This window comes from Miscanthus floridulus, chromosome 10 (genome assembly GCF_019320115.1).
Source record: "Miscanthus floridulus cultivar M001 chromosome 10, ASM1932011v1, whole genome shotgun sequence".
NCBI classification, from domain to species: domain Eukaryota; kingdom Viridiplantae; phylum Streptophyta; class Magnoliopsida; order Poales; family Poaceae; genus Miscanthus; species Miscanthus floridulus.
The window spans coordinates 10,667,742-10,739,830 of NC_089589.1; the positions used below are offsets into that span (position 1 = coordinate 10,667,742).

General features: G+C 44.9%; 2 protein-coding genes and 4 pseudogenes across 5 annotated transcripts; 2 read left to right on the forward strand and 4 right to left on the reverse strand.

Moving 5' to 3' along the window:
• Window positions 1-849: 849 nt before the first annotated feature.
• LOC136486228 (protein Rf1, mitochondrial-like) lies at window positions 850-22,717 on the reverse strand (annotated as a pseudogene).
• Window positions 1,317-3,460, forward strand: LOC136487118 (uncharacterized; annotated as a pseudogene).
• LOC136486224 (metacaspase-9-like) lies at window positions 18,001-20,807 on the reverse strand. 3 transcript variants are annotated; one of them, XM_066483097.1, is made up of 4 exons: window positions 20,632-20,807; window positions 20,177-20,425; window positions 18,945-19,829; window positions 18,001-18,856 (listed from the first exon to the last, which is right to left on the reverse strand). In XM_066483097.1, exons 3-4 carry the CDS (start codon window positions 19,309-19,311, stop codon window positions 18,237-18,239), a joined length of 987 nt encoding a protein of 328 aa, XP_066339194.1. In that variant the 5' UTR covers window positions 19,312-19,829; window positions 20,177-20,425; window positions 20,632-20,807; the 3' UTR covers window positions 18,001-18,236. The 3 variants fall into 3 exon arrangements, with proteins under 3 accessions (XP_066339194.1, XP_066339193.1, XP_066339195.1); XM_066483096.1 differs by having other exon boundaries at window positions 18,945-19,568; window positions 19,675-20,425; XM_066483098.1 differs by having other exon boundaries at window positions 18,945-19,568; window positions 19,656-20,425.
• On the reverse strand, window positions 21,215-22,550 carry LOC136486227 (protein Rf1, mitochondrial-like; annotated as a pseudogene).
• Window positions 22,718-27,079: 4,362 nt separating the features above from the next.
• LOC136486223 (protein ZINC INDUCED FACILITATOR-LIKE 1-like) lies at window positions 27,080-31,500 on the reverse strand. Of its 2 annotated transcripts, XM_066483094.1 has the most exons (17): window positions 31,176-31,498; window positions 30,749-30,789; window positions 30,557-30,617; window positions 30,288-30,390; window positions 30,016-30,118; window positions 29,805-29,858; window positions 29,648-29,710; window positions 29,509-29,558; window positions 29,347-29,422; window positions 28,933-29,103; window positions 28,765-28,852; window positions 28,523-28,608; window positions 28,335-28,442; window positions 28,085-28,129; window positions 27,841-27,929; window positions 27,576-27,619; window positions 27,080-27,429 (listed from the first exon to the last, which is right to left on the reverse strand). In XM_066483094.1, exons 1-17 carry the CDS (start codon window positions 31,333-31,335, stop codon window positions 27,329-27,331), a joined length of 1,443 nt encoding a protein of 480 aa, XP_066339191.1. In that variant the 5' UTR covers window positions 31,336-31,498; the 3' UTR covers window positions 27,080-27,328. The 2 variants fall into 2 exon arrangements, with proteins under 2 accessions (XP_066339191.1, XP_066339192.1); XM_066483095.1 differs by lacking the exons at window positions 27,080-27,429; window positions 27,576-27,619 and having other exon boundaries at window positions 27,866-28,002; window positions 31,176-31,500.
• Window positions 31,501-56,028: 24,528 nt separating this feature from the next.
• On the forward strand, window positions 56,029-57,787 carry LOC136487999 (serine/threonine-protein phosphatase 7 long form homolog; annotated as a pseudogene).
• Window positions 57,788-72,089: the final 14,302 nt, after the last annotated feature.

The following is a 72,089-nucleotide window of genomic DNA, read 5'->3' on the forward strand; positions in this document are numbered from 1 at the left end:
GGCTTACTGACTTCTGTCACTAATGAGCAATCTAGTTAAGTAGTTGAAACGTAAGAATTAGTAAGATAGTTTTGGAAAACTGTGTAGAGTTAATGCTATCTTTGCATGAAGGAAATCTGTGTACAACTCAACCATTTATCTGATGCTGTCTTAGCTGCAGGTTGGATCAAATGAACTTGTAAGAGTTTCGAAAAAAAAATAGTAAGAAACTTAAACATCTGTAAAACTCACAATCACTTGTACTCGACATGGTTAGCATCAAATATGGTTGTTTCAAAAATATACAATGTTGTGTTTTTCAACCTTGGAGAGTTGGAGTCATGGTTCATACTTCATACAGGGTACTTTCAACTAAAGTTTCAGGAAGCCTTCTTAGAGAAAGCAGAGTACTTTCGACTAAGTACTACATATATACATATCATTTCTTAGGTGACACTAGTAATGATATTACCAGGGTTCAAAATTTCGGCGAAATTTCGGCCGAATTTCACGAAATTCGGTAATTTCGGTGGTGGCCGAAAGAAAACTCCGAAATTTTTTAATACACTAATACATGTGCTATATAACTCTAATCTTATATTTTTCTATTGTTTATATTGCATATTCTTCTTTTTAATAGATATGTAGTCATAAATCATACTAATATTTGTTTAGATCCAAATTTTTTTAGAAAAAACAAACTTCATGTGCTAATCTCTAAAAAAATTTCGGCGAAATTTCGGCCGAATTTCGCGAAATTCGGTAATTTCGGTGATGGCCGAAATTTTGGCGATACCGAAATTAAAAACCTTGGATATTACTACTAATGGTACTACCGGGCCTCTAGAGTTCATTCTCTTGTTGATGTTATTACAATAGTGACAGCAGCTGCTTGAAAATGAAGCAGTGAACCGGGAGTTCTACTAAGCAATGATCTGACAGTTGGAAGATGGCTTTGTATGCTATTATTTGAAGGTCATGCACAAAAAATAATGTTAAACACTCAGGCCTTTGCTAGAACCCCCCGCTCCAGCCTCGAGATGCAATTCATCAAACAAACTGCTCCAGTTCAGATAACCAGGAAGGTTAGAAGTATTGACACCACAAATGAAGGTCATGATGGGACTTCCAATGCTTGACCTCTCTTTATAGACATAGACCTGCAAGGAATCAATGACATGGATTTCAGGAAACCGCAAGCCAAAGGAGGATCGTCTAACACAAAAGTAAATACAAAAGTTAAGCGGAATTTGAGGTAGTTTAGTTTAGCATGGGCTCCTCTAATAAAAAGTGAAGGCATAGGAACAGGAGATTGTAGCTAACAAAGAAAACAAGCCATGGGAAATGGACCACAAAAGCATCAGAAAACATTAGTATATACTTCATCTGTTCCAAATTGTAAGTCGTTTTGGCTTTTCTAGGTGCATAGCCTTAGCTATGCATCTAGATATACACTTGTGTCTAGATACATAATCAAACTTATGAATCTAGAAAAGCCAAAATGACTTACAATTTGAAAAAGAGGGAGTATTAGATCTAGCTGATCCATGGAACTACAAACAGGAACAGCATGCACTGTTAACAGTAGATATTAGTGCGGGAAAACTAGGATTGAAGACAGGATAACTTTATAGGAGATAACATGATGCTGACATGCACTAACAGCACAATACTTCCCTAGAGAATTTTATCAAACAAATGTTACAACACAACGGGCCAGCAAATTAGAGAATGAGGTAGACATTACCACTCAGCTGAGGATTTATTTTGTTTGACATAATCCTCATTAGTTGACCTCATAAAAAAAATGGTACTTTTCAGGTAGGGACTTTGCATGGTTCTTATATTCCTCCCTCGAGAAAAGTGATATTAGCAATGAAGTAATGGAAGCCTCAAGTGAGAAGTTCATCTCATCAATTTTGGAGAGGTAAGCCCCAGCCCTCATTATCTCACCTCCACCCAATAGGCTCCTAACTATAGCATTTAGCATGTATGAGTTTGGAGTGCATCCACTCTTTTCCATTGATAAAAACAGATTGTCAAACTCATCAAGCAGCCCCTCTTGTATGAGATTTTCCATCATTAACTGATAGGTCACCACATTGGGAACTAAACCATGGGCAGGGATAGCAGCGAATAAATCCATGGCATCTACTTTCCGTCATTAACTAATAGTGACCTGAAGTCCACTGTCTCATACGGCCTGAAGTCCGAATAAATAAACGACGACCACAAGTCGCATTTATATTATTGCGTATTACTTTTATTTATTTACTGCAATTTGCTTTCTTGCATTTACTTATTTAAATCCTGCAGATTTATTTTATTGCAAGTTTATATTTCTTAATATATGAGTTGCGTATGATCCTGAAGATTATATGCTTGAGATATTTTGGGGGAAAACATAGTCCTGAAGACTATACATGATTGTGTGATCCTGAAGATTACACATAGTCGTAATCCTGAAGATTATGTATAACCGACATTCGCTGATCCTGTACATTAATTGTGCAGACATGTCGGACATTACGAAGAAGGAGTTTGATGAGCTTGCCGTGGACGGCAGCAACTACCTTACGTGGGCCATCGACGTCGAGATCAAACTCGACAGCATGTGCCTCGATCACGTTATTGCTCAGCCTGAAGCTGGCAAGAAAGAGCACACAGAACCTGATAAAGCAAAGGCGTTGCACTTACGGCAACACCATTTACACCCAGACCTGAAGTCTGAGTATATGAATGAGGATGATCCACTAGTTTTATGGCAGTTCCTAAAGGATCGCTTCAACCAGCAGAAATCAATTGTGCTCTCTGGAGCACAACAGGACTGGATCACCTTACGCTTCCAAGGCTGTACGTCTGTGGCGGCATACAACTCTGCTTTACAAAGAATTGTGTCGAGACTGTGTCTATGTGGCCAAAAGATCACTGACGCTGATATGGTCAAGAAAACTCTTTCTAACCTCCATCCCGGCAACATAGTACTACACCGGCAGTGCATGAACTCAAAGTACTCCAAGTACTTTGAGTTGATAATAGTACTATTGATTGCAGAGAAAAAGAATGAGGTTCTCATGAACAATCATTCTGCACGACCTACTAGTTTCACGATTGTGCCTGAAGCACACGCCAATGTTGCTGAAATTTCTCGCAACTGCAAAAGAGGCTATGGAAAGGAAAAATGGAAGGGGAAATGAGATGCCATGTTTAAAAACAAAGGAAAGGGAAAGCCCAGGGGTAAAAGTGAACCCAAGAAGGTAAAAGGTGAAACATCTGAGCACCGGGATCACTACTATAGATGTGGAGGCACAGGACATTCGTCCCACAATTGTCGTGCCCCAAAACACCTAGTTGAGCTCTACAAAGTCCTTCTAGAAGCAAGGACGTAGAAAGTTCACATAAGTCCCACTTCACCACTGAGCCTGAAGCTCAGGAACATAACGACATACTTGTCGACGCAAAGAGAAATGATGAAGACTGAAAACATCTAGGCCCCTAGTTTGGTTTTGGTGATTAATGACGACACGAGATTACTATGACTAACGTGTGTTTTGTAGAGACAATTTAAGTTAGGTCATGGTAATAGCAATTGATTGGGCAATTATGGTTTTCATGCCCCCGTCGATGGAATTCCTTTCGGTTTTAAAGGATAGACGACAAGGTTAAGGACGGCTAGCTCTAAGTGTCATTTAGAGTTGAAGAGACACTTAGAGTAGTTTAGGACTTTGTTTTTCCTTTGGCCGTACTATTAAGGAGGGTATGGACTAGTAGCTTGACCTAGGTGAGTCTAGTGGGTTAGGTGTGGTGCACACTTATCAAACCTAGCACTAGGTAGCTCAGGAATAGCCCTAAGATCAATTGGAGTCAACTTCATTCACATAGGATTTTGAGTTGGAAGTGAATGGAGGGTAAAATGACTGACCGGACGCTGGTCTGATTGTGACCGAACACTGGAGGGTGAGTTCGGTCAGTTCATTTGATCAACTGTAGTCATCTGGTACTGATCGGACGCTGAGTGGAGGAGCACCGGACGCTGAGGTGCCTGCGTCCGGTCGACTCCAGAGAGGTTTTTTCTTGACCGGATGCATCCTGTGGGTGCTGACCAGACGCTGATTAGAGTCCGATCAGAGCTTAATGGCTCTCTCTGACACAGTGGCGGGTATAACTGACCGGAGCGTCCGGTTAGCCCATAGAGTGATGACTCAGCCTTCAAATGTTATGTTTTGAATGAGGGGGTATAAATACTTACTCCACTCATCCATGGGAGGTCTCTTGCCCATTTGTTCAGCTGAGAAACACCTTTGGAGTGCAAGGAAGAGCAAGAGCCTAGTGGGGTGATTGAGATTTGATAATCCAAGATTAAGGATCTCATTAGTGCATAGGGAGTAGCAAGTGTGCATCCACCTTTTTCATTAGGCTTATCTTGGTCAAGTGAGAGTTTGTGCTTGTTACTCTTGGTATCGCCATCACCTAGATGGCTCGGTGGTGATTGGGAGCTTGGTGATCATCCGACGGAGCTTGTGGATGACCCAAGTCATGTTGTGAGGGGTTGTGGGTGATTCACCGCGACGGGGTGTCAAAGAATCAGCCCGTAGAGAGCACTTGATCCTTACGCAGATCAAGGGGGAGCTACACCCTTGTGCGGGTGCTCCAACGAGGACTAGTGGGGAGTGGCGACTGTCGACAGAATATGCTCGGCAGTCCACCGAGGGGTATCCCGCGATGGTAGATTTGTCGGTGGGGGTGCGCATAATCAGGAACCGGATGGTGACACAAGGCGTAGAGACAACGATTTAGATAGGTACAGGCCGTCTGATCGACGTAATACCCTATGTCCTGTGTCTTTGGTGTATTGTATTGATCTGGACGACCAAGTAGCTTGATCTATCTTGTCTGCTAGGGGACCCCTACCTCTCCTTATATACTCTAGAGGGGCAGGGTTACAAGTAAAGTATCATATTTGGTACTATACAATAGCTTGCGGTGCACGCCGAGCAGCGCCGTGCACGCCTTGATCTTGTGGGCCGGGCCACCTATGATGGTGCGGCCCATGTCTTGTCTTGAGGATACCGGGGGCCATACCCCCACAGCTAGTCCCTAAGCCTGACAGTAGGTGACGTAGTCACGTGGTGCCAGGGTCAGAAAGTAGAAGACCAGCCGAGCAGGCAGCCAGTCCCCGGGCATAGCCTCGAGATGAGAAAAGCACACACTCACCACAAGGTGAAGTGTGCCCACTTAGTCCCCGAGCCTGCTAGAAGATGAAGAATGAATCTTGTAGCAGGGTCAAAGAAAAAGAAGTCTAAAAGCTTGCCGACGTCGTCTGATATGCATGTATCAAGACCCCAGACGTGCTGCCCAAGACCAGCACCCTGATCTGAACAGCATGGAGCAGCTTGATAGCACACCGATGAGACGTAGCAAGATCCGAGCACCAGGAGAGTCCCCGGCGTCGCTGACGATGTCCGAGCACCGAGGAGCGAGAGTCCCCGACATCGCTGGCGATGTCCGAACACCGAGGAGCGAGGGTCCCCGGCATCGCTGGCGATGTCCGAGCATTGAGGAGCGGGGAGTCCCCAACGTCACTGGCGATGTCCGAGCACCGAGGAGCGAGAGTCCCCGGCGACGCTAGCGATGTCCGAGCATCGAGGAGCGAGGAGTCCCCGACGTCGCTGGCGATGTTTGGGCGCCAAGGAGCGAGGAGTCCACGACGTCGCTGGCCCCGGTGACGCTGGCAATGTCCGAGCGTCGAGGAGCGAGGAGTCCCCGGCGTCGCTGGCGATGTTTGGGCGCCAAGGAGCGAGGAGTCCCCGGCGTCGCTGGCGTTGTCCGAGCACCGAGGAGCGAGGAGTCCCTGGCGCCGTTGGCGTTATCCGAGCACCGAGGAGAGAGGAGTCCCCGACGTCGCTGGCGATGTCCGAGCACTGAGAAGCGAGGAGTCCCCGACGCCATTAGCGTTGTCCGAGCACTGAAGAGCAAGGAGTCCCCGGCGTCACTGGCGATGTCTGAGCACCAAGGAGCGAGGAGTCCCCGGCGTCGCTGGCGTTGTTCGAGCACCGAGGAGCGAGGAGTCCCCGGCGTCGCTGGCGATGTCCGAGCACCGAGGAGCGAGGAGTCCCCGGCGTCGCGGGCGATGTCCGAGCACCGAGGAGCGAGGAGTCCCCAGTGTTGTTGGCGATGACCGAGCACCGAGGAGCGAGGAGTCCCCGGCGTCGCTGGCGATGATCGAGCACCGATGAGTCCCTGGCGTCGTTGGCGATGTCCGAGCACCGAGGAGTCCCTGGCGTAGCTGGCGATGTCCGAGCACCGAGGAGTTCTCGGCGTCGCTGGCGAGGTCCGAGCACCGAGGAGTCCCCGGCGTTGCTGGCGATGTCCGAGTACCGAAGAGAGAAGAGTCCCCAGCGCCGCTGGCGTTATCCGAGCACCGAGGAGAGAGGAGTCCCCGGTGTCGCTAGCGATGTCCGAGCACCGAGAAGCGAGGAGTCCCCGGTGCCGTTGGCGTTGTCTGAGCACTGAAGAGCGAGGAGTCCCCGACGATGTCCGAGCACCGAGGAGCGAGGAGTCCCCGACGTCACTGGCGATGTCCGAGCACCGAGGAGTGAGGAGTCCCTGGTGTCGCTGGCGATGTCCGAGCACCGAGGAGAGAGGAGTCTCTGGCGTCGTTGGCGATCAGTTGAAGCGAAAATATATTTATATTTAATATAAACCGCCCGAACAGTTAGTGTGTAGCTGAGTCTCCAGCCCTAGCTAGCCCGTTAACCATAACATAGGGCACGGAGCCCGTGCGCATGTAGGAAGAACAAAGCGTCGCTAAGGAGCCGCTGCCGACCACCCATAACGCAGAGGGCAGACGCTCGTGCACGTGTAGGGAGGAGCCAGAGACAGGGCCGTCTCTGGAGGCGTCCGAGCATCAACATGACTGTTCGAGGGTTCGAAAAATTGTTTGGAGAGCAAATATGGAGAAAACAGCTTGGAGAAACATTACGACGATATACGAAGATCGGAGAATATTTAGAAGAATATTAAAGCGTGACTTAGCTTTAGACAGAATGTCTGGTCGGTGGCGTATGGCATTATCTGGTCGGCGTTGACGGTGAGCACCTGGCGGACGGTGAGTTGTTGGTGAAGGCGACCTCGGAGGTGGTTCCGAGATCGGATCTGCTGTCGTTGGGGCTGGTGTAGCCAACGATGAATCGTCGTCGTGGACCGACATGGATCTCCACGAGATTGACGATGAGAACGCGTTGTTGATTTGAGGTCCATCTGGCTCACCGGAGGATTAGGCGCACACCCCTACTTGGCGCGCCAACTATCGACAGAATATGCTCGGTAGTTCACTGAGGGGTATCCCGCGATGGTAGATTTGTCGGTGGGGGTGCGCGTAATCAGGAACCGGATGGTGACACAAGGCGCAGAGACAGCGATTTAGACAGGTTCGGGCTGTCTGATCGACGTAATACCCTACATCCTGTGTCTTTGGTGTATTGTATTGATCTGGACGACCAAGTAGCTTGATCTATCTTGTCCGCTAGGGGACCCCTACCTCTTCTTATATACTCTGGAGGGGTAGGGTTATAAGTAAAGTATCCTATTTGGTACTATACAATAGCTTGCGGTGCACGCTGAGCAGCGCCGTGCACGCCTTGATCTTGTGGGCTGGGCCACCTCAGATGGTGCGGCCCATGTCTTGTCTTGTGGATACCAGGGGCCGTACCCCCACAGCGACTCTCCGATACCTCGGGAAAACATCGCCGTGTTCCTTTCCCTCTCTTTACTTTGAGCATTTACATTTGAACAATTCATTTTATGTCTTTACATTCCTAGAATTGCCATGATAGAGTAGGATTGGAACCTAGGATGCAAAACTTTTGTGTGGGAAAACAATATAAGCACATTTTATGCACAAGGGGTGAAATGGGCTAAGTGTAGGACTTAAGTATTGCAAAAATGTAGAATTAGCCCAATTCACCCCCCTCTTGGGCATCTTGATCCTTTCAAAGACGTCTAAATGGACGAAAGTGAGGATGACCTTCTTGTGGATGACTTTGATATATTGCGGGACCTATAGTAATCCCTAAGATATCATGTTCATAGTGCAATGTCCGCAAATACTAGTAGAGTTTGGCCATGCTTGCTCTTGAAGAGCATTTGTAACATGCTAAATGGCCAGGCATGCTTCTGAAGTGCATTTACAGCCCTAAAGTTATGATTGTTGGCTTTTCCCTTCGTAGGATATGCTAAATCCCCAAATTCTCGTACCTCATGGGAGCCACGTTTGTACTACATAAAACCCATTGAGGGATATGTTGCGATGAAAGCCTATTCAGAAAAATATGGCGTGACCGTTTGGGTCATCCTGAGTTGGGTATGATGAGAAGAATTATCAACAATTCTGCTGGCCATAGAGACTTCTCTAATCCTAAAGATTTTATTTGCATCGTAATGGGAATGGGGATCCTGATCTTCCGTCAGGTATTGGTAATTATCGTTGTGGCGGAGAATGACACACCGATCCAGCTTCAGATCGAAAGATTGAACCCTGCAATCTTAGCACCACAACTCCTCTAGTTATCAACCGAGACACGGATCTGGTTGACCTCACCAAGAAGGCTAGTCCCTACCTGCGCAATAAAGAACACAAGCAAGAACAAGAAAGAAAGCAACCAAATTGCAGATGAATGATTAATCTCACGAAGTTGGGGTCTCACAAATCGATGAACGGCGAAACTATTCTTGACAGAATAATCTAAGCAAAACCCAAAACCTAATGATGGCGACAGCATATGATTATAAAGGTCTTAGGGTCGTCGCCTACCCTGGACGCTCCCCCTAATGGGCCCAAACACGATACACGGTCCAACGGACTAAAAGATGGTGTCGCAGCACCCTGGTAGATTCTAGACGTTGACTTGTTTTGACGATTCCTATTGATTTTGAAGGGCTTTTGATGTGAGACCACTTGGATTAGCTTACTTATCAAATTAGCTTTTCAACCATATATGGATCGTCGAAAATGGAGTCCGGATGCGTCCTAGGTGACCAGTTTAAGACAGATTGGTTCTGGACGCCGAGACAGACTTGAACTTGAGTTGCTTTGGGCCTCCACCTCGGGGACTCGAACCGAATTAGCCTCGGGCCTCATTCTTGACTTGGACACCCTTGCTGGCCTCCTATCCCTCCATACCATGCGCCAAACATGGTCATATGCATGGGTGTCATGTCCTCATCATCCTCCCCTTCTTGACGAAAAGCTGTCCTCGACGTCGATTGTGCTTGAAACTGATCCTACACAACATAAAGGAGAATGTGGTTGCGAAGACAAAGGGAACTAAAATAATTGTGAGAAAGAATGTGACCATGTTTCCAAGTTTCTAGCATGTCATCTCGCATAAAAATTTTAGCAAGCATGTAGACTCCATGATCCGAATGCACATGATGTATGTCAACACTATCCTGCAAAAGATTAGAACTAACCAAAGACAATGCAGGAATAGATGGTCTAGCAGACATAGGTAGCAACCAACAATGCTCCCCTTCTTGGAAGTGAACTAGTTTCTTTGAGGAACATGAGAAAATATTTGTATTATTATGGCTGCCCTCTAAACGATCATAATCTTGTACAATAAAAGGGAAATTCATATTACTACGAATGTATACTCGATGTATCATATATTGTTCCTTGTTGTTATATTTGCCAACAACATGATATGTGTGTTTAGAAAACCAAGGCAAATCAACATATTTAAAAAGGCTCTCCTCAAAACAATCTAGGTTGCACAAAATATCAAATTCAATGTAACCCAAAGTATGTAAAGAAGACAACAGTTTGAACTCATCAGTTTTAGTAACAATATGAATAACATGTTTATTTTCAGCACAAGTGATTGGTTCCAAAACATGTAAAACTGAAGCATTATCAACCAATTCATCTTTATCACAAGGAACTTCAAGCAAATTATCATGGGACAGAGATAAATCAAGAGAGGGTTCTACTAACAATTGCTCTATGATATCATGGTTTGTGGAAAATTTTAGTACGTTAAAATAATTCTCACCTTCTGTGAGTGTAGCACCATGGGCATTACATGTGTTCTCAGCAGGAGTAATAGGTGTATTATGAAGTGATGGTTCTGAATTTGCATATGAGGTTGTGAACTCCTCATTTTCTTCCATGTCATCCTCTGGCTTATGTACATTATCCTGCAGAAGGTTAGTCATAGCAAGAGGAATAACAACGGACTCTTCCTCTAAATGGTTCACCTCAGCATATGAAGTCAAAACAGGAGGTGGATTAACAAAGGTTTTTCGCATAAGGAGTTTTATATCATTCCAAGTTTGAGATTTATCAAAAGGATCTAAAGACTCCCACCAAGATAAAGCAGAATGTTGCAAAACACTAGCTGCATTTTTTACCTTTCTCCTTCGACACATAAAGCAAGTAGCAAATATGTTATCTATGGTAGTTTCCCACTCCATGTACTCATCAGCACCTATACCATCATAAGTCAGTGGATATGAACAACCTGTCATTATTAGAAGACAACAAAAGACAACATAAAAATTTTATCCCTATCAAATGACTATGTGGTTGCAGTGGTGTCACTTTTCACAGCAAGTGGAAGCGTCTTACCAAGCTCTTACAAAGTTCTTACCAACGCAAGCAGTGGATGGTACAACCGGCGGCTGGTTCATGATACCTATGAGGCAGTGGTACCGAGATTGCAAGGCCCCTTTTCTGTACTAATCTGAAGAGTTTGTGGAGCTTGAAAGGCACACAAAGAATCATATGTATATATGGCACACAAGTCAGTAACAGAAAGTAATGCTGAATTATAGTTCAAAGTACTTGTTCTCGTTGCTGGTCTAAAATGTTCCAAGTACCAGGTGTGTGACAAAAAAGTATGGTGGATAGCAAGGTGACAGGTGTGTGAAAAACAAGTATTGTGGATGGAAATAGTAACACAAACAAGGAACTAGATAGCACACGCTAACACAGCTCACTTTGGTCTTCTCTATGTGCTCCTCTAGATATTGTTCCTCTTTTGCCCCTCTGTTTTTTCTATTTTTTTTGTTGTCATTGTTTTTTTGGGGAAATTTTGACTTTTTTATTTGATTTTTTTGATATTTTTCCTTCACTTAGGAGCACAAAAGAAGTAGCCATAGAAAATATGAGCTTAAAAAAGTGAAAGACGTGGCCTATGAAAATTTCAGAAGACGTGCTCAAAATCAACAAAAAGCTTGTGACCACGAAAAGAGGATCTTGTGACCAGTTTTTGACCAATTTAAAATTTTCTAACCCTGCAAAGGCAGGGATGGACGGATCCGTAATTTTTTTTCAGATCGATTTTGATATATGGAACGTCGAAATCAGAGTTCGTTTGCGAAAACTAGACCAGTTTTAAGAATTGACTCCAAATTAGAGGATAAAACGAGAACAATGTGCGCAAAATTGGTCACAGCAGCAAAGATTTAATGGAAATGATGGGGGAAAACATACGAACTGGACTCTAACATGACCTAACCATTAACAAGACCTTGACCCGGACACAAACTCAACACGACGGACTCTGAAACTGAAATATGCAAAGGCTATGGCGCGGAAGGTTCTAGGACATGAAATAAAAGTATGGCACTGGACTATGGGACGAATGCGAAACACTCAAAACTAGGGGATAAATGTGAACCTGACGGTATACCTTAGCTCTGAGTACCACTTAATGGGAACGGGGATCCCGATCTTTCATCAGGTACTGGTAACTATCGTTGTGGCGGAGAATGACACACCGATCCGGCTTCAGATCGAAAGATCGAACCCTGCAATCTTAGCACCACAACTCCTCTAGTTATCAACCGAGACACGGATCCGGTTGACCTCGCCAAGAAGGCTAATCCCTGCCTGCGCAATGAAGAACACAAGCAAAAACAAGAAAGAAAGCAACCAAATTGCAGATGAATGATTAATCTCACGAAGTTGGGGTTTCACAAACCGATGAACGGCGAAACTGTTCTTGACAGAATAATCTAAGCAAAACCCAAAACCTAATGATAGTGGTGGCGTATGATTATAAAGGTCTTAGGGTCGTCGCCTACCCTGGATGCGCCCCCTAATGGGCCCAAACACGATACACGGTCCAACGGACCAAAAGACGGTGTCGCAGCACCCTGACAGATTCTGGACGCTAACTTATTTTGACGATTTCCATTGATTCTGAAGGGCTTTTGATGTGAGACTACTTGGATTAGCTTCCTTATTAAATTATCTTTCCAACCATATGTGGATCATCGAAAATGGAGTCCGGATGCGTCCTGGGTGACCAGTTTAAGGCAGACTGGTCCTGGAGGCCGAGGCAGACTCCAACTTGAGTTGCTTTGGGCCTCCACCTCGGGGACTCGAACCGAATTAGCCTCGGGCCTCCTTCTTGACTTGGACACCCTTGCTGGCCTCCTATCCCTCCATACCATGCACCAAACATGGTCATATGCATGGGTGTCATGTCCTCATCACATCGCATATGCAAAAGTGAAGCTAGTCACTAGGCCATCCCTCGTAATGATTAGGGATGAGCCACATAAAATGGTCTAACTGAATCATTGATCAAAGGATCAAGTGGATTACATTACCATTGTTGTAGAATTGTGGGCTGCCAACTAGCAGTTGGGTCCATGTAGTGCTGCACACTGCAACACTGATCCAACTCAGGCCAACTGCACACCTCTCCCCTAATAACTAGTGCGTGTTTAAGAACCAAGTATTTCCCATTTGCGTATATTTAGTTGTGCGGTATATGTGCCAGTACCACCACCTCAGCGTATATTAATGGGACCCCACCGGAAGCTAGGTATATATGTTGGTTATGAGACCTCATATTTAAAGCATATGACTGGGATCTTCATATGGCTCGGTACGCTGATCACATTTCCCAGCATTAGGGGGAGATAGGCATCAAGAAGCATGCCGAAAAATTGCATGGAATGTAACTGGGATGAAATTGCATGGAATGCAACTGGGATGCATTCCTTCGACCCACGCACTAGTACACACTAATAAATTTGAACTAGAAGTTCAGAGGATTATACATTTGCAAAGTCTTGCAAATAAGCTGCCAAATGCCTTCACTGATCATAAGAGTGACAAGGTCGCATTTACCTGCAGTATAGATTACCCAGAAGGTTACTAACTCTGTTGTCTCCTCCGATCCTAGGAAGATGGGGAGACCTCCGGGTGCTCGGGACAAGGTTCCACGGAGATGTCCGTGTAGACAAAAGTCCAAGCCACTTGCATCACTTAAGGATTCAGTTGAAGAAGCTCAACCTTCAGTTGAGAACATCCCTTAAGGACACCATCCTGGAGACGGAGCCCCTAAAGTGGCAACTCAACCTAAAGTTGAGATGGTCCCTGAAGGACCCCATCCTAAAGATGGAAATCCCATTGCGTCGCACGTATAATATCACATGAGAAGATCGGAACGCCCTAGCTCGATCGTTATGGGAAATCACAATGAGCAGAGGATATGCATGATGAGATCGTCACTAACTATGTGAAATCGGGAGAGTCATAAGATTGAAAGACCACTGTTGTCGACAAATATTTCGCCTCAAAAATTGCTGGCTCAATGGATCCGGATCTAGAATCAAAGTGTATGGCAGAGTGCCGGAAGCACTCAGATTGGGACAAATGGAAAGCTAGAATTAAGGCAGAATTGCGCTCTCTTTATGGAAGAGAGGTTTTTGGGCCTGCAGTCCGAACACCTCCAGAAGTCATCCCTGAAGGATGCAAATGGGTCTTCCTTCTGAAGAGGAATAAACATGGCACAAAGCGAGGCTTGTGGCACAAGGGTTCTCGCAGAGACCCGACTTTGATTACGATGAAACTTTCTCTCCAGTTATGAGTGGCACAAACGTTACGATACTTAATATCTATGGCAGCTAACTTGAATAAAAAAATGCAGTTGGTAAACGCGTGGCCGCATACTTATATGGGTCACTTGATTCAGAGATCCACATGAGTCTCCATGAAGGACTGATATCCCTGGACTGAATCAAAACTGCAACATATATAACATCCACCTACAACGGTCGCCGTAAGGCTTGAAACAATCCAGAAGGATGTGGTTCAACCGTTTGAATAATTTCCTCCTGAATGGAGATATGGTTCTGCTTGAGCCTACAACTTAAGCACCTCCTTGAAGCAGTGGACGTGCACCAGTCTACAGAGAGGGTACTTGAGAAATTCAACATGGGCAAATGCCTCCCTCTAAAATCCCCCATGGTGGCCAATCCCTAGAAGTGGATAAGTCCCAAATTAGACCCAAGGATAATGATGAGGAAGTATTGGAACCTGAAGTTCCCTACTTATGCGCCATTGGAGCACTAATGTACCTAGCGAACTACATAAGGCCTGGTATTGCATTCGATGTTGGCAAGGTATAGTGCTGCACCAACCAGAAGATATTGGGTTGGCGCATAGACTGTCCTCAGGTACCTACGAGGTACCCAAGACCTTGGTCTATGGTTCCAGAAGAACCAAGTCCCAACCATGGTGGGGTATGTGGATGTTGGCTATATATCTGACCCGCATAATGCCAGATCACATACTGGTTTTTAGTGTTTCTCTGTGGTGGTGCAGCCATGGCAGTATGTGAAGCAGACCTTGGTTGCCACATCATCCAACCACTAAGAGATAATTGCCCTGTATGAAGCCACATGAGAATGTGTTTGGCTCAAATGGATGATCGGCCACATCCAGAAGTCATGTAGCCTGAGCTTTGAAAGCTCCCCCAGCATTATCAATGAAGATAATGTTGCTTGTGTTGCGCAAATACGTATGGGCTATGTGAAGAGCAATATCGTAAAACATATTGCTGAAAAGTTCTTTTATCCCCATGAGCTCCAAAAGAGCGAGGAAATAAATATCCTGCAAATTGAGTCATATGCAATCTAGCATATTTGTTCACAAAAGTCTCTGCCAGGCCCTAGCTTCCACATATGTGTCCCTGGAAAGGGTATGGGACGACTTAAAGAGTTGCTGGGCTCAGGGGGAGAAGGCTCCCTGAATAATATTCCATAATTGTGATCCAGAAGATCGTAATCTGGTCCAGAAGACCCGATTCTGAAGATCAAACTATTGTACTCTTTTTCTCTTGGTAAGTTTTTTCCCACTGGATTTTCTCACGTAAGTTTTTAACGAGGCAACAGGTGCAACACAGCCTGCGCGTGTGATGTACTCTTTTCTCCTACCCTTTTTTCCCACTGGGTTTTTGGGGGGAGTTTTTGACGAGGCATGTACACAAGCACGATTCACCCAAGGGGAAGTGTTGTGAAACCTTGGTGTGGGTGAATCACTATTTAGACATATTATTATTAAGCACAAAGGACAAACAAATGGGAGGAGTGAAGCATCTATGGGAGTATCCAATGGGCATCGCTGCTTGCCCGTTGGCCTGCTTCCGGCTCTATAAATAAGAGACCTAGGGTCTCCTTTGCACACGGGTAACCAGAAGCAAGAGAAGAAAATAAAGAGAGCTCCCATTCCTCCCTATCTCTCTGTGTTTATCCTGTGCCTCTGTTCATACAAATCGATTTCTCAACAGGAGCGTTTCTTTTTTCTTTATTTACTTACTTCTTTCATCACATTTACACGATACGTATGCAGAACGTACTCTGGTTTAAAGCAATGGAAATAGATTTTTTTTAAAAAAAACTTTTCCCCAAAAGCAGCTCTCAATAGTTTGGTATTTGCTTAAAAATCAAAAAAAAATTGAAAAATTGGATTCTTAAAAATGAACTTATTTATAGCTTTTGCCAGAGATTATTTTTGTTTCAGCTTCTCACTAGACTAAAACAAACACGACAAATGTGAAAAAATGCTATTTATTCGGAGATGCTGTGGTGCAAGCGTCCGTCTGTCCTGATATCTCACGCCCACTCCGCCTCGCTGTTGTCATGTGCCCCATCCTGCGCCGCTTGCTCTTCGCCCCCGCCTATCGCGCTCTCCACCCGCGCCTCTCACTCCTCGCTCCGGCCGCACCCTGCTTTCCTCTAGTGCGCGCCCCCAACCGGTATCTCTCTCATTATTCGTTTCTCTGCCTTGCGTCCGCCATGGTTGGGGAGAGCAGACCTCTGAGCTGCCGCACCACTACGCTCCTCGCGCCTCATTGTGCCTCCTCGCCACCACCGGGGTCTAGCCACTCGTCGTTGCCGCCGGCTGGCCGAGCCAACCCAGTAGCAGTCACGCAGGCGTGCAGGTGCCGACTGCTGCATGTGGCCAGGTGGCCAGGAGAGGGTTTCGTCACTGGCCAGGACCAGGTCAGGCGCAGGCGGGGCCGCATCACCATCCTCGGCCACCGGCTTGCCGGAACCGGTCGTTCCTCAGCTCTGCGTTGCGTCGTACGGAAGAAGAAGGGTGGAGAACGCACGTTGCAAGTGTATATTTCAAGTGTTTCATAGGTATGTCGCAAGTGTGTCATGTTGCAAAAGTAGATCGGGATGTTCCACTGGTTGTACACGTATGTTGCAAGCTTCTATTCCCAATGTTTCATCTGTTTTTTCAGAGGTATGTTGCAAGTGTGTTTATCTGGATATTAAATATGTTTCACATATATGTTGCAAGTGTTTTATCTAAAAGTTGCGTATGTTTTACAATGGTTTCATGTGTTTTCAGGTGTTTTTGCACATGTTCCGACGCATGTTTCATCTGTCTTCACACGCATGTTGCAAGTGCTGTATCCTGATGTTTCAGAAGTTGATCGGGTGTTGCATATCCCTCCTCGTCTTCTGCGCCCTCACCTCAGCATCTCCTCCTCCTGGCGTCGGCTGGGCATCCAATACGACCCTGTGGCCGAGGCACACCGCGGGTCCTATATCGAACCAGAGGTGCAGGCGAGTGCCACCCCTCCCCCTCTTCTCGATGCCGGTGACGTTTGGGTGGAGTGGCCCCCCGCGTGGGCGCGCAGAATGGAGTGCGGGCACGGGCATCCGGGCCTCCTGTCTTGTGCTGTTTCTTTTTTTCGTTCATCACATTCACATGACACGTACGCATAGCATACTCCGGTATAAAGAAACGAAAATCGATTAAAAATACTTTTTCCGAAGCAAGATTCAAAAGTTAGGGTTTTCTTAAAAAGCAAATATCTTTTATAAATTTGTATATTAAAAGTGAACTTACTCCCTCCGTCCGATAAATTGTGTCGTTATCGTTTTTTAAGAAGTCAAATATTATTACCTTTATACAAATATATATTTAAAAATGTTAAAATTATGGTGCATAATTGGTATTATTCGATGAATCGTCGAATATATTTTCATAATAAGCTTATTGAAAAATAAATTTTGTTAATATTTCTATAAATCTAGTTAAATTGAAGGAAGTTTGGCAAGCATTAACTCCATAGCGATACTCTTTTTTGGACAACAGGAGTATTATTTATAGTTTTTGTCTTTTTTTGCAGCTTCTCATGAAAGCCCAAACAAACACGGCCGATAAGAATAAATGTGATTTTCTTCGTTCTGAATTACAAGATATTTTATTTTTTTAATATATTTTTTTACTGTAAAAGCTAAGCACTCCTATCCAGGAAAGAATACAACTATGGGATTCGTGTCGGTTAAACTAGTTCAAGTTTGACCAAATTTATAGTAAATAGCATTGATATTTATGTCTCCAAATAAATTTATTATGAAAATATATCTTATAACGAATTCAATGATACTTATTTTGTATCATGAATGTTAGTACTTTTTTATATAAATTTAGTCAAAATTCAAACTGTTTAACTTCTCGAAAAACGAGAATTGCATTCTTTTGTGGACAGAGGGAGTATCTAGAAAAATCATACAGTCTTATAATTTGTAATTGATGGAGTATTTTTTGGTTTAGTATGAAGATAGAGTTGCACACAGAATTGCAAATAAATAGTGGACAATAAAAGGAGAATTCTGTCATGCATAATCATGTTGCAGGGCTCCTATTTCTCTCCGCATGCAACGCAGTTACTCAATCCGTTCTAAATTATAGGATATTTTGGCTTTTCTAGATACGTAGTTTTTGCTATGCACGTAGATATACCCTATGTCTAGATACATATTAAAATCAATATATCTCGAAAAGCCAAAACATTTTATAATTTGGAATTGAGGGAATATTTCAGTAATAAATAATAATAAGCACAAGCACAAATGGCAGGGGATCAAGCATGAGAGCAGGAACGGCGCCTACACACTACTAGAGGTCTTGAGCATGGCGGCGGCGGCTTCCTCCTTGCTCAGTTGCTCTTGGCCTTGGTCTCCTGCTGGCCCAGGAACGGCGCGTCGGCATTGGCGTCACTAGAGTAGAGGCAGGGGTGCTGCTGGAACCCCTGCTTGCTGAGCACCTCCCTGGCACGGCGCACAACCTCCCGGTTGCTCATCGGCGCCAGGTGCGCCGCCAGCACGGCCTGCAGCGCGGCGCTGAACGCCCCGCACGCCCTGCCGCCGACCGCCGCGACGTCGTCCCCCGCCACGTCCGCCGATGTCTCGTCCGTCTGGCACCCGCTCAGCAGGATCCCGGCGCCCTCGGTGCACGAGGCGCCGCTGCTGTTGCCATCGTGGTCGTGGCGGTGGAGGTGAAACTTGGCGCTGGCGTCGGCGCCGAACAGCGCCACGAGGTGGTCGGTGATGTGGTGGGACGCGGCCATGCCCGACGTGCCGGACAGGTGGCCGAGAACCGCGGCGTACGGGAGGAACCGGCCAGCAGCGTGGGCGTGGAGATCGGGGTCGGCGGCGGCGGTGGGGCCGATCTGCTCCTTCTCCTGGTCGATGAGGCCGCCGCTGTGGCACGAGTCGGACACCATGGTGAAGGTGGCGCCCGCCGGCACGCGGTCCACCAGCTCCCGGAAGTCCACGTCTGCCGGTCCGACGTCGCGTGCGTGCATACAGGCATGTCAGTCACGCACTATGTCAGTCAGAGGTCAGGATGACGCGCCTACATGAACCTGTAATGAGGTTGAAGTCGCAGGGCACGATGGCCTCGTCGTTGCGGTCACCATGGCCGCGGCGTGGCCTGCCGCTGACGGGCGGGACGAGCGTGCCGTGGCCGCTGAAGTGGAAGAAGAGCACGTCCCCAGGCGCCGCGCGCGCCACCATGTCGGACAGCGCGCGCCTGACGCCGGCGGCGCCGCGGCCGCGGTCGTCGTCGGTGAGCACGGTGACGTCGCCCGGCGCGAAGCCGAAGCGGTCGAGGAGGACGGCACGCATGGCGTGGACGTCGTTGATGCAGCCCTGCAGCTCGTACGGCGTGCCGGCGTAGTTGCAGCCCACCAGGGTGGCCAGCATCTTCTTCTTCCCCTCGCGCGCCTCCATTGTCGTCTTCTTCTTCTAGCTCTAGCTCGATACCTCTGGTACGGTGTGCTAGCTTCAGTGAGATACCTCCATTGTCTTGGATTCGTTCATTTGTTGCTTGCCTTGTGGATGCAAGCTAACAATAAGGAAGATTTGCCTTTGGACTTTGGAGTAAAGCAAGCAGCTGGACTTGACTGAGGCTGGCTTGCTTGCATTGCATGCACGCACTTGCAGTGAGATGAGATTGGATGAACCATCACGCACAAATTCATCCGAACCTGGCAAAGACGTACGTAGCTAGGTGTGTGTATAAAAAACCTTAAGGACGATCGACGACTTGTCGTAACGATCGAGAATGTACGTACAGGAAGATAACGAACGAACCAACATCTCGTCCATTCATCATCTTGCCGAGACGTCCACAGTGCAATTAGGTCGGTCGGTCGTCAAGAACAATCCTTTTTAAGCCGGGGACCTTGCGTGCAAGAAATGAATTTGCAGTCCCAGTCGGCCCCTTCAAGTGTACTAGTAGTATATATCTATATTTTATTAATTAGTATATAACCTTACTTATAGCTCAGTAAATAAACATGATTCAACAGTAGCCAGTTTACGTTGACATCCGAATTAAGATCACTACTGGGACATTGCTTTTTGAACTTCCATGGTGTTGTGAGCCCTGCTGTGTGAACGTCAGAGCGTGGAAACTCCTTTTTCTAGTTAAGCATGCTGATTTGATTCCTCGTTTGTGAGGAAGAAGACGAAAGTTATTTCCATCATTTGAAAACCACTATATGAATTATATAACGTTTTTTTTTTTGCAAATATGTATGACCTCCCTCACAACCTGTCAAAAGAATATAATGGCGAGTGCAAATTTACTTACATGGACTTGTTGAGATAGTGTGCTCGATTAAAAATTTGAAACCTTGAGTGCTCCAATAGCATCGATCCACCACTAGTTTCATAGAAATATGAAGCAGGGTGACCAGAAAGAGGGTCGGGGCAAGGAGAGATGAGGCCCAAGCTAAGCAGCTGCAGTTTGCTCAATGTCACCCCTGCACTACTGCTTGTCTGCTTTTCTTGCTGATGCTCCCACGGTCGTTCCTCAGCGTTTTACTGTTCTTGCTGCCACCTTCATGAGAGGATACACATAAGTGAACAGGGGCACAAAAGGCACGTGAAAAGGTAAAACTCATCAAGCAAGAGATAGCAACAAATAATCAGAACTCTGCTCTCATAGTTTAGCCCAAGTAATCAACAATTCATTATGGACCAAAAAGTATTTCTCAGTGGGAAGGCCAGAGAATTCAGCTTTGAGCTTTTTTTTTTTCTTATTACCTTCTCTCTTGTTGATGCTGTTACAATAGTGACATCAGCTGCTTGAATATAATGCAGTTAACAGAGAGTTCTATATTAACCAATTCCCTGAGAGTTCCTTTGCTTCAGAAAATCTCCCTGTCTGAAATAAACCTTGCAGTATAGTATTGTAAGTCACAGCTCCAGGCGTAACTCCCTTCCTCAACATTTCTCAGAAAAGACAATATGCATTATCTATCCTGCCAGCTTTACAGTAGCCATGAAGCAATGTATTATAGGATAAAATGTTCGGTTTCAAGCCAACTGAGAGCATAACATCAAGTAACTTTGCCACTTCATTAGTTCTAGCAACTAAGCAGTGGCCACCTATTAATGTAGTATACGAGATAACATCAGGTGTCATGCCTACACGTTCCATCCAGTCAATGACACTCTGGGCTTCCATGACCCGTCCTTCTTTGCACAAGTTACACATTATTGTGTTGAAGAACACAACGTTGGGACGGATTCCTTGATCCAACATTTCAAAAAATAATTCCTCGGCCTTCTCCCATCTGTCAACGGTGCATAGTCCATAAACCAGGGAGCTAAAAACAACAATGTCAGGAGTCACCCCTTTGTTGATCATCTCATTGAATTTAAGCACAGCATCATACACTCTTCCCAACTTGCAAAGTGCATCAATTAATGTTCCATAAGTGACTACATCAGGACTCAATCCTTGCTGCTTCATTTTGCTAAGAATGTGCATTGCCTCATCTATCATTGCTTTTTAGCATATGCATAGAACACTATGTTGAAGATGTAATGATCAGGTGAAATACCATTTGCTACCATCAGATCTAGGAGATCAGACAAATCAGCAAGGGCTCCTTTAGCAGCATACCCGTGAATAAGAATGCCATAGATAGTTACATCAGGTTTTATGCCCTTCCTAATCATGGAATCAAAAATCTTTCTGGCCTCTGAGCATTTTCCATTCTTGCAGAGATAATCCAGCAGCAAACTATAAGTAACAACATTTGGCTGAAGACCATGTGCGGACATTTTTTCGAGCATTCGGACCACCTCTTTCCATTGTCCTGTAGAGAGGTACCCAAGGATCAGACAGTTATATGTCTGGACGTTTGGCTTGACACCTTTATCAATCATCTGCTGAAGGACACCCTCGGCCTTGTCAACAGCTTGAGCTTTGCACAGGCCATCAATCATCGTGGTGTATGTCACAACATCTGGCGAAATCCCCCGATCCAGCATTTCAAGAAACAGGTTGTAAGCTTTTTCCACCTGACCCTCGCTAAACAAACCGTTGATAACGGTGCTGTATGTCACAACATTTGGTGTGCAGCTTCCATGTCCATCACCAGCCATCATGTGCAGCAGCTCAAGTGCCTCCTCAGCTCTCTTTTCATTGCATAAACCCTTGAGAACCGTGTTGTAGGAAACTACATTCGCCGTGTAGCCAAACTCAGGCATTCACCGGAGCAATATGTTCATGGCCTCGCCCACCCTCTTCACGTCACAGAGGCCCTTGAGCAGTTGATTGATGACTACATCATCCACCCTCCAACCTGTCTTAAGGATGAGGCCAAAGGCGGCGAAGCCATGCTCCAGGCAACCCATGCGACAGAAACAGACAATTAGGATGCTGTACGTGCACAGGTCTGGACGCACCTTGTTGAAGCAGGCACGGGCCATCCCGTTGAAGAGGGAGACGGCGAGCTCGGAGGTTGAAGAGCATCGGGCGCGAGCGACAACGTTAAGCAAGTGGTTGAAAGCACGAACCGAGGCGGGCCTGGGCGTGGGGCAGCAATTCCTCGAACAGCTTGAGCGCGTCGTCGAGGCCAATGCTCCCCGACCTTGCTCGGCCCGCGATGATGCGCTCCAGCTCCAGGCACCTGTCACCGGCGGCGCTCGCGCGGCGCGACATGCCGACGGGGGCCGGGCACGCGCGCGGCTACTGGCCCGGCGCGGAGAGGCATGGGCGGCGCTGCGTCCGCCTCCGGATCGGTGAAGCAGAGCGGCTTACGTGAGGTGGGCGGGGAGCCGCGATTGCTGCGCGTGGGAGGATGTGAGTGCGTGAGCGTAGATCTGGAACACGATGTCAGCGGCGTGGGGATGCGCGGGTTGGTCGCCGGGCGCACGTGCCGGGGGGGGGGGGGGGGGGGGGGGGGGGGGGGGGGCGGAGGCTCCAAGTGCTCTGTCTCTTGTCTTCTATTCTATTATTATTTCTTTTTTCTTTTCTTTTTCATCACATTCACATGACACGTACGAGAGCGTACTGTTTAAATAAAGCAATAGAAATCAATTAAAAAGGACTTTCTCTGAGAAGCAAGTTTGAAAAGTTAGGTCATTGCTTTAAAAGCAAACATTTTTAAAAAATTTGGTTTCATAAAAATAAACTTATATTTATATCTTTTGCCAGATTTTTTTAGAACTTCTCACTGAAGCCCAAACAAGTAAGGAGGAATGCTATTTGTTTCGTTCAGCATGGAGATAGATATACTACTCTCTTTCAAATTGTAAGATCGAGTTACTAGTAGTGCGCTCCATAGATAAATATTTTCTCCATCCCAAATTATAAGACGTTTGACTTTTTTGACATTAAATTTGACCACTCGTTTTATTCAAAAATTTGCACAGATTTTTTGAATAAGACGAGTGGTCAAACTTGGAGTCAAAAAAGTCAAACGTATTTGTAAGAAAAATAGACACTAGACCCATTTACTTTGGATTTTGGTGTTTGATGACCAACACAACCAAATTGGACTAATGAATTTGCAAGTGATTGTTTTGTAGTTCAATAGGGTGCAAGACGTGACTTAGACGAAGGCGACATGATGATCCGATGATCAATATCTTAAGCAAGACCCTAGAAGCACAAAAGATGATCCAAGATATCAAGCAAAGTCCAAGCACGAAGATAGGAACCAAGCCGGACGCAAGATCGCGAAGAAACGAGCTTCACAGAGGTGACCGGACGCGGCCCTTATAGCGACCGGACGTGTCCGATCAAGATGCTCGACAACAGCAGGCGTCAGCAGCAGCGACCGGCCGCTGAGGACTAAAAGTGACTAGACGCGACGATGACACTGTTCATCATCCTGGCAACACATTCAGAACTGACCGGACGCTGGCGGATAATCGACCGGACGTAGGAACTGCAGCGTCCGATCGAATCCAGAGAGGTTCTAGAGCGGCGATAGCACGACCGGACACGTCCGATCAACAGTGACCGGACTCGGCAGTGCGTCCAATCAGCACGCGCGCTCTAACGGTCGGGACGACCGGACGCGTTCGGTCAGGACGACAGCAGCGTCTAGTCAGTAACAGAAAGCTGGGTTTCGCCCCCAACGGCTACTTTCTCGGTGGGGCTTATAAATAGATCCCCAACCGGCCATTTGAGTAGAGTGGAGCTGAGGAAACATACCAAGGGTGATAATATACCATTTTAGTGATATCCACTTGCATAGTGCTTAGTGATTCCTTAGGTGATTAGCGTATGTGCTTTGCGAAGTGTTTAGGTTGTTTAGACCCCCACTTATGCGCTTGCTCTAGGTTTAAGCCTAGTGTTTAGTGAGGTTTGTATACCTCTTACCACTCGGTGCTTGCGCGCACCATTGTTGTACATCGGAGGGGCTTGTAGTCTTGCAAGATCACACCAACCGCGTTTGTGGTGTGGCCGTCACCGTGTACCGGAGGGAACAAGGCCCGTGGCGTTTCGGCCAGAAGCTTGATAGTTAATACGGCGGGGAGCGGTCCGGGAGAGGCTTGCCGGAAGACACATCGGAGACCCACTTGCGCGTGGGGAAGGCCCAAGGCTATCCACGGAGTTACCCGACAGGGAACTTGGCCCTTGCGAGGGATTCCTTGCGAGGGGCTCCAACGAGAACTAGGGGAAGCTTGCGCGCTTCTCGATACCTCGGTAAAAATACCGGAGTCGTCGATGGTAGTTTGCATATCTCTACCTTATTCTTTAGCTTCCGCATTTACATTGTTTGCATAACTCCTTTTACGGTAGAGATAGCAACACACTAACAAAACCGTAGTTGCACATTTAGATAATTTATCTTTTTGCATAGGTTTTGCTAAGGTTAGAAAAAGAGGTCATAGTTTAGAAGTAGAGTTTTAAGTTGCCTAATTCACCTCCCCTCTTAGGTGTCACGGTCCCTTTTTAATATTATAATTTGAGACTGAGGAAGTATGATTCAACAGTAGCCAGTTTACATTTACTTTGTCACTAAGATATTGCCTTTTGAACTTTCATGGTGTGTGTGAGCCCTGCTGTGGGAACGTCAGAGCGTGGAAACTCCTTTTCTAATTAAGGATGCTGATTTGATTCCTCATTTGTGAGGAAGAAGACGAAAATTATTTCCATTATATAAAAACTATTATATGATGCATTATATAACCTTTTTCCCTTTTAAAAAAAATATATGACCTCCCTGTAGTATAATTAGCGTAAGACAAGGCCTGTTTAGATTATCTGGTCAAAAGTTTAATGGCTATAGTTAAAGAATAAAATTTTAGAGAGATGGTCTAAACTTTTTTCTTTTTTTGCACTAAAGAGATGGTCTAAACTTTAGACATCACTTTGGATCTCTTGTTTGGAGCCTCAACAGCTAAAGTGGTCTAAACTCTAAAATAATAAAATCCAAATAGGGCCTAAATGTAAGTCATTGCCTTCAGATTGCTTCCACGTCGGCCTAAACCTAATCTGTGTTTGTTCCCTGTAACAACGACTAAGAGCATATCCAGTGATCCCTATTCTCATCCCCAATGAGAAAAAACTATCATTCGAGGAATTTAGCTTGCTCTAGCGGATCCTGCCGCCATGCACACCCGAAGCTCGAGCTCACCTTGGCGCCGCTGTGGAGGGGAAATGGCATGTGCCTGGTGGAGGAGAAGAGGTGAGAGTACCATTGGCAAAGGAGACGAGGAGAGAAAACACCGGTGGGTAGGGGTCAGACTGGGCATTCGGTTTTAACCAAAAAAATCGGTTCGGTTTCTTCGGTTTCTAGCATCAAATGATCGATCGGTTTGTCACAAAACATAAAACCGACAATATCGGCTTTGGATTTTTCGGTTTAGTTTTCGGTTGGAACCGAACATAACAGCAGACATAGAGAAGAGAAGAAAAGAGGAGTCACTTCCTACGTCGCTCGTAGTCGCAGATGCGCTGCCCGCCCGCTGTGGTGCCACGACAGAGGAGCCCTAGCGGCCACCGCCCCACGTTAGCCCGCGAGCGGCTCCGCTGTTGAGTAGCCGCCGCCGCCCGCCGAGCAGCCACACCACCCCCGCGCCGGAGCACCCCTGCCGGCCGTCGCTCCGCCCGCGGCGTGCCCCCCGCTTCAGATGCGCCGCGCCGCCGCTACACTTGGGAGTCCATGCCGCCGCTCGCCCGCTCCATGGATTAGGTTTTGACTTGAGTGGGAGTGGGAACAAGGAGGGTGCGGTGTTATGGGCCGACCGAGGTGTGGTGGGCTGCTTGCTGGCTTGTTGGACTCGTCGCACGGAGCGGAGTGGAGGTAATTGGGTCGCTGGGAGCCAGTGTATTCGGTGATTGCTCGGTTGTTCGGCTCTGCGGTACAGTTTCAGGTCAAAACTGAAGCCGACACCGAAACTTCTGGATTTCAAAACCAAAGCTAAAACCAAAAACCGAAAAAACTGACATCTCGGTTCGATTTTCGGTGTAAATATGCCTAGCCTAGAAGGGTGCTGATGACGCGTACGGGGATCCGGCGGTGGCGGCAACGCGGGTGGGGATCTGGTGGTGGCACATATACTTGCCAAACACGCTAGGCCCGTAGGACCAAGGGTCCGGACCCAAAAACGCGGCCCAAGACCAGTGTGGCACGGCCTTCTCGTGCCTATGCTTGGCCCGGCCCGCCACCGTGCCCGTGCCTGGGCCTCCATACCGGACCCGTAGTGCCATCACGGGCACTACACGGGCCTCCATATATTTTAAACTATGTATGTGGATGTGCGTTTTGAAAGTTTATTTGCTAGTCTGGCAACGCTGGTGCCAGCTTGGACCACCACATCAGCAAACGGGTCTAGTCGGGACCCGTTTGGACCTATGACACACCCTGATGTGTATTTTAAAAATTTGGGAACCTAGATGACATCCTCTGCCAAGTTTAAAGGCCGCCGCTGCATTTTACTCTTGGGACAGGGAGACCTGCCAAGTCCCACCACTATAGCAGAAAAGGTGGCATGCATGTGCGCAGCTGAAGTTTATAGAGCAGCTCCTATATCACTTTGGTAAAAAAAAATAGTTTGACTTAGTAAGCAACTCTAATTTTTTTTTTTTTTTTTTTGGAAAGGGTAGCAACTCTAAAAGTTGATCTACGTTAGGACGGGGCAGCCGAGTACTATGGAGTACAACCAGAGGCTAACAGCCAACAACAGAGAGAAATCGCTTAAAAAAAACAACAGAGTGAAATCGAGGCAGTACGCCAGTAACCCATTTACCGAACTAGTCAAAAAGCTTTCCTTTTTTTTTTCTGTCGACTATACAAGTCAACAACAGCGGCATCAAACGATGGACCCAAAACTGAATTCCGTTGCCCACCTGGCTCTGTTTTCAGTCTTGTGTATGTATGTATGCACTGACAGCATGCATGGCTGGCACGCTACGGCAAACTTCTACTTCATGTTATCACCCTCGTCTCGCCCTCACACTACCTCTATATGCTTGCAGCATGCTTTCACAGTTTCATTGTTTATACTGCTGCGGAACTGCAAGGAAAGGCTTGAAGGTGAGCACCAGCCCGATGACCTCTGTCAGATTCAGGAGCAGAAACACCATCTGGTCGCCTGCATGTATATATATACGGAAAAAATTGTGGGGATTAATCACAATCCCTTTTTAACCTTTCTTTCAGATCTGAATCCTCTATGTGGTTTTACTGCAGTAACTACTTGAAAGATCATAGTGCAAAACTGCATATACATAAATTTACCTGGAAAGAATGCGGCATGCTGACGCTTTTGTGCCCATGAGAACCTACAACCAGAGGCGTTTCAGCGGTGAGCTTCTTGTTCAAAATACATGTACATACACATACACTAGCTTGTCCTGCCTGGCCCATGCTTTAATGCTTATCACACAACAAGCAATCACTGAGAAGCTAGGAATGATAGACTAACTAGCAACATTTTCAAGACCGCGATGAACATCAAACGAATAACAAGAGGGTTAGGCAGCACTGCTAGCTTTGCACATACAAGATGCCTGCTCCAGCTGGAGCGAACGCCTTGGACAGAGACATTGCCGTTGTAGCTATCCCGTTTGCAGCGCCCCTTTGTTCTTGAGGCTGCAGATAGCATCCGGTTCAGATGTTAGGTTTATCTGACATATTGACATCAGCACTGATAACAATTACTGATCTACGTTAAAAAAAATTATTGATCAGTTCTTGGAAGGGCATCGGATGATAATCAATATAACTAGCATAAGTTGGGCATGTACCACAGCATTGTTTTGCAGGAGCGAAGTGCCAGTAGTTCTAGTGATCTGATCAACATACTTAGACATTAGTATCCCAAAGCTGAACATATGAATGAAGCACAAAGGCAGAATAGTAAAGCAAAATACATGACCAGCATCTTTTGTCCTGGATTTCTAATTCTACACATCAGTGTATGAATTTAACAATTTAGTGGTTGGTGATGTGTTTTATGTGTTGAACCTCAGAGCTTAATCATAGTGAAGTACTTACTGCGAAAACGCTTTTGAGCATTGCTGCGATATAGAGAGGCACATCAAGTCTTATTCCTGACAAGTGTGTCATGAAGGGATAAGCAGCAATTATTGGTATAGATAGTGCCTGCGATGCTTATTGGTCAACTGATAAGAATTATGAACAATTTTGAAAAGAAAAAAAATAGAGAAACATCAATAACTCACCGATGAAACTCGGGTTGAATTGATTGGACCAAGGACTCTATCGATCCAACGGTAAGCAAAGATTTGATATACTAGAAGACTGGCACCTACAGTTGAGCAGAGGATAAGTATTGACGATATATCCAAAAATTGCATTTACTACAGTGTACAGAATTTATTATAACCATAAAACACACAACAGATCAAGTGGATGCCTCGGATTTTTTTAAGTACTTGGGAAGTATGGGCTGGAGTGGAATTACCTGCAACCGTAAGAACTTGACCCACATCTTTAGATGCAAAGCTAAGCCCGCCATATTTTCTGTCACTCACGGTCCACAGAGAAAATATCTGATGTTGAATCCCAACATTATCCAACTTTTATAACAATTCATTTCAGTGTAGAAGCTGTTGTGGTCGGTAAGTGGTACCTCAGAATATGCGGTGTCGTGAAGGGAGAAGACACAGTATGATATAATGGAGGACATCAGTGGCCAGTTTCTGAGTAAGCTCTTCTTAGGTGGCTCTGCACTTTCTTGAGTTGTAGTACCTTCTACCATTTCAACTGCTCTCTCAAGGCCTTTGTGCTTATGTAGGGTCTCCTGTTTAGTTTAGTTACTCGATGAATGACAATAGAAATAAGCTGACAACAAAGTGCAAAATTATCAAACAGAATTTTGTGTAATTTAATAAGGTAGGATAGCATATTCACATGGACTTGGCTATTTTAGTGTGCCAACAACATGACATATTTATGCGTAAAAAATCATAAAAACATAAAAAAACCTTCATGACAACAACAAATCTGAAAGCATACATTCATATAGAGAGCAGGTTGTGCTTACCGGGAGCCATACACAGCTTATGAGAACCAAGGTAGCCAAAAATGATATACATAGACATGGCAATAAATATGGGAACCTGCATGATGTTGGGACAAGAAGAAAAAACATCATTCTAACTTAGTGTTAACAAAATAATTTAATTCCGGTCGAAAGGAATACTACCTTCCGAACACTGAATTCTCATGAAACAGATGTGGGTATTGTTTGACAGGCTGGTAATAGGAAGGAAGGAAGACAGAGAAGGTGAAAAGTAAGTAATCCAAATGGTTGAAAAACAGTAAAAAAAATCTCTGTCAGATACCTGTGCTAGATAGCCCCCAATTGCCGGGCCAATTATAACACCCATTCCCCATGCTGTGCTGACCTAAATCAAATTAAATGGATCAAACAGAGTCTATTCTGATCAGTAATTATGTTATACTATTATGTATAGTGTTATGTGCAGAGTTGGAGCTTACAACTGATATACCCAAGGCCTGTTGGTCAGGTGGGCAAACTTCAATGGAGTAGGCCTGTAGCAGAAAGCAGTAACCACATTCACACTACATTATTGACTAGACTATTTGCTGGAATCAGGGCACAGCAACTGACAGCGACATAGTTCCTTTGTCTCTTCTTAGCTAGGAATTGGCACTTTCAAGTTTCTAACAACAGAGTAGGAGTACGTACCTTTACTGGTGCAAGGAAGCCGTTGAGTGCACCAAGAAGGAACCTTGTGGCAATCGCCATCCAGTACTTGACACTCAGTCCAAACAGAGTGTTGAACACAATGCTGAAACATAGGTTCAATTGGAAATGAATTAGTAATAAATAAATAAAGGGATCAAAATATTACTACTAAGATTTAACTTTGACTAATTATGGATAATTTTTTTTTGTGGTAGCTGTTTGTTATGGAAAGAAAAGAAGGAAAGAAAAACGGCGATGGATGGAGCACTTACACCGAGAAGACAGAGAACGCGAGGACAGGCTTTCGGCCAACACGATCCGCTGCCACACCCCAGAAGACCGACGCGACACCTCTGCCGATCATATATGCCGCACCTGAAGAAAAGACGGGGAAAAAAGGAGGGGAAAGAGATTTCACATGGACCAGAAAAAAAAAGAACGAGTAGTGTAAAGAAACACGCATGGATTTCTGTCAGCCATTGGCACTTGGGTTGGGTTGAGTTGAGTGTGACTGTGTGAGTGGCAGCAAAAGCATACGTACCGAGGAAACCAGCGTAGAATCCAATGTCTTCCTCCCTCGGAGCGACGTGCAGGTCCTTTATCTGTTTCATCACCATCAGGGGGAATTAAAGTAAAAGTCATCAGTATCTTTTATTTGCAAAAAAAAAAAAAAGCATAGATGATTTCAGAGGACGAATATGCCGCCAGCCAAGAGAATGGCAGGCAGGCTTACCATGAAGTAGAGGAAGGGGAACAGGGACGTGATTGGCAGAGCTGAAAAAAGGACAAGAGCAGTGGCGTTGAGAAATCAGTTGAGCAGCAGAGTTGAAACGTTTCAGAAGAAGCATCAGTTTTTATTCATTCAGTATCAGTAGCTGCCATGGCACCGCCGGCCTGGCCGAGAAGAAAGAATGTCCAGTCCAGCAGACCAAAAAAAAAAGATGCCAAATCTCGTAGAAACTGTGAATACCCAGATCGAACAAGAGAGTAGCACGCAGGCAGTAAAATAAGACCGTCTGTCGTCCTTCCTCGGACGACAGGGTCTGGCTGGTCTGGTCTCGGCAGTTGGAATGGATGGACCGATAAAGAAATGGAAGGAGCAGAGCAGGTAGCAGGAGGAGCATCAGCATCATCAGCGTCAGGTGTGGGGAGAGTAGTACCGGAGGCGAAGGTTGTGGTGGCGACGAAGAGCAGCTCCTTGTAGGGGACGCCGGCGTGGGTCTCCTTCTTCCGGTCCATGGCGCAGCCGGGGCACCCGTCGTAGTACACCTTCGCCGCCGGCGCCGGTGGCAACGGCGATGCCGGCGACTCCTCCCCCATTTCGTCCGGCTCTGCCCGACTACTACTTTGTGATGAATGCACGGTGTGCTCTGGAGGCGTCAGAAGAAGAAGACAGAGCAGGAGGTGAAGGAGAAGGAGGAAAGAGCAGGGGATCGGAGGTGGAGCCGTGGAAGGAAGGAAGGGCGGTGTACTCCACTGATGGTGGCCTGGGCCCCTTGGTAGGCGTGCCAGGCCGTGCGTTACCAGATGTGAATGTGATGACCTCTCGTCTCGTCTTCCACACCACAGGCGGGCGGACGGAGGCGGCCGATAGTCCGATAGATTGAGATGGGATGACGACAAAGTGAATAGATGGGACGGGCCCGCCCCGGCGCGAGTGACAGATGACCGCCGCCGAGCTGGGCCTGCTGCGGCCGTGGAAGCACGACCGTCGTCGTCGTCGTCACTCGTCAGCGCGCGCGACCGAGGCGTCATGGCGTGAAGGGAAGAAAGAATGCGGTGGCTTTCGCCTGTGCAACGCCGACGCAAGCCTGTGTCACGTCACGGAGAGCTACGGCGGCATAGATGTCCTGTACCTGTACGTACACACTCTGGAGTATATCACGTGGCGGGCGTGCATGCCAGTGCGAGCGTCCTAGGCCGGCATCGAGCAATGGCGCCGGCGGCGGCGGATCGGTCGAGGCGATTGGTAGTTGCTACACGCCTACACTACACAACCCGTTCCGTTCCGTTCCGTCCCAAGGATAAGGATTAATGTGCATGCGGGTAGGTTCTATGAATCATTATTCTCCAAGAATTGGATTTTAAAACACAATTCCTGACGGTCGGCTTTCTTCTGCTCGACACCTGCCGGAATGGACTTGACTACTTGAGGACCCCACCTGTTCGGCAGTCTATAACTGTCTGTATCTGGCTTGGCTTATCAGTCAGCCAACAGTATTTTTCTCTCACACCAAATCAGTCAGCAGTACTTTTAACCCACGGCTTATAAGCCAATCTAGCCGAAACGAATAGACCGACACACCTGGCCACAGCCACCCCACAGCTGACAGCACACTTGCCAGTCATACACCCTGCACCGGGGCCTTGCATTACAACTTATACAAGACATTTATACTTAGTCCAGTCTACTAGTTGTAGTTAACTGTTTATTTGCCTTGTATTAATTAGTCATTTAGCATTACAATAGTTGCCCAGCCTTGCATTACGTCAGTTTTAATAGGGTTTTATCTGGATTTTGTTTTTATTATATATATATATATATATATATATATATATATATATATATATATATTAGCATATCAATGGCTTGACAGGTTAATTACTGCTAGGACGTGCAATGCATGCGGTCTCTAGTGCGCACTTTATTAGTCCTACTATAGATCATAGAACTTTTTGGCTTGTTCATGGAAAAAAAGAAAATGAAAATAAACTAGCTCCTTCCTCCACTCATCACAACTCACAAGTGAGAAACAAGTGACATTTCGGACGTTATCGATGGATCTGTTCTCCAAGATATGATAATTTTTTCTTTCTATAATATAATTTCCTAACACATACTCCTTACGTTCACAAAAAGGATAGATACAATTCTAGAACAATATCAAGTTAATCTTTAGTTTGACTAATGATAAATAAAAAATATTAATATTTATATTATCAAATAAGTATTGTTAGATGTGTTTCCATATTATACTTATTCAATGTCGTAAACATTAATCAATTTGTCTATATATTTGATCAAGCTTTAGACATGTTAATTAAGAATATACATAGAATTGTATTTTTTTTATGGACAGAGGTAGCAGTACATAGAAAATGAAAAATGTTATTATGAAACCACCACTTTACATTATGATAAAAAAATACCTACTACTAATTTGATATATTTACTAATGAAATTAATAACTAAAAACGTAATTTTTAGTCTACTACTCGATCGGTGTTCAATCCTAGCATCGTCGTCGAGCGTGCTCGAAATTCCTGGATGTCGATTTTCTTCCGCTCGACAGACCTGCCGGAATGGTCATGAGGTCGAGGACCAGATCGACAAGGACGCTTGGCCACACTCAACAGCCACCCCACAGCGCGCAGTTGCCGATCATACACCCTGCATTACAAGACATTATACTTACTAGGCCAGTCTACTAGTAGTAATTAGTCATTTATTTGTACAGTATTACTTGGTAATTTAGCATTACAAATATAGTTGCCCAGCCTTGCATTAGGCTAGTTTCAATGGGGCTTTATCTAGATTTTATTTACAAAAAGTGACATCTCGCATGTTATCGATGGATCGATCTGTTCTCCGAGATAATGATAATTTTTCCCTACAATTTTTTTCCTAGCACATACTCCTTCCGGTCACAAAAGAATACAATTCTAACATAGTATCAAGTTTAAGTATCTTGAGTTTGACTAATTATAAATTAGATATATTAATATTTATACTATCAAATAAGTACTTTTAGATTTGTCATGAGCCATACTATACTTATTTGATGTTATAAATATTAATATTTTTATCTATATATTTGATCAATCTTTAGACATGTTAATCAAGAATGTGCGTAGAATTGAATTCTTCTGTAGATAGAAGTAGTAGTCCATAGGAAATGAACGAATGTTATTATTGTGAAATCACTTTATATTATGATAAAAATAATATCTATTCCTACTAATTTGAGATATTTACTAATTATTAAATTTAACACACAAAAACGTAATTTTCTAATCAGAATTTAGATGGCCGGCTCTAGCTAGACAACCTAAACACAACATGCACGTCTCCTATTTGTGAGCCGAGATAATACTCACCCACGAGCCCACGACACGATAATCTACCCTTTTTCAAAAAACAAAGGACACAATAATGTACCACATGTTGGCGACGAAAGCATGTTAATGAGTACTATATAACTTGATGTGCTATCATCGCAGTGGAATCATCCTCCTAAAGCATATTTCGAGCTGTATATATATATTTGTCAGCGCAAAAAAGTGTCGATGCGCCGAGCACACAGCAAGCCAGAAGGATCTGTTTGACGGAGCAAGGCTGGAGATCCGCTTGGATTCAACGCAGGACCAGTCGACCCTGCGAATTCCTCCCGATGGCGTGCCAGTCAATTTGACCTGCAATTGACAAGGAGAGAAAGTTTATCAGTAATTTAAGGTGGAACATGCCGGTCTTGCCCAGACAGTTTCAAGTGTGCCGCTTCGGGAGCCGCCAGTGTTAGCCCACTGGATCTTCAGCACAGAGATGTCCGACCACTCACTAATGTTGCCAAGCACGCACTAGTGATGCCGACCACGGACTATCGTTGTCCTCCCTCTAGTCATAGTGTGTGGTCGGATAACGTTAGTCGTGGTCAGCAGCGCTGGTGAGTGGTCGGCAACACCGGTAATCTAGTGGGCCAACAGCCAGACGGAAAAGATGTAAGTAAAATCATCAGCTAAACAAAATATAACCAGTATGAAGCATTGAGCCGATGAGTCTGACGAGAAAGGATATAACACGCCAACAAATCGACTGTCTAATATGAAAAGTTCTACAAACGCTCCGAATTTAATCCGCTATCATCAATAGTGAGGTCCAACCGGATCGATGCAGCTATGATAATAACAACAAACTAAAACAAAAGAATTCACAAAACCATCCATACCTTGATAGGTTTCTGAAAGACATGCTATATCTGTGAAGCCACAGGCGAATCGGCTAAAAGAGACGATTCCGGTAGAAAAAGGGTCACAGCATGTGAACAATCAACTATTCAATACGAGCAGACCTATCAACTCCTCAAACATAACCTATCATCTTTAACAGTGGAGTTTGACCGGATCGATGACAACCATGATAAAGATAACAGATTAAATCTTTAAAGAAAACGGATCTACTCATATTTAGCAGGATCATGAAGACATACTATGAGCATTAAAGTGCAGGCGATCGGCTATTTAGCCGATGCAGGCATAGCAAACAACTAAGATCACGCCTAATAGGAAATAAATCTACCAACTAGCATCCTTCAATCTAAAGTGTCATCAGTGGGGATCGACCGAATCGTTGCAGCCATAATAGCGAACTATAGACCAGATTTAATTAGCCAGCAAACCTCTTCAAGATCATACGTGCCTTAACCGCGTACTATACACGATCAAGATCGAGGTAGAACAGCCAATAAAACGTAACCCGCCGCTAAAAGTAAGAAATATCGTATCGTCACAAAGCAAATGACGGACTAAAATGATATGAGGCCGATCTAGTTCGATCTTGATCGGGCAAGTTGATGTTGTGAAAGACTATTGACAGTAAAAACATCAGCAAGATCGGTAACTTAATGAATCTACCAGAAGGACGTCACCCTTAGGTAGAGCCTTGAACAGTGGAGGTCGAACTTAACCGATTCAACCGTACTTGAACTAGATAAAGATCGATAACTAGCTTATACTAGAGCTTGCAGTGGAGGTCGAACTTAACCGATGCAGCCTTACAAACCAAAGTATAAGCCATGACGGTATTTACAGACAAGACGGAGGTTGGCCGAATCGATGCAGCCCTAGTTGTTGAAGAACTCACTGAGATCTACACTACTCCTACTCGTAAGGGTTAGCACGGAGCCAAAAAAAAGTAATTTGTATTGATTTATTGGATTAGCTTTTTACAATGGTCGGGGTCCAATATTTATACCCAGAACCTAAGCATGAATCCTACTTAAGTACGATTCATTACAATCTTTGGCACAAGATAAAATATTTCTAATTTAAGATAATTTGGACCCTAATCTTTCCCTTTTTTAGAGTCCGACATGTTTTTCCCGACGCCAATCGTAGTTTTTTGTCGTTATCTGCTGGCGTCATCTGAAGAGAGCCGATTCCAGTGCTGTATTTGAATCAGCTGATATCGATCCTCATGCAATCGATTCCTTAATGACACGATCTTAAAAGTTTTGAGTTCACGCGTTCTTCTTCCCAAATTTTGGTGTAAACAATATCACTGCTGTGCAAAGCCCACTAATCTCCCATTACTACTATACTGCTCCTATGTAATTGTTTTTTTTAGACGACTCCGATCCTATGTAATTGTTGTAGCACATGCATGATGCATGCATGCTTATATAAACTTTAAAGGGTCCGGCTAAGTAGGGTAATATTGGGAGCTGTCATCGTCCCCTGAATCATCTTTATTCCCTTCACAATAAGATTAGAGACCGCATGCAGTGGCGCACGCAGGTCAACAAAGATATGGCACTAGCTGGATATATACATAGTCTATTACAGATAAAAAGGAAGTACACCAAAGTGAAAAGAAGAGGTATGCCGCAGGACAATAAATACTCCCTTCGTTCTTAAATAAATCAAGTTCTAGAATTATGTTAAGTCAGATTTTTTATATTTAAACAAAGTTGTAGAAAAGAGCATAAATATTCGCGACACTAAATAATCAAATAAAAAATATTTTTATGGAGTAATGATACTAATTTGTTGTCATAAATCTTGATTCTCTTTTCTATAAATTTAGCTAAAGTTGAATTTTTTTTATTTATTAAGACAACTTTAGAAATTGATTTATCAAGAGGCAGAGGGAATAACAAGTTCGAGTGGCGAGAGTACCATCATATATTAATTTTAAAAGTGCCTTGGGGAAAACATTAGGATGGTTTGTATGTCATTAATTAGAGTGATAAATAAGCAAAATGGCGATGTAACGTTAGATTAAGGAGAGAGAAGAAAATTGGTTTATTATACAATATAAACTACGTCTACGCGGAACTAAGATAGGAAGATGTGTAACAGCCTAACATGTACGTAGATAATATGAGAGAGAAGGCAAAGATTGGCTGAAATTTTATTTTGAAGAAACCATGCACCTGGGATATATAATTGTGCAGTGTCAACATGATATGCATGACAAGTACGAAACCCGTCTAACAGCTTTTTGTTTGGGACTGCGCTCACACCGCTCACGTGATGCCATTTCTTGTGTGCTTAATTACGTGATGCCGTCAAAAAATAGCAGGCACACAGGGAAAATCTTGTTTTTCCAGTAGTGGCTTCTTGGTATTTTTTATAAAATAATATAGTCATTAGTCATGACTAGCTGCATATTATAGCTCATCATGTAATCGCCACGAGCGGTTAGAAAGTAACACCTAGCGTACTGGATTACCAATCATGTCGCGTACAAGACTTTCTTGTACCTTAATATAAGGATACACAACATTCCTACGTATTCGAGGAAAAAATTAATAGAGCCAATTACTTGTTGTTTATATATAAGACAAGCCATGCCAACAGAATTAGCTAAAGCCAAGAAGCACAGTCCACAATCCACTACTGAGCCAGTGCTCCTTGTCTCTTGCTAGTATTTAACAACCATATCAATAGTTCTCCTTCCATTCATGACCCCACGTTCCACGCACTACTGTCTCTCTATCTGGTCCTTTTTCATAGCAGGCATCAGCACCGGATTAGAGCAAACAAGTTGTCGTTAGATACAGACTAGAGTGTTCATAATCGGCCATCATGCTTCATTAGTACCATGCTAATTAAAGTTCCTTTTTTGGAAGCCAGCAGACGCAATTGACTACTTCAATTAACGTCGTCAGCAGCGATAATTAAGGACTGATGGAGGAGGGACGAGTAGCTAGTCCAAAACGTAGTAAACGCCGGGTCAACCAGGCCTATATATACAAATCAGAGCGTTGGTAAAGGCAGCGTGCTAGTAGAGACCCATCGACGCCGTACGTCTCTTGCATCCAAGAAAGTGACCTGAATATCTGATCCGATGCAAATCGCCTGACGTGTACAATAATGCAAATCGTCTGACACTCTGACGTACTAACTACAGTGCAAAACCCACTGGTCTGGACGCTCCAACAAGACAACGGCGTGCAGCGTCCACGAAGATAGCACTCGAGATCGTCTATCTAGTCTACTCCGTACTCGAAAGGGAAAAGAGATCGAGAGCGACCAATAAACCAGGTAAACAAACACGGTGTTTCCCTTCCCTATCTTTCCTTTTATTCAGTTTTCTAATTGGTCATCATCAGTGGCATCAAAGAAGCTCTTACGTCCAGCCCATTGTTGCGCTTTGCATACAGTCACGAGATTATGGCCGGGGTCTAGGGTTTTTTAGAAGGGTTCTAGGATTAGGGGATATATGGCACGTTGCTTAGGCTTAATTACAAGAACATATAACACTAGTACACAAACTATTTTTATTAGCGGCACTTTTCATATTTCTACTGGCGCTTTTACCAACCGCCAGTGTGAAAGGCAAGTAAAAATTAGCTAATTTTACTGCATTAGAAAGCCGCCGCTGTGAATGATTTTTTCAAAAATTACAAATGGAGTTGAAAAAAAATAGCAATAAAGTTTGTTAAACAGGGGAGGCCCGCACTAGGTAGCCACACCCTTTATCCAGGAATTGAACTCACAACCTCAGCCCTTGCGGAATACACCCCTTTCTACTACACCCCAAAGTCACTTGTGACTTTAGCAATAGAAGAAACAAGGGATTTTGGTGTTTCTACCCCTACTCCATAGTTCAATGGTGATTTTGCCCCTGTTTTTTTACCTTTGTGATTTTACCCAATTTTTTTTCAACTGAAGCTCTCGTTTACCCCTACTATGTAACACCGTCTGAAATGGTTGGATTAAATGGCAAAAAAAAAAGAAAAGGCACCTGCAAGAAAAGACCGTGATACCCCTCACTCCCTTTCTCCTTTGTCGCTCTATCGCTCGAAGCCCGAAGGGAAAGTCGCAACTCACGACTCCGCTCGAACTCGCGCTAGGGTTTCACGGTACCCGGCGGCGGCGCGGCAAGCGGCGGCGCCGCTCCTCCTCCCTCCGGCACGCTCCTCTCCGTCTCATCTCCTCCTCCCTCCGGCCTGCTCCCCCCTGCGGCGCGGCTAGCTGCTGTGGGCACCGCATGGTCTTCCCCGGGCTCCGCCCTGCCCACTCCCCCCCCGGCTCGCGCCCTTGGTAGCACGGCTGGGGGCCTCGCCCGGCCTCGCCCCGCAGGCTGTAGCCCGCAATAGCAACATCTCCATTAGACTGACTGCTTGAGTCATCCACCATGGCAGAGGCATACACCATGGAAGAGCCTAGGTATTTTCTTTGATTTCTGAGATGTGTGGTTTAATGCAGTAGAAAATAGCAGCGATTAGTAGACGTGTTAACTCGCTTATTTCTTGCTGTGATTTGTAGGATAAATCACAGTAAATTGGAACTTGTTGTTAGAGTGCGCTCGTTTTTCAGCTTGCCGGACAGTGGTCTAAAAACATGGTGGCAAGGTAGAACTTTGCCAACCAAGGTTGTTGGCACAAGTAGCTTTGGACTGCTCAGCTAGTTGATTTCATTGTTGAGCACAGCTTGTGGGGTTCTAAGCAATACATTACCTTGTGGTGTGATTTGGAGAATGATTCTATGGAAATAAATCTGATAAAAATCTATTAGAGTGGTTTCTAATGAATGTAGAGAACGGATTAGTATGCATCAATGCTCAGATAAATGATTTTGAGGGCCACTGCAATTTTCTCTAACAAAGAGAAGATTTCACCCTAGTGTGAGGGCTGGTGTGCACCTAATTGAGGAAGGCACAAATGCTACAACCACAAATGCTAGTGAGAGAGCCACAAATGCTACAGTCACAATCCCATCCAAAAAAGACAATATCCACCAAAATAAAAAGACAGCGGCCACTAAAAAAGTGCTACTGAGGGTGATGTAGAGGTACTAAGTGATAGCAGCTACGACACTGATTTGGCTGCATCATCTGACTCTAATGATGATTGGTCTGGTGATTCTGACACTAAGTTTGATCCTGATGGTGAAATTGTTGATGAGGAAAATGAGTATGATCTTCCCATGTTTTCATATGATGCTGATGATCCATGTATTGATGTAAATGTGGTGTTCCCAGATGTGGATCAATGCAAGTTAGCAGCCACACATCATGCTATCTTGCATGATCATGCTTTCAATATTGTGAAAAAAGACACGACAAGATTTAGGGCCATATGCAAGAGAGCTAATCATGGTTGTAAGTGGACTTTTTTGCATCTATACGCTGGGTGCAAGGTATTAACTCACTTTGTTGGAACTGCAGCAGGAAGAGGAAGGGGAAGGGGAAGAGGAAGAGGGTCAGCAGAGGCCAACAATGAGACAGAGTAAGACAAGCCAATATTGCTTCTCTTTACTATATATTTTAGTAACTTTACTAACATAATTCTTCTCTTTTTCATATAAAGTACAAGTGCCTCAGGAAGGGAACAGGAAGGAGCAGAAGAGGAGCTACTTTGTTAGGTTTGGATGCATGATATGTAGCTTACTTCTAGTTACCTAGAGAACTCACAAGTAGCTCCAACTTTTGTTTGACATGTCATTTAGACCTGTATGTTAGTGTTTGACATGTCATTTGGACCTGTATGTTGGCTTCTATTGTGGTACTATGGTGACATGTTGCATGGATCTGGTTTATATGTACTAGTTGTGTGATATTAAATTGTGTTTATGTGAATTGTTAGCTGAAATGCTGTCGAATTTTTCTAAAAATTATGTACAAAAAATGTCAATTTGCTGTCTGAAACTAGGGGTAAAAACACAAGTAACATAATAAAACGGGGGTAAAAATGCATAGGCAAAGTTGTCCTTTTGTCTAAAAGTAACACCGTTAGAGGCACTTAACAGACTAGGGGTAAACTCTTCCTTCATTTAAAAATAGCAGGGGTAAAATCACAAAGTTAAAAAAAAAACGAGAGCAAAATCACAAATGGTCATCAAAACATGGATAGAAACGCTTAAGCCCCAACAAACAATACCCTAAAGTCACTTGTGAATTTTAAAAGCATTAATATTTAAACATAAATTTCAAGCCCTAAATGATTTCAAATGAAACGTTAAACAACTATAAAGTTGTAGATCCTTTCGAATACTAGAACTTCCGTTCAAATTATACATTAGTGTAAGGTGGAGATGTGACGAGGCGACAGAGGCACTATGATCTCAGGAGTTGGTCAGTGCAATAAGGCATGATCTCAGGAGTTGGTTAGTCCAGCTCCGAGTTGGTTAGAGTCAGATTGCGAACCAAAAACTCTCCTCACAACGATGAACGACTTGTCAGGCTACTTGCGAAACCTGAAGGCCGTGGCCAACCACGTTCTTTCGCAGGCGGTTCGTCCTCATCTCTACTCCGTCCCATGCTGCCACTGGTTCTAGTCCTCAATGGTGGGGGAGGTGTGACGATGGCGGCAGCATGACACGTGGTAAAGTCATGGCGGGGCATTATTTTCATTTATTTTTACACTGAGAAATTGCATGGTGGCTCGCATGATCCAAAATGTGAAGTCTAAACCTACCCACCGGGTAGGCCTAGGCACATATTTTAGGCCCGAAGCTAGTCAGAGGCCCGGTCTAAACCCGATCTGACCTGAATTTTGCTCAGTTATACTAATTAAAAAACTCTACGGGTGGCACATGTGTTTCTTGAGGACTGTTTACTATTTGACGGCGAAATTTGCATGTTATCCCTAAAACTGGCCACACGTGTCTAGGATATTTGGAGACACCCTATGAAGACGATTGCAGCTGTGGTAAAGCCATTGGGATGGGAAAATAGGAGAGTACAACTGGGAGGCACGAAGCAGCAGCAGCAGCAGCACAATGGTCCGAGGAAAGGCAGAAGAAAAGGGTGAGTAGGCCATTGCATGTAAATTGAATGATTGTTCTTGCCAATTGTCAGCTTTTTAAAAAGCACGGCATTTTTAGTTGATTATTGTGTAGTAGATGGTTTTTTTTTTCTTTGGTACGGTATACTTGTCCATTATTGATGTTCTCTACATTTCATTCGGGTAATAAAATTTAAGTTAACGAGGTTCCTGAATAAATTAATTCTTAGAACCGTCCTCAGTCAAACTTTTTTATGGATTTATAGGAAAAATTACAAATATTTATGATTTCAAATAAGCATATTATGAAAATATAGTTTATGTTGCATCTAATGATACTAATTTGGTGCCATAAATCTTAATGCTCTTTTGTATAAATTTCGTCAAACTTTAAAAAGTTTTGACTTCAGACAACTTTATTCAGGGACGAAGGTAGTATATTTGACTTGAGAAACACTATTTCTCTCATTCTGGGAAGCAATATATAGACGCGGATGCTTATTAGCATGTATATCCATCACCGCACTCCTTTAGAGGCGACGATGTTTTGATTGTGTTCTTTTCCCTTTTCTATTAGATAACACAACACACAATTATATTTGACACTACACCACAAGCTTAAAATAGCAATGTCCCATCATTCGGTATAGGTCAATATAGCTTTGTACCATCAGTCGTTATTGTAACACTGCAGCCCATTAGTAGCTTGTAACAGTTGTGAAGTTGGCCCTTGTGACCCAAGTGGCTTATGTGTGGTTGTGGTTGGTGGGTTTAGTATCACCTTGAAAGTTTAGGATGGTGAGGGCCAGCTTATAAACCTTGTTGTTCCAAACATAGCACCTCCAGTTTAATCCTTTTACACGAAGCGAGGACGAAAGTGTAAGAGGGGTGCTATGTACATGCAGGACCGTTCCACATGCGGAGCTGCACCATATAAGCAGTTTTTGGACACCGGGTGTTACAGGTGGGGGTGAATGTAACACCCCAGCCCATTAGTAGCATGTAGTAGTTGTGAAGGAAAGTTTAGGAGGGTTAGGGATTAGGAATGAAGGGAAGTTTTTGGACACCGAGTGTTACAGGTGGGGGTGAATGTAACAACCCAACCATTAGTAGCTTGTATTCGTTGTGAAGGAAAGTCTAGGAGGGTTAGGGATTAGGAATGAAGGGAAGTTTAGGAGGGTCAGGGAGGCTATATATTGTAGTAGTTGTGAAGGGAAGTTTAGAAGGGTTAGGGAGGCTATATAAATATCGGCAAATAGTTTGAGGCTATAAATTATGTAGGATGGTACACGCTCTGTTCCATGTGTCTAATTGCATTTTTTACACATTCTGGGGAAATTTCTTATTAAGGGTCTGTTTAGATTGCGGAAAAAAGTTCATGTTCATGTGTTTTTCCTATGAAATGGAACTGATTTCTATGAAATTCATGCGAGACTCCTGTGAAATTCCTACGTTCCAAACATGCCCTAAAAGATGTCATGCATTATGGGCAGGATGATCTTTTTACCTTGATCACTCTAATGATGTACTGAAACAAATTTCAATATCCATCGAGCAGAGTGTGTTGGGACCAATATGGAACATAAGATTGTCCTATACATAGCTACAGGAAACAAAAGCCACATGTTACTGTGTATAAATAAAGACAATGGAATAGGGGATGAAAAAAAAAACAAAGGCGAAGGAAAATAATTGCTTGTCTGCTAGTGGTTGTGGTTGTTAGTTTATCTCAGAATCCATTTGTGATGGATATGGATGGTGCTGGATTGCTGGTGTGTCCAAGCTACTCCTACTTGGTACGACGACGACACCAGTCTCGCTCCTGTCCACTGATTAATTCTTGATTTGTTAGTCAAAGTGCAGAGACGACTGTATCAATGCCCTGTTGGATTTATATTTGTGATTACAGGAAAAGCGTACTGCTCTGCAGCTGCATGCAAATTATTCAATCGCATTTTCTATAATCAAAGTAATCACACAAATGCGCATCATTAGTTTCTAATTAACAACTTGCATGCTAACAATGATGCCAAATTGTAATGATAATAGTATCACTTTACTTAAACAACAAGGAGACAATCTAAAAAAAAGGGACGGTTCTAATAATTTTCATTAGTAGGCCGGGCACAGACTTGGGAATGCAAGCAACTTGCTGCTACACAAATTTATATATTAACTGCCAAGTCTGCAAATGTGCAATAATCTACTTTATCTGTGTATGAAAAACAACAACCAAGGCTCCATGAACCTATTCCATACATGTGTATATTGTTAGATTGATCTCTAATCTTAAATTGGGCCCAACGGCCCAGTTGGGCATTTGATCCGCGCCCTGATCGGGGGCGTCCAGCCCACTATGGCTGGAGGGCCCCTGTCATACTGCGCTATATATAGAGGTGGGGGCCAGCGGCTCTAAGTACGAGGTTTACCGTGAGCCGAGCTCCCCACCGAAACCTAAACCCTAATCCCGATCAGAGAGGGGCGTAGCCAGTGATAGGAAGTCACCAGCCGCGCCGCCCCGCTCCACCGACGTCGACGACTTCATTGACCTCTTCCCCGAACGTCGCTGCCAGTGCACAGACTTCACCGACGAACGAGATGGCAGCTTCTGGACCATCTCCCTCAGCGGTGTCAGGTTCGACACGTTCTTCTTCGATTCCTCTCTGTCTCTCTACTCTCGATATCGCATTCACAGTAAAGAGAACCCGCTAGACCTAACCCTAGATGATCTTTTCGATCTCAATAATGGTATCAGAGCCTCACTGGGTATAGATCTAGCCTATCGGAACCCTCTGTCTAGATGTAGATCATGTCAGGGGTAAGAAAGAGATTAGATCCGTTCAGATCTGAGAAGAGAAGAGGGCCACCGAACCCTAACCCTAATCTGGTGAAGAACAGAGAAAAGAAAGGGGTCTCGGCAAGCGAAGCCGAACCCTAACCCGTGAATCAAACTCGGGGAAGAAGAACAGTGAACGAAACCCTAACCCTAACCGAACCCTAATTTCGATCCTAACCCTATCCCCAACCCTAACTCGGATAGATCCGAGAAGAAAAGAAAGGAAAATCAAATCAGAAAAGAAAAAGGGAGGGGGAAGATGCCTACCTCGCCGCCGCACCGTGCTGCCGCCTCGTCGGCGTGCGGGCAGGTGCTCGGGCCAAGCGCGCCACTGCTAGGCCGCTCGACGATGGCGTGCTCACCCGCTAGAAGAGGGCCAGCGACGACACTGTCATCGTCTCACTCCGTGCCGTCACGGGTCTGAGACAGAGAAGGAGGAGAAGCTGCCGGGTTAGACCTAGGGTCTCGAAGGGGATCAGGGCACCGCCCCCTAGACCGCTCGACGGCGGCGTGCTCACCCACTGAGGAGCGCACATGCCGGCGAGGGGACCGGCGACGGTGCCATCACCGCTCGCTCTTGCCTCCGTTCGATTGCTGTTGTTGCTGCGCTGAGGAGAGGATAGAGCGAGGCAAAGAGAGAGAATGGGCATAAGAGAATGACTAGGGTTTCACTGGGTCACCGTGGCGCCAGTTCTTACATCCCCGATCCACGCGCGCGGCCGTCCGATGCAATCTGACGGTCACGATTCCCTAGACCGAGTTTCGGCCCAGGCGGGCGAGCGCGGCGGGCGACTTTCGTGGCCCAGGCCGCACCGAGAGCGCACTCGTGAGAGCTGCTACTGCAGGCCGGGCCGCGCACTGTTTCTGCTGGGCCAGTACTGTTGCTGTAGGCCGGGCCAAAAGGAACAGTAAATAAAGTTTCGAGTTTATTTAATTTTTCAGAAGCATATTTCAATGAATTTTGTCTACTTTAATATCTCTATTAAAATTTGAACCAATGGGATAATTTTTCAGAGAATAGTTGGGAATAGTTTAATGCTTCTGAAAAATAGATAATTGGATTTTTTTTACGTTTTCCGCTGCTAAAGAAATAGTTTATTCTCCGGTTATTTTGAACCAACATGATATTTAATTGGAGAAAAAGAGATTTTGACATGATTATGATGTTGTTATTTTCTGACCGACATTGTTAATAACAATATCGTAATTTTAATGATTTTATGCATTATTTTTATTTCTGCCCAACGGTGATGTAGATTTAATATATAAACAGTTGTATGTTTTAATTTTGACCAACATTGAAATCAAGGCATGCAATTGTTGTTATTATTTATGTTCTCACTCTATATTAATTGTGTTTTTAGGCGGATACAACTTGATGGGTTGTATCAAAGAGATCCCCACTCTCAAAGGTGACAACTACACGGAGTGGAAGAAAAAGATTGACCTGGCCTTCATCTTGGCTGAGGTGGACTAGGTAGTCACATCACCGTGTCCCACTAAGCCTGTGGCACCGGCGAGGGAGACAAACGAGGCTGATGCCGCTTGGGCAACTAGAGAGAGGGATTTTGAATCCCAAAAGATGTCCTATAATCTTGAGCATAGGAAGTGGGTCACTGCCAACAAGAAATGTTTGGCTGTGATAAAGAACACGATTGAGCCTGCAATTGTGGGCTCAATCCCAGAGTGTGACATGGTCACCATGTACCTCGATAGAATAAAGAGTTAGTTCACTGGCTCTTCAAAGACATATGCTACCCAACTGATAAAGCAGCTGGTGATAGAGAGGTACTCTGGAAATGGTGGCATAAGAGAGCACATAATAAGGATGAGCAATTTGGCATCCAAGCTAAAACCAATGGATCTGGCTCTCAAGGAAGAGTTCCTTATCCATCTGATTTTTGCTTCCTTGCCAAAGGAATTTGACACTTTTGTTGTTAACTACAACATACAGCCCGAGAAGTGGGACTTAGAGAGGCTCATGGCTATATGTGTGCAAGAGGAGGAGAGAATGAAAGCTGCCAATGGTGGCACTATCAATTATGTGAAAGACAACAAGAAAAAGAATAATAATGCTAACTCCTCCTCAAAGTCAAAGGGAAAGGGTCCCATGCTACATCAGCCTCAGCAGAACAAGTTCATAGTAGAGAAAGACCAGTGTCTCTATTGCAAGAAGATGGGACATTATAAGAAAGATTGTCCCGATTACTTAAAGATGATCATGGCAAAGAAAGGTGAGAATATTATTACGTTCATAAATGAATCCCTGTATGTACAGTATTCGAAATCTACTTGGTGGATTGACTCAGATGCAACTGTTCATGTTGCTAATTCCTTACCAGGATTCCGTTCAACGAGGACTACGCAAAGAAGAGAAAGATACGTTAAAGTTGCAAATGGAGTTTGAGCAGATGTTGAAGCCGTTGGCGACCTTTCTCTAGAGCTTGCTGATGGCTTCACACTTTTACTTAGAGATGTACTTTATGTTCCATCTTTACAGAGAAACTTGATTAGTGTTTCATGCTTGGACAATATGGATATGATTGCCATTTTGGAAATGGCAAATGTAAGATAACATTTAATAATGTATGTGTTGGTCTTGCTATCTTACAAAATGAGCTTTATTTGTTATCACTACGTGATGTTGTGAATGTTGTATGCAATGATGGGAACATTACGTGTGACAATGAGAATATAGCCTCATCTGCGGATGTAAACAGAAAATGAAAGAGAGCTCACGATGCGTCGTCGAAATTATGGCACTGTTGTTTAGGCCATATTTCGAGGGGGAGAATAGAAAGACTAGTTAAGAATGATATTCTTCCTCCATTAGAGTTCTTAGATTTAGAACAATGTAGAGAATGCATAAAAGGAAAGTATGTAAAGAAAATTAAGATAGATGCCAAACGAAGAGTAGGAATTTTACAGATTATTCACATAGACATTTGTCGTCCGTTTCCTGTAAAGAGTGTGGATGGTTATGATTCATTCATAACATTCACAGATGATTACTCCCGCTATGGCTACATTTATCCAATCAAAGAAAGAACAAAAGCATTGGATAAATTTAAGATATTTAAGGCAGAAGTTAAAAACCAACACAATTTAAAGATTAAGATAGTCAGGTCCGACCGTGGGGGGGAGTACTACGGTCGGCATACCGCATATGGCCAAGTTCCTGGACCTTTTGCAAGGTTCTTATAGGAGAATGACATAGTAGCCCAGTATTCTACACCGGGCGAACCTCAGCAGAATGAAGTAGCTGAAAGACACGGTCGTACCCTGATGGATATGGTGCACAGTATGATAAGTTACTCCACCTTACCGTTGAGCCTATGGATGGAGGCATTAAAAACCGCCATTCATATTCTCATTAGAGTACCAAGTAAGTCGGTGCCCAAAACACCGTATGAGTTGTGGACAGGAAGAGTACCCTCACTAAACCACTTACGTGTTTGGGAGAGTCCTGCTGAGGCTAAAGTATTTAACCCAAACATTGGGAAGCTAGATCCCAAAATAGTAAGCTGCTATTTCATTGGCCACCCAGAAAAGTCAAAAAGTTTTCATTTCTACTGTCCAAATAGACATACAAAGTTTGTAGAAACGAGACACGTTGTCTTCCTAGAGGATGAAATGATGAGGGGGGCATGGTAGCTCGAGAAATTGACCTTGAAGAGAAGCGGGTGTATGCGCCCACTCGATGATTCATGAGTCATTTTTCTCACTACCTGCTGTCGCTGCACCGATAGTGCAAGATACTGTGGTGCCAGCACCTGTTGTTATTCCGCCTGTGGCAACAATGAATGACGATGAGGACCCTGTTCTCACTACCTGGCTATGAAGTATACAACATTGAGGAATTTCAAATGAAGGATGATCCCACCTCATTTGAAGAAGCCATGAGAAATGATCATTCATCAAAGTGGCTTGAGGCCATGGAAGATAAAATGAAATCTATGAATGCCAATAAAGTTTGGGACTTGGAAATAATTCCTAAAGGAGCCAAAACAGTAGGCTGTAAATGGGTCTACAAAACAAAACTTGACTCTCAAGGGAATATAGAGAGATATAAAGTGTGACTTGTGGCAAAAGGCTTTACGCAAAGAGAAGACATTGATTACAATGAGACCTTTTCTCCAGTCTCATGTAAGAATTCCTTCAGAATCATAATGGCATTAGTGGCACATTACGATTTAGAATTACATCAGATGGATGTAAAGACGGCATTTCTCAATGGGGACTTGGAGAAAAATGTTTACATGGCACAACCGAAAGGTTTTGTCATAGAAGAAAAAACGAATGGGATGCCACCAAAAGAAATCTATTTATGGATTAAAACAAGCTTCAAGACAGTGGTACTTGAAGTTTGATCAGACAATAAGGAATTTTAGGTTTAAAGAGAATGTAGAGGACAATTGTGTCTATGCAAAGTTTAAGAATGGGAAGTTTATCTTCCTTGTCCTGTATGTGGATGATATCTTACTTGCTAGTAGTGATGTCAGTCTATTACCGGAGACAAAGAAGTTTTTATCCTTAAAATTTGATATGAAAGATCTTGGTGAAGCTTCGTTCGTTCTAGGGATCGAGATTCATCGAGATAGAAGTAAAGGGGTATTAGGATTATCACAAAAGGCATACATAGAAAAGATCTTAAAGAAATTCAATATGCACAAATATAGTCCCTCACCTGCTCCTATAGTCAAGGGCGACAGATATGAGGATTTTCAATGCCCTAGGAATCAGTATGAGATCGATCAAATGAAAATGGTTCCATATGCTTCAGCTGTCGGAAGCTTACAATATGCTCAAATATGTACGCGCCCTGACTTGACATTTGTTATCGGGTTACTTGGCAGATTCCAGAGGAATCCTGGAACAGAACACTAGAAATTAGTAAAGAAAGTCTTGCGTTATTTGCAAGGAACGAAAAGCCTAATGATGACGTATAGAAGATCAGATTCACTCCATATAGTGGGATATTCAGATTCTGATTATACGGGAGATGATAGAAAATCTACGTCTGGATATGTATTCACTCTCGCAGGGAGAGCTATTTCATGAAAAAGCTCAAAGCAAACCGTCACTACATCGCCCACAATGTATGCTGAGTTTATAGCGTGTTATGAGGCAACAGGGCAGATGAACTGCCTAAAGAAGTTCATACCCGGTTTGAAGGTGGTTGACGACATCTATAGACCACTTAAGCTATACTGCGATAATAATCTGGCAGTATAGTATGCTCACAACAATAAGTCAAATGGTGCTGCCAAACACATTGACATAAAGTATTATGTTGTGAAAGATAAAGTCCGAGATTATGTCATAAGTCTTGAGCATATAAGTACCAAAAAGATGCTCGTGAATCCGCTTACAAAAGGTTTACCACCCAACGTGTTCAGAGAACATGTAGCTGGCATGGGTTTAAGTGAAAACCTATAATTTCTGGATAAAAGAATGCCCAAAGTTAAGTATCTATTTCAGAACAAACTGGTGTGTTGTAGTTGTTAAATCTATCGACAATTGACCGTGACGATGAAACATGCTCTATGCGCTAATCTGTAATGGAATGAACAAAAATAAATGATATGAAATTGAAAGATGGTAGGATATCAAGGGGGAATTGTTAGATTGATCTCTAATCCCAAACTGGGCCCAACGGCCCAGTTGGGCCTTTGATCCGCGCCCTGATCGGGAACGTCCAGCCCACTATGGCTAGAGGGCCCCTGTCACACTGCGCTATATATAGAGGTGGGGGCCGGCGGCTCTGAGTACGATGTTTACCGTGAGCCGAGCTCCCCACCGAAACCTAAACCCTAATCCCGATCAGAGAGGGGCGCAGCCAGTGACGGGAAGCCACCAGCCGCGCCGCCCCGCTCCACCGACGTCGACGACTTCATTGACCTCTTCCCCGAACATCGTTGTCCGTGCGCAGACTTCACTGACGAACGAGCCGGCGGCTTCTGGACCATCTCCCTCTGCGGTGTCAGGTTCGACACGTTCTTCTTCTATTACTCTCTGTTTCTCTACTCTCGATATTGCATTCACAGTAAAGAGAACCCGCTGAACCAAACCCTAGATGATCTTTTCGATCTCAACATATATATCTGCAATTGCTTATTACTGTAGTGCTTCTTCCACTAATCCAGAATATTAATAATCGGTTCCAGCGCCAGAGAGGATCGTTCGACGACAAAGATGAGCTACACTACAGTACAAACAGACGATTCTGACGTGGCTAACTAGCTAGATTGAAAAACAGACAAGTCGTTGCGGCATCTGTCCCACTCTCAAGTCTCGAAGGGTACCCACCTTTTTTTTCCTTTTCTACGACCAGGAGAATAATGTTCCAGTCTTCTAGAGGCACCAAAACGTATTCCAGGTTCGGAAGAAAAATATCCTTGGTTCACGAGAAAAATGTTATAACTTCTCAAGGAAAATATTTTAGCCTCACAAGAAAGAACATTTTACCTTCACAAGAAATGTTTCCAGGTTGGTGGGAACAAAATATTCTAGAATTAGTATTTATTAGAAACAAATATAAGAAATAGAGATGGAAATAAAAAAATATAAATAAAATAAAAGCATATTTAAACACATGAATATAAAAACAAATAAAGAATAGGAGTCATGTGAAATAAATTAATAAATGGAGAGTAAAAGAAAATTTTAAATTAAATACACGCCGGGGAAAAGAAGAGAGAAGAAAACAAAACAAAACAAAATTACAAAACCCGAAGCCTGCGCCAAACAACCTCCCTGGCGGAAGCTCAAAATCAGCCCACGCGGGAAGAAGACTCAACTTGGGCCCAACACGAGGGATGGGTGGAAGAGACTTAACTTCCACCGTTTTTTTTTGGTCTGGAATCCTAGATTTTACCCGCATGTATATAGCATTTTTTTTTATTTTTAACACTTTTTAAACTATTTTTAAAACTGACACTGTTTTTTTTCTTCAAAACTAACACTTTTAGACGCGCCTGTTTGCACGGCGCGACTAATTCACGCTGTCGCGCCAGTGCAGTCAACGGTTGCGGCAACCGCTGACGTGGCAGGTCTGATGCGCCACCCATCACGGCACGGCGGGCCTGCCGCGCCACGCATCACGGTGCGGCAGACCCCTTGTTTCCTCTCTCAGTGTCTCCGTCCTTAGACGAGAAAACGCGCCGCCGCGACCCCCGCCCGCCGCGCCCCGCTCGACGCTCCTGCCCACCGCGACCCCGCCCCCCCCCCCCCGCCCGCCGCGCCCGCCATCGTGTGCCCGTCCTCCCTCACTCCATCTCCATCTCCCCCTATCTCGTTGCCTCCCTTACTGCCGCCGCCGCCCCTCCATCTCCCCACTGTCGCGCGCCGCCCGTCCTCGTCGCCGCCCCTCCATCTGTGTGCACTGTCTCGAGCCGTGAAGGACATTGTTGCACTGCCCATCGTCGTCCTCCAGAAGGGGGGATTGCCACCGGCCGGCCGGCCATTGCCGCCACCCTCCAGAAGTAGGCCGCTACCGGCCGGCCATTGCCGCCGGCGGCCATCTCCTTTCCATTGGTGGATTGTGGTGACCCATAATCTTTGTCGAGGTAATGCTCTTCTGCATCTCTGCCAATTTTTTTTGCTAGGGTTAGGATTCAAATTTAGTTTGACTAGATAGAGATTTATATAATTAGTTAGCAAAGATATTTAGTGAAGTTAGTAAATATAAGTTATGTATAGTTTTGCAGTTAGTTTTACAGTTAGCTAGATATGTATAGTTAGTAAAGTTACTTAGTATAGTAAGTATATGTATTAATATTAGTGTGTTTAGTGTAGTTAGTTAGTATAGTTAGTTAGAATTGTTGGTATAGGTATTAATATTAGATTAGTTAGTATAGGTGTAGTTAGTATAGGTGTAGTCAATTAGTTAGTATGCACGACGATTTCGATGACCTAATGAAGTTTCTGAAATGCTTTTGTAGATGGATTGTTGTGTTTGAGTTTTCTACGGAGGAAGTGTTAGGAGAGAAGATGGTATGTTTGAGGATATGGAAGAAGAATTGGAATGGTTTGATGAACCTCCTAGCTTCAACGATCTTTGTGGCCGTTTGAATGGAAAGTTTGGCGGTGATTATACACTGAAGGGGAGGTTTGATAGTGGAAAGACTAGGGCACACTACGTGCTGATGCCCTTGCGGGACCATGCTCTTTGGTCCCGCTACAATAGGGTAATCCAAGGTTCCAATGTGGCCTTGGCTGAGGTGGTTGTGGAGAATGGGTACATGATGCATGATCTCCAGGAGGGACCGTCCTTCGATGATGATACTCAACAAGAATGTGGGGTTCATGTGGAACCAACTATGGGTACTATGGATTTGGATGGTCAGTTGATGCAGGAGCAGTTTCATTCAAGTTAAGTGGGTTGTATAAGTAATGACTTCGATGTGAACGAGTTCGAATGGGAAGAGGAGGAGCAAGAGGAGGAGGACAGGATCGGTGATGTAGTTAGCAGTGATTCAAATGATTCAGATGATGACCAGGGAGGTAGACATGCTATGCCCACACTGGTTGATGACATGCCAGTACCTGTTCATGGTATGCCATTACCAGTACCAACTGAGGTTTTGCATGCTATGTCGGCTCATGGTAGACTAGTCATAGATTTGCCAGCATATGATACCCCCTATGATTCATGGGGCAGAATTAGCGAAGCACAGCAGTATGTTCCACCATCACCTTACACAGCAACAGAGCTTGAGCAACTAAAATTGATGAACGTACCTTTCAGGGGTGTTCCGAACTATAGGGATGTCAGCATGATGGATATGGCAGTTTGTGACACCGGTCTCCAGATGTGTAGGAAATCATTGTATGACCATGAGAAAGAAATCCTTAGTAAGGGGATGATATTCAATACAATGTTAGAAATGAAGCTCTTCCTTCAGGACTATGCTGTGTATCACCATAGGCCGTACAGTCACTCATTCGGACCAAGAGTTGAGGTACCACGTGATATGCAAAAACGGTTATATGTGGAGGTTAAATGCACGAAAGATATAGAGTGATGGCAAGTGGAGGATAAGTAAAGTGATCAAACCCCACACTTGCCTATCAAATAAGGGGAAGGAAAATCATAAGCAGCTCACTGCACGTTACCTTGCCCGTCGTATATTGGGGCTCGTTGATGACAATAACGACATTTCGATGTCTTCATTACAACAGTCCATATCTGGATTCATTAAGTATGATGTGAAGTACGGAAAGGCTTGGCGTGCTAAGCAAATTGCCTTGGTGATTCGTTGGGATAGTTGGGATGAAGCGTACAACAGGGTGCCCCGCATCTTATGTGCAATGCATTACTACAACCCTGGCTTGAAATGGTTTGTGGACATCGGAGGGATGTATTTTTAGGCCCTGTTGAGGCATGTCCTACATCGTGTGTTCTGGTCGTTCACACAAAAGGAACATGCATTCCAGTTTTGTCGGCCAGTCATACTTGTTGATGGCACTTTCCTGACAGGAAAGTACGAGGCACCTTGATGATGGCTGTTTCTGTTGATCCGGAGGACCAGATAGTACCCATGGCTTTTGCTTTGGCAGAGGAAGAGAACAATGAATCATGGTCATGGTTCATGCGGCTTCTACGTGTACAAGTGCTTAGCCCAACTCGCACTATATGTTTGATCTCGGACCATCACCCAGGGCTTCTTAATGCTGCAGCTGAACATATAGATGGGTTCCCGCCTCTAGTACATAGATGGTGCCTGAGACACTTTGTCGCTAATTTCTGGCGGCGTTAGAGGAAGAATGAGGTATGTGACAAGGTAAAGGCTCTATGTTGTGTACGTACAGAGCACCAGTTCAAAAAGACAAAGAGAGAACTAGACAAGATGCTAAATGAAGCGGGCAAGGCCTGGTTAGAGGCGTAGATGGAATAGAAGGCTAAGTGGGCATTAGCATATGACGAGGGGGGTTTTAGGTATGGCATCATGACCACTAACTCCACGGAGTCTTTCAACCATGTATTCACTGGAGTTCGATCATTGCCTATGTCTGGAATTATTGAGTTCTCCTTTTATAAGTGCAATAAATATTTTGTCAAGAGGTGGGAACTCGCGTAGAGGAATATAGCTGAGCAGGGGCGATTTGAAAAGGCCAGAGCAGAACATTTGAAGGAGGCCGAGGAATTGGCCAAGCAGCACACCGCCGAGCTATATGGACCCCGCCTGTACGGGGCAAGGGTGGCACAAGCTTGGGCGGCGAATGGTATGGTGGATGAAACTACCGAGTTGATCTTGAAAAAGTAGAGTGCAGTTGCAACGTCCCTCAGATCATGCATGCCCCTTGCTCTCATATGATCACGGCCTGCAGGGTTCACGGGTATAACTATGAGGATCTGCCATATATGTCACCCTTGTATCTCTGTTCGAACACCGTTAGTATTTGGGAGAGGAGCTTCGAGCCATACCTTGACCCGACACAGTGGCCACCTTATCATGGTTATGACTACATGCCACATCTGGATCTAATGAAGGTAGGCAAGGGTAGGAGGAAGAAGAAGAGACTCAAGGGGGGCATGGACGCTATGAGAGGGTACGGCGAAGACATGTACGGAGGGGGAGACTTCAATGAGACCCATGGCAGGAATCTTTGCTCCGTTTGCAAAGAACCTAGTCATAAGGCTAGCAGGCATAGAAGACAAGGGCAACAGGTGCATATAGCATACATTTTATTATATTAGTACCAATTATGATATATGTTTATTCTCTCATTTTGCATAATAGTTTATTCCTTTTACATTTACTTTGTTTTATGCACTAATGTTTCATCATATTATAGTACTCTTAATGTTTGTTCTAACACATCCATTTGAAATTTAAACCAGGATGGGGGATCATCATCCACAATACCCCATTCTTGAGGTGCACTACGACAAGGACCACCAAGCCAAGCACCTATCGGAGCTTCAGGAGGACTTGCTACCTCTTAGACTACGCACGCACCAGCCGCACCGCTAGGACAAGTGATAATGGCCGTACATACAGCGTGCCGGCTTTCTTGAGGTCATCCAGGTCTTCAACACTGGGCAACCGATCCTCGACCCTACACTTCTCACTGCTGCTGTCGATAGGTATGATTTGATACATGTTTGGTGAAGTACAAAGCATTGATTTGTCTCAGTGTTTGAATTAAAAAACTTCTTGTATTGAATTAAAAACCCACAGGTGGAGGCCAGAGACCCACACCTCCCACCTTCCTTGAGGCGAGATGACTATCATGATGTAGGACATGAAAATGATTCTATGTCTATGGTTGGGGGGTCTTCCAGTGACTGGGATCCTTGATAACGATCACTGGATGGACTTGGTGGAGCAGTTCTATGCTAGAAGACCATCCGAGGACGAGGATGCTAAGAGAGCAAAGTAAGAATTTCTACGTTCCAAACATTTACCATTTTGACACCAGCACATGCATGTCTTTGGTTGGTCTCTTATATCACAAATATATGTTATGGTCTAAGTCTGTCGTTTATCTACATATTCTGCAAATTATTTTGCTATTTAAATGGAGGGTGTAGTACATAACTTTTATGATGCATATTGTCTTTGTCTAATTTAATGTTTATTTTTGTTTCCTCAGCTCTCATGTAATTGTCCTTCAAAAATTTCAGGAAAACATCGGGTGTCAGTTTAGTTTGGATAATAGAAAACTTCGGGGCCTCGTTGCACCCAGACGCTTCAGAGCAGGAGATCGAGAGATATGCTAGGGTGTGGTTGTGGCACTTCTTAGGAGTCTTCCTGTTCCCCAACGCATCGGGTAACACCATCAGTTGGGCCTTCCTCAACATACTGAGCTAGCCATGGGAGAATATAGGAGCGTACAGCTAGGGCAGCGCAGTCCTAGCATGGATCTATCGACAGCTCTGCGTTGCCTGTCGATGCAGTACAGGAGGTGCCAACCCAGAAGGTTGCTCCCACCTACTATAGGTTTGGTATTGGGAGCGATGGCCAGTCGGGAGGCCCATTGTTCACGATTTACCTGTAAGTGCATCGATTTTTTATTTTCCACAAACTTGATGACGCACTTGTGACTGACTGTCCTATTCAATGCAGGCATGGAATCACGTGGACATAGGACCGACTGCTCTGTACGTCTGGCAAGAAGTGGAGGTAGTTAGAGGGAACCCGAAGCGGCAGTACAGGCAGTACTTGGACACGCTAGACATCCTGACACAACACCAGATAACGACCACTTTGATACTGCTAGTCGGTGTTGTTGCTTTTTTATTATTCCCAAAACCTAACTGTAGTTACCTAACTTTCAGGTGAATTGGTGTCATTGGTCCAGATTCAAGCTAGATTGGTACCTGAGTCCTCACACTGAGAAAGAGTCAGATGAGTGGCTTTTTAATGGGCCACTAATTTTCTTCCACGTGGTCGAGATGCACTACCCTATAAGGGTGTACAGGCAGTTCGGAAGATTGCAGCCATGCGCACCGCCGCTATACACAACCAACAGAAAGTTGCACGGGTGCGATGACTATAACATAGTAATTTAGCAGTCATGTGCATACATATAACCACTAACTTATGTTAAACTTGTAGGTACGATCGAAGGAACAAGTACAAGGAGAAGAATTGGGCCGTGACGCACGCAGGGTACATCCACGACTGGGAGAATAGGCAAAGGGTCCTGATCGCCGAGAAACCGCCGCACGACCAACGCAACTTCGACCGCTACCTCCAATGGTTGCATAGGAGTACCCGCACACATATGCAGGCCCCCTACACTTACAAGCCAATTGATGAGGACAAAGATGAGGATGACACCGCTGATGCATACGACAAGGTGACAAGGATGGAGACACAACTTCAGAGAGCCCCGCTACAGAGATACGTGGTAAGAAATTTGAATTTCAATACAACTGCACGTCGGTGTTCCTATGAATTATAGTGATACGAACTTACCTCGATTGTGTATGCAGGCAACACAGTTGACAAGTCTATCCAACAAAGCAGCCATGTGACTTCACGAGACCAGAGGGGAGCTGCACGACATTCTACACGTCTTCGTCGATGTATATTCTATTCTCAAAGCCATGACAGTGGTTAAATGGTTCCCATGACTCATTCATCCGTGTTTTTTTGTAGAAAGTGAGGAGGAGCTGCAAGAAGCTAGCATAGAAGCTCAGCTGCGTGGATACTCCATGGGAGATGCCCTATGACTTGGACCTGTCTAGTTCGTTATGCTTGAGCACTATGCCGACACGAGCAGGTTCCTCCAACACGATGGCTGCTGGGACCTCTTATGTTCGTACTCCCGGCAATGCAGGCAAGGGTCCTGTGGAGCATGACATTGAGGAGGATGAGGATGAGGGGGACGAGGATGAGGATGAGGAGGAGGACTATGATGAGATTGGGATGTCTCAGCTTGGTGATGCACCATTTCCTACACAGTTCGACGAATAGGTACTTGAACCAACCCTTCATCATATACGTCACAATTACTTAAACATTATAAGTAACGATGCCTATATTGTAATTGTAGGGTCCTAGTTACACTCAGCAATGCTGCTAGGTGTATCGCCAGTGAGACCGTATCGACATTGGGTTCACCCCTAACGTGCTGCCTTCATGTCCGAAGAGGCAGCAATGTCCGCGGTACCCATATACTCCTAGGTCATAGGAGTTCTTTAGGATGACATGCTGCACTTGTACTCGGACACCCATATACTGATGGAACATGTAGTATGTCGAGTAATGTTGAACTTATGTATTGATGAACTTGTGTCGTAGTTATGACTTGCTAAACTTATGTCGAATAGAGGTATTGTCGAACTTGCGATGAACTTGGGACGTGTACAAGTTAGTATTGCTGAACTTGTGTATTGATTGTCTCATGCACTTAACCTTCCTGCTGACCTATTCGTTAAACCGACATGACAAAATAACTTGTCTCATGTGAGAACATAACAGAAGTGCCTTGTTCCATTTGCTGCCGCTTTGACTACTGCACCATGGCTGGGACTCGTCAGCCTTGCCACGCCATGGCAGCTGGCGCGTCAGCCTAGCCACGCCGTGGACGGTGGCGCAGCAAACCCATGCTGGGCGCTGGCCAGACTCCCTTTTGTGCGAATCAGCAGCAGCAAGATTTTGATGCATATAATTTAGGGGGTTTCGAAAGATCACAATGGTGAGAACAACTTTTTATTTATCTTTTTAAAAAAAATAAACCATAGACATGAAGAAGGTCATTAGTGATTGGTACAGTCTTCTAGATAATGTTTGGACAAGATGGGCACCAAACTAAGACTCAAAAGTAATACCCGAATGTATGACAATGACAAAAGCAAAAGCATTATATACCGAGAACGTAACAAATACATGCAAATTGCAGCATTGTAATACCATTTTTTGTGGTGAAAGTTTTATGAGATAACACAATGTCCGTTACAAAAATTAAACAGTGTTTGTTACATTGGTACAATACATAAATAGTTGAAATGAAACACAATGCAGCACCGAGAAAGTTCTACTACAATACAAATACCAAATCTAAAGCATTGAACTAGCACACCTGTACCAATCCTCTAACACACCTCTACCAATCCTCAGTCTAAAACATACTAAGTAAGCAACTCGTCGTCTGAGTACCAGTCCTCTACCACTACCTTGTTGTTATGGCTAGGCTCACCTACATTGCCCTGATCTGCCCGTCGTCTATAGTAAGTTGCCTCCGCCTCTGTGGCCTGAGTCAAGAATGCTTCCTCCTCCATCTAGCTCATGTGTCTAGGCTCACCTGCATTGCCCTGATCTGTCTGTCGCTTATAGTAAGCGACCTCTGCTTCATCTACGGCCTCTGCGGCCTAAGAGAAGAACGCGTCCTCCTCTGCCTACAAGCCCGCATCTGCTTGAGCAATAAGCTTGCTAAGTCTGCTAGTGTCTTCCTCAGCCTCCTCTACCTGCAAGCCTGCCTCGACTAGAGCGATGAGATCGCTCAACCTGGTAGTGTCATCCTCATCCTCGTCCCCATCATCGGCCAACACAATCGGAGATTGGACGGTGCGACCAGCTCGCGTTCTGTGCTCATCTAACTTCTTTTTCTCATACCTTACATGGGCCACCTCTACGGCATGGTCCTCGCCGCATCCAATCCCTTTGTAACACCCAAAAATTTGCATTCTTTCAAAATAGTTAAATTTGATTTATTTGTGCAATTATGTGAGCATTCAAATGTAGGAAACAATATTTTTGGTGAAATTAAAATCAATAATAAGGAATAGATACAAGTTGATGCATACATGTTGTTGCACATTTGTTTTTGTAATGATTAGTTTTGACTAAAATTTGAATTGAATTCAAATTCAACTTGAAAATGAGTTTGGAAAATTTATTTGGAAAAAGAAAAGGAATTTCTTTCTTTTCTCTCTCCCTTCCTCACTTTCGGCCCGCAGGCCCTTTCTACCGCCGGCCCGCTCGCCCCCTCCCCTCTTCCCTTCCTGGGCCAGCCCATCTCGGCCAGGCGGCCGTTGCCGCGCCCCTTCTTCCTTCTTCAGCCGCTGACGCCTGGGCCTGCACGTCAGTGCCATCCCCAACCTCCAGCACCCGTGCCGATCAAGACCGCAACTGCTCTGCGCCCACGTCTTCGGTCGTGGGAGCGTCCTCCCCCACGCCCGGCCTCTACAAAAGGGAGCCCAGACCCCGACGCCTCTCCCCTGCTGCTCCTCGCCCCAGGTCTCCCTCTCTCGATCGCAGAAACCGCAGCGTAGCGGCCCGCCAGAGCCGCTGCAGCCGTGGTCGTTGTCGTTCGCCGCTTCTCCATCGACCCTAGTCTATCGTCGATCATCCCATCATGTTAGTGAACCTCCCCGACTGGTTTCCCCTCTTTCTCTCACTCTTTATTGCTCTAACATCGTCATCATTCTTTGTAGAAAGTCGTTGTCTGCTGCTCACCATGGTCCGCCGTCCTCGCTTCATCCCCGCCTCCGATTTTCGCCCATGGTGAGCTCGCCTTGCTCCCCTCTTTCTCCCCGTCCAATTCCCATTTTGAATCGTGGCCCGTAGGCCTTGTTTCCCACACGCCGGTGAGCTCTCGCTACCGTCCATGGCTCAGCCGCACCGGAGTTACTGTTCTGGCTGGCCAACTTTCCCCCCAAGCCACCTCAACCGTCCATCTCTAGATCTGCGGCCATGATTAGAAGGTACCCCTTCGTGGGTGATTTTGCTAAAGAGTCCCTCGAGTTCGGACAAATAGAACCCGCCGTCCATAGCACATTTCCTGAGTACGCTTTCTCCTTTTGAAAACGTAAAATATATTGTTTTAGTCCAAAATACGTTTTCAGTATTTACAGAAATGCCATTGCACTGTTTTGCTTATAAAATCGTCGTTTTAGCTCCGAATCGACCCGTTCAAATTGCGTTAGTTTTGTAATTTCATAATCTACGTGTTAGTACCACTGTTAATCATGTTTGCAACTTTTAAATTTTATGGTTAGGTTTAATTAAATAAATTGCTATAGGAAAACCCGTTTAATTCATAACTTTCGCGTTTTAGCTCCGATTTTCGTGAAATTCGCGTTGACGTAATCGTAGCGAGACGTAGATTCTTTTCGTAAACATTTTATATTGTTTTCTATACTGTTGGTGTACTGTTCTAACTATAGGATTGTTTGCTTTGCTTGAATGTTCCTGGAATGTTGTATGTTGCCGTGTTGGTCGTGTTCAGACGGTGAGGAGAACATTGGTGATCAAGAGCTCTTTGATGACCAGCAGGAGTTTGCTAACCAAGGCAAGTATAGCATGGGATCTACCTTGATGTCCTATTCACTTTAATCATTCACTCATGTGCATGTGTCTAACTTTGATAACCATAAGGACATCCTAGTTATTTGATGACATGTTTCCTTGACTCCTATGGGTTAATTGCATGTGGGTAGATTGCTAGCGCTCTAACTGAACATGATCTATACAATGGTTAAAGGTTCTATGGAACTAAAGGTAAAATATGCTTTTATAACAACTGATCCATAGGGCGAAGGTGCAAATGACTTTGATCATGATGCCCTAAGCCCTCCATAAGGACTTATCTGTCGGCAAAAGCTGGGACTGACAGTGCAACCGTGAGAGTCATATGGCTCTGACTTTAGCTCAGTAATAGGATCTTTTCTAGCTTGTTAGAGGTTACCTTTATGGTGAAAAAGGGGCTTGCCACGTTGGGTATAGGGCTGTCTCTGTTCCTATGTGTATAGCCGCGATGGATATGTGCCATAGGAAAGGGGGGGTTCCTACATCTGCCTGCAGAGGAAACCTAGTGGCCCTAACTTGTTAGAGAAACCTATGAAATGGCTTCATAGTGTACCCTGCCCGCTCACCTTGGCAGTGATATGGGAGTAATTAACCCGGGCATATGGGAATCACAACACGCGGTGAATGTGCACCACCTCTGCAGAGGGTTACAAACTGTTACAACAGCCGTACTCACGGTCACGAGCGGCCCAGAAAACTCACAGAATAATTGTTTACTCATTGTGGTTCATTTATGATGGTATATGATGATAATATGATGCAAATGATTCTGATATCTAATTATGTGGGTATAAATGGGAGCTTAAGCATAACTTGATAATACTTGATAATAAAATCTTGACTTACTAAAAGTGCTAACTGTAGTAAACCTGTGTCATCCTTTTTGAGCTTCATAACCCCATGTTATCTTGTTAAGTACGGGAAGTACTTACGCTTGTTTACTTTCTATTTTTGGATAAAAATCCCGGATGGGTAACAGATGACAACATGTATGAGGAGTTTCCTGAGGATTATTAGGCTTGTGGTCAACCAGTTGACCGTCCATGTGATGGAGTTCCACGAGAGAGTTATCTTTTTATCTTCTGTTGTGTGGTGTAAGACTATGTGGTGTTATTAATCGTGATGTAAGATACAACGTGATGATACTTTATATAATTTGTTAACTTGTGTGTGTGACTGATCCCTGGGCACACATGAGTTTAGTGCATTCAATTTTATCCTTAAAATTGGGTGTGACACCCTTCATGTATAAAATGCAGCCAGTTAGCAACATGATTATATTACATTTAAAATCAGGCAACGAAAATAAAAAGACTTTCAAGCACTCACTGGCACACAATGCAACAACATGGTCATTCAAGACCTGCATCTGTACTCTTGTCTCCTCCCTTGCCTCCTTCCTTTCCCTCTCCTCCTCTAATGTCCTCCGTCTCTCCAACCCCCATTTGTCAAGCCTAACATCAATCGAGTTACGAATACCGCGCTGTCTAGCAAACTCACGCATCTTCTTTTTGTGCTGTTTAACGAATAGGTTGATGTAGTCAGGTCCATATCCCCTCTTCCGTGCAATTACTTGCCTCCCCTTTAGTTCATCCAAGAACTTAACTTGACCATCATAACATTCCCACCTGCATTTTCTAGTACTCTGTTCAAATAAAAAATTATATAATATATGTCCTAGCAAAAGAAACAAAATACAATTTCATGTTTACCACAAAAATAACCAACCTCATCATAGTCAACCATATGGCCACAATAATGACCTATTCCAAGCTCCGAAGGGACTAGACTGTAGTTGGATTTAACACCACATTCGCACATGACTGGAGGTGCTTTATAAATTAACCTTTCTTTCTTCTTTTCCTTTGCCTTTGGTGGCTCCGGCCATTGATTCTTAGGACTGTAGAGCGACTCATTGAAACGACACTTCACGAATCAATAATGCTATAAGAGAATACATTAGTACACACACATATATAGAGATAAACATTTAAACAGATACACTTTTTACTTACTTCGTGCTTGTTCAGACACACAAACTCCAACGTATTCTCAGGGTTTATCACAGCTTGATCTTTGTATTCGCACAGAGGAGGTTCCTCGAGTCGTCTAACTATGGCTAAGTGCTTCTCTTTAGCCATCATTGGTGGGGGGTTAGGGGGGTGGAACCCATTGCTCGAAGTGCTCACGTGGATGTCTCCCTCTGCACAAATCGTTGAAAAGGAGGTACCTAGGGTCCAACTTGTCTGCACCATCGATCCACTGAAAGACAAAGCACCTCTCATGGGCCTACACAACAAGATTCCAACAAAATATTAGTAGCCTACTTACACAAATGAAGAAAGAAAGATAGTGGAAATAATTACTTACATTAAAACGACTACATGTGTAGAAGCAACGCGTCGCTGTTTCTAGATGTCTTGATTGAATCACGTCGGCCAGGAAACCATAGTCACAGTTAGGGATAGGGAGGTAAGGAGGGACGGGAGCATCTTTGCTAGACGCGTCGGGGTATAATTCTCTAGGACGACCCCGTTTTCGCCAAAACTTCTCCCGATACATGTCTTGCATCTAACAAAACGGTTGTAATTTAACAAACAAAAATCAAAACATCACAAATTAATGTCATTGAGAACCATTTGCATTACAACAAATAAAATATAACCTACACTTTGGTGCAAACTCTATCTTAGATGTAAACATGCAAGCTATATAAAAACTATACTTTGGTCACTAAAAAATAAAACTTGGTACATCAACAGTGTGTCCATATATTTATTCACATATAAAAGTTGAGATGCAAACTCAAACAAGCAAAATTCATATAAAAATTGACCTTAGAATACATGGTAATCATAATTCTAACTAACCAATTAACCTTAACATTGGCAATCCTAATCCTAATCCTTCAATCCAACGTTCTAACGAACTCATATTTTCCTCCATACCCTAACTACTCATTCAAATCCTTCGATCCACCGTGGAGGCCAAGGAGGAGCTTCATTACCTAGACAAGGCTGAGGAGGAGCTTTGGGGAAGGTAGGGAGGGGCCGGCAAGGGAGGGAAAGTCGGCGGCCGGCCGTGGGGGAGCCGGGAGGCAATGGCGCGGGCGCCGCGAGCAGCCTCACCTTGAGTCGGGCAGACAGACAGAGGGAGGGAGCCAGCGCCACAATGGGTAAGTAAAGCCTCGCCGTGCCATGCTGCACGGCGCGTCAGCCCTGCCACATCTGTGGTCGCCGCGGCCGTTGAGCACGCCATGTCAGGCCGCCATGCATGGCGTGGCAGCATGAATTTACCACGCCATGCAAACGGCGCGTTCAAAAGTGTTACTTTTGAAAAAAAACAGTGTTAGAATTAAAAATGGTTTAAAAGGTGTTAAAAATAAAATATATATATACGTATTTCTTATAAGTAAAAAAAGAAAACAACGCTTACCTGAATACCTCTGAGCCGAACGTGTGTATAGGCAGCCCGCGAACCAGCGTCAGAGCAAGGCCCACGTAGCCCATGTGGCCAGCGACGGGAGACGGGACGGCGCCTTGGCTTCTATCGACTATTGCGCCACGCCGCTTTCAAGGAGTACCGCTCGATAGAGGCATCGCCATATAACCTCGTTCGACAGTTCATGTTATGATCTTCATCGCTCGACGACGTACGCCAGATTGGAAATCGCCAACACGGAGCACGAGCCTCTAGTCATCCTCGTCTCTAGTTCTCTAGGACCACACCGCGTCCAGAGGCCAGAGCCCTAGACGACCAGTCGGCCAAACTAACTGCACCGGCAGCGGCGGCAGAGGCTTACGTGCAATTTGTGATCAGAATTGAGGTGAGATTCAATATTTGCTCATCGGCTTTCTGTAAAAAAAATCATGTCTACTTTAATTGCTATTTGCTAAGCGCTGACATCATAAAATCATCTATCACGCAGGGAGGTCGAGGGTTTGTCCCAAAAATCAAAGTCAATCAAGATTTATCTGTTTTCGGTACACGTATCATTTGAGTGTTTCCATAATCGCATATGAAAAACTCAATCGTGCAAGCATAATTTATTTTCTTTAAAGTCGATAAAGATGATATAATCAAGACATTTATGCCCCTTCAAAAGCGTCGAATTTAAGCCTTATCGTGTTACTTAGTGTATATATACCGGATCACGTTGTTAATTTTACAATTATTATTACCAAATTGTTAAAATGAATTTACCGAATTATATATGAATTTTTTTGGTCAGGCATACCCTAAGCTAAAATCCTAGATTCGCCACTATGGCGGTTGGCTGTGGTCGTGCATGATGAGACTGGTTTGGGCTTGGGTGTCGAGTGTTTTTAGGCGAAAGCCTTGCTTGGCGCTTTGGCTTAGGCCGGCAATGGTGACGCCTTTGGTTGCACGTCCCTCATTGGAGGCATTGTCGTGAGGCCCCCTTACCCTTTAGGAGTTTGGTTGAAAAAACCTGGTTCTCCTCTCGGCATTGATGACATCTACTGCCGAAATTTGGGGAAATTTATGGAACTCTTCACTCATGTCTTTGCTTAGTGTTACACACACACACACACACACACACACACACACACACACACACACACACACACACACACACACAAACACACACACACACACACACACACACACACACACACACACATATATATATATATATATATATATATATATATATATATATATATATATATATATATATATATATATATATATATATATATATATATATATATATATATATATATATATGGTACATGGACTCGTGGGCCTTACACACTTATGTACAGATAAAGCCCAACACTCCCCCTCAAGATAGGTGATGGATATCTATCATTCCCATCTTGTTACATGCTAAATTACATTCTTTTACTCCTAAACCTTTTGTTAAACAATCAGCTATTTGACCACCTGAGTTTACATGACTTAACTCCAATATCCCATCATCTAATTTCTCCTTGATGAAGAAGCGATCTATCTCCACATGCTTGGTTCTATCATGTTGAACTAGATTATTTGCAATACTGACTACAAACTTGTTATCGCACTAGAGTCTCATGGGGCCTTTTCTTAGGACATTCAACTCTGACAAAAGATTTCTTACCCATAGCGTTTCACTCAGACCATGAGACATAGCTCTATATTCTGCTTTGGCAGTTAAACGTGATACTACTGATTGCCTCTTACTCCTCCATGACATTAAGTTCACCCCAACAAATATGCAATAGCCTGAAGTTGATCTCCAATCATCAAGACAACTTGCTCAATCAACATCGCAATAGCCTTCCACATTTAGGTGACCGTGACTCTTAAACAGGAGCCCCTTTCTCGGACTATTCTTCAAATATCTTAGGACGCGGTAAACAGCATCCAAATGACCACTTCTTGGGTCATGCATATACTGGCTCACAACACTCATTGCATAGGATATGTCAGGCCTCGTATAGCACAAATAGATAAGGCGCCCAACAAGCCTTTGGTACCTTTCTTTATTTATTGGATTACCTGATTCGGCACATAACTTGTGATTTAAATCAATCGGTGTTGATACTGGTCGACATCCAAGCATGCATGTCTCACTTAGAACATACTTTCTTTGTGAAAGAACAATACCTTTTGGATACCGTGCAATCTCAATGCCAAGAAAGTACCTGAGTTTCCCTTGGTCCTTGACCTCAAATTCCTTACTTAGATTTTCCTTGAGTCGTGTGATCTCTCTTTCATCATCACCAGTAATGATAATACCATCGACATACACAGCCAACACCCAAATCTTATGCCTTGAATGTCTATAGAAGACAGTATGATATCCATTACACTGCTTGTATCCCATACCACACAGTGCATGCTTAAATCTGTCAAACCATGCTCGTGGAGATTTTTGAGACCATACAAGGACTTTTTCAATTTGCACACCTTCCCAATTGCCCCAGGATTAGGAAAACCAGGTGGAATCTCCATGTACACTTCCTCTTGAAGATCACTGTAACAACCCAAAAATCCATACACTAAAAATACCAACTACAAAAATTTTCTCAAAAATTCCTATGTGTTGATGAGTGTCATGTATAGAAACCCAACCTAAGAGATGCATTAGGTCTAACCCCAACCTAAGTCATCACACAAGCATGGCATGCCATTGTTAATCATGTTTATTTAAATACTGACAAATGAAGCATAGCATACATTGTTAACTCACATGGTGATTTGGATTTTTCATTTGTTTTATGTAATGCCTAAAAACTCCTTCAAAGAAACACACCATAAACCAAAGAATAAATGTTTAAAAAGGAAACTATTTCCATTTGTGTATAACAAAACTACACCTATTTTTGTTATACAAAATAGCTAAATAAATTCCTAATATATATATATATAAATGATATGGGCATCATATCTAAAAGGTACACCAATTTGGAATTCAAATTTCAAACCAAATTTGAATTCAAAACAAAGAAGAAGAAAAACAAAATAGAAAAAAAGAAAAGGAAGAAGGAAGCCTCACAGCAGCTAGGCCTGCTCGGCTTCGCGGCCCAGCCAGCCCAACCGCGCCCGCCTTCCACCCAGCGTGCGCGCACGTGGCCCACGAGCCGGCCCAGCACGCTGCTCACGCCCGTGCGCCCGACTGCCTTGCTTGCTGCCGCTGCCACTAGACCCCACCCGTCAGCCTTCCTGTTCATCTTCTCTGCCCACGCCTCAACTGCCCGTGCGACCGGAGGCCGACAGCGCTGGCAGGAGCGGGCCAGGGGGTCACGCCCAGGGCATGGCCTTGTCCCCCTGGCGCTACGCCCACGCAACCACGCGCGAGCCATTGGATGCAAGCACACGCCTCCGATCGCCCCTCGATCTCCATCCGCCGTTCACCGAGCTCCATGGCTGAGCTTCGGCTATAAAAGCCCCGGCCTCGGGTGCCCTAGAGCTCTCCCATCGCCCCGCCGCCACTTTGTGGCCGTCCACAGCGCACCCGAGCCAAGAGAGAAGAGGGAGAATGGAGAAGGAGGCGCCATCGGAGCACCACCGAAGCCGCCAGAGCAGGAAACGATGCCACGATCGGCTACAGCAGTGCTGCACTACTTTCGGAGCTACATGACCTCGAACCGCCACTGCATCGCCTAGCCTTGCCGAGCACTACGCGGTGAGCACTTTGCTGAGACCCCTCCCTAGCCAATCGGTACGAGCTCGCCGCCGTTTGAGACCCTGCCGATGCCTCCGTGCACGTGGCCAGCCACCACCGGAGGCTGCTAGGGCAGCACTAGAACATCACTGTGCCTGCAATAGCCTCGTGAAGCTCACATGCACCACCGAGACACCTCTCTGAGGCCGTAGCCACCTCACCGATGCCGCCGTTGTGCCCGGAAGACTGCCGCCGTGGTCGGCACACCACGGGACCCCGCACGCCGTGTTAACCCCACCAACGAAGACACCGAGGCTCGGCGGAGCTTTCACCCGCATCAATTGCGCACCAGTGTCGCTGGCGAGGCTCACCGGGTGCTCGCCGCTGGTGTGTAAGCCGCCGTGGGAAAAACAGAGGAGAGGGGGTGAGATGGGCAGCATAGCCCTACGCTCGGTCCACCATGAACTAGGCGAAGGAGACAGTAGCGTGGACACGGTCCACCATAGACTGTGTCTGCGGTCCATGGACCGTGAACGCCAGTCTACCACGAACCACACAGTGCGGGCCACACGGTAGACGAGGCCCAATGGAGGCCCATGGCAACGACGTGGTAGCGCCATAGCATGCCACGTGTCTGGGTCGGCCCAGCCTAGACCGGCCCAACCCGAGCCCGCCAGAGCCCGTTTGAGACCCAGCCCGAGTTGACCGTTGACCGGTCAACATTGATAGTTGACCTGGCCCCACATGTCAGTGTCACAAAGACTTGGGACCCACATGTCGGTAAGTGACGTCATGCTGACGTCATGACGATGTCATGCGGGTCCCACCTGTTAGTATCAACACAGCGGAGGTGATGTCATGCTGACGTCATGATGATGTCAGCTGTTGACGTCAGCAGCACTGGCCCCACACATCAATGACCCTGCCCGTTGACCATTGACTCGCCTGTTGACTTGGTGTTGACTTTGACCGGACCCACATGTCAGTGACCTAAGAGCCCCTGGTCCCACCTGTCGGAACAAATGACGTTGATGACGTCATGCTGACGTCATGATGACATCAGCAGGACCCCACTTGTCAGCTCAGAGCCGAGCCAATGACGTCATGCTGACGACATGTTGATGTCAGCATGCCACGTGGACCAGTCACAGCGTGACACGTGTCAGCCCAGGATTAATTCAGCCTTTTTCCATTTTCAGAGAGGAATTAAACTTCAGAAATTCATAACTAATTCATACGACCTCAGAAAAATACGAAACCAGGACCAAAATTCATCTAAAATCGAGCCTTACGTAATGAACCCATGTTTGAGTGCATTTGGCTCTTTTGAATTTTTATTGCTTCTTTGTGCTATTCTGTAGACGTCGCTAACGCGACTATAATACGATCATTGCAGAATCGGAGGAGAACCTGACGGACGAGGATCGTGAGTACTGTGAGGAGAACGGAGACAACTACACTGAAGGTGCCACATCCCACCCAATCTCATAGCACCTATTACGCATGGCTAATATAGAACTGCTATTGCTTTACTTTACTGTTATAATCATACTATGATAGGACTTGCATGGTAGTATGCTTACTTGATGGCCTCTACCTTGACGCAACCTTACCCCTGCATACCCTGCTATTAGGCTAGACACACGCTTACTGCTATATTTCATTTGCTTGTACTTCTACTATGCTTATACAACATTAATGCGAGGTGTTATCTGGGCTATGGGGAGAGTGCTGCGTGTGCGACTTGGGTGTGTGGAGGGTGAGGGTTGTGTCGACCAAGTTGGAGTATACGATGAGCCTGGGGCAAGTCTTGCCATAGGGTGCTACCTGGGCACCCCTGGAATGGATACCTGTGGTGGGTAAATGGTATATGAGGTGGTCCAGGGTGTGAACCTATGATGGGAGGAGCCCGGGATGGAGGTGCTGTGGTGGCACGATAAATGGAAACCCTGATGGAGACATTCTGGCTTGGTCATCCCTAAGGACTTACTAGTACTCAGATTCACCGGGAAGCCTTACGTACCACTCGCCCTATATGGTGCGGGACGGCCGGACTACTTGGTAGGATATTGCCACTACTGGTAGGTTGATAGCAGACAGTGTAAGGAGGTACGGGGCATGGAGGATTTCCCCCACACCCTTCCAAGACTTCATGGAGACCTTGTGGACCCGGCTCATGACTCATAGTTTTAGCCACCCCAGACTAGACTTGGGGTGTACCAGGGCTGAATGGTAGAGTGGCATTATCCTAGGCTAGCAAGCGGCTGGAATCAGCCCAGTTGACGACGGTCAACGAGGAAGGCAGATCTTGTGGTTATGTAAAACCTCTGCAGATTGTATGGTTGATCGATCGATACATGTGCCGACTTGTCGGCTATGGACCTTTCCTAGGTTTTGCTTAAACTAGATAATGAGATGAGTCCTTCTCTTCTTCCCCCGTGAGAGAGTGTCGGTCGTAGCCAGGGGCTACGGGCCTTGAGACAGTGCCGAGAGGGAGTTGGCCTATCGACTAAGCGATGGTATGGTGGTGATGTGGTGATGATGTGGAGATGGTGGTATATCGATCCCAGGATCGAAACCTGGCTCTAGAAAGGGAAAAGGGGTGGAATGTGTGTGGGAATGGTGTTAAAACTTGACCAACTATTATTATATACTTGATATGCTATCGTATAGGATACCCTAGCCTTATAGGTTCCTTTTGATTATATCCAACTTGCATCCAATTTCCACAAAGCAATGCTCATAGGGTGGGAGTGGCCAGTACAAATCGTACTGATAAATTTTGGCACACAGGTTCTGCTGAGGAGTATAGCTCCGAGGAGTTTGACGGTTGAGGGTTCATGCCTACGCTTGAGTTTGGCGATCTTATCTTCAAGTTGTTCTGAATGAATCCTACTTTTGATTTCGCCAATGAGGCGATGTAATAAATTATGTAATTCTGCACTATTTGTACTCTGATATTATCATTGTATGGATGTTGTATTCGACTGGAATTTGGGTAATATGATCTACAATGGTCTTAATACACTTTGACTCTGTGGATTTCCCTTCGCGGAAACCAGGTCATTTCAGTTTGTATCAGAGCCATACTTGACCATAGGACGAAACCCTCAGAAATGGATGATAGAATAGGACGTGGATAGCCCCTCTTTCGGTTATATACCGACCCTGCATTTACTTTTATGCAAGGCTTATCTATTATTGACCTGCTAACACCTGTTCCTTAAAACATGTAGATGGCAACGAATGTCGACTGGCCGCCTCTAGGACCGCTACCTCTGGACCACGCCAAGCTTACCTTCGACCTACGTGAGCTCAGGGGTTTTGCACAGACCCTCTGTCGAGTTCTCATCACATTAGGAGTCCCCGACGAGCTTGTCAAGGTCACCTGCACCGAGAAGCCAGCTCAGGAA

Excerpts from the sequence above, each read along its gene's own strand:
- LOC136486224 (XM_066483097.1), bottom strand. The coding sequence starts at position 19,311 with ATGGAGGCGCGCGAGGGGAAGAAGAAGATGCTGGCCACCCTGGTGGGC. Across the intron at positions 18,857-18,944 it reads CGACTTCAACCTCATTACAG|ACGTGGACTTCCGGGAGCTG; the intron begins GTTCATGTAGGC and ends TCGGACCGGCAG.
- LOC136486223 (XM_066483094.1), bottom strand. The coding sequence starts at position 31,335 with ATGGGGGAGGAGTCGCCGGCATCGCCGTTGCCACCGGCGCCGGCGGCG. Across the intron at positions 30,391-30,556 it reads ATTCTACGCTGGTTTCCTCG|GTGCGGCATATATGATCGGC; the intron begins GTACGTATGCTT and ends TCTTTTCTTCAG. Across the intron at positions 27,430-27,575 it reads GCATGCCGCATTCTTTCCAG|GCGACCAGATGGTGTTTCTG; the intron begins GTAAATTTATGT and ends ATATACATGCAG.